We start from the raw sequence: 72,089 nt of genomic DNA on the forward strand, positions 1-72,089 counted from the left end.
AGACAGAAAAACAAAACAAAAAACTAAATATCAAACTCATTATTGCAACCACCATCACAAATGTGGATCATATGTGATTGCATTATAATTTTAGTAGTAATAATAATAGTTTTGTTTTTTTGACACATGCACCTACAGTTTTGGCCTTTTTGGAGCTCTGTTAGATGTCTCATGTTGCTTTGAAATATATCAAAGTGAAACATGGCCACAAAGGCTGCTTACAGCCAGTCAGCATAATTTTGCCTTTGTAGTTTTGCTTTTAATTGTGATGAAGTTACAAGGTTCATGTTAGAGTTATTTTCATTAGTCTCTACATCCCACCCTAAGTCTTGTATATTTTTGTGTTTCTCCGTTTCCGCCCATGAGGACTACATCTTTCTGCCAGTCTCCCTCTCTCTCACACACACACCCATCCACCCACACACACACGCACAGTGGACATGATTAAACATGGCCTGACATATTGTAACTGTTAAGGCTCTTTCCAATGAATGATTTTAATCTCTTTTTGATTGTTTTTGAATCGGTATCTCATCTTTCTGCATCACAGCAACTCACCCAGAGACGGTGGTGAATGCAACATCTCAATCAAATGTTCCTCATTTACAGCGGTGGATTATCAGACCCGAAGATGTTTCATTTTGATAAAAGAAGATTCAGCGATTTAGTTAGTTTCCTTCAGAGCTTCCTTTGCATTTCTCTTCCATCAGCCTCTTACATGACCGCTGCATGCATTGATTTGTGGGGCCACTACAAACTGATTATTTTCATTGGTTTATTTTTGTCTGACCCGAGGCATTCTTAGAAAGGCAGGCTTACCAGTTTAGGAAATAGAGCTGTCACATATTACGATCAATCTCCTGTTCCCCTTCTCCATGCAGATCAATACAAACCTGTTTAAAATGTAGACATCTACCGCAAAATGTCACTCAGCAAAAACATACCTCAGGCATATCTAAGATGTATATTAAAGCAGAAACATGTGCCAACAAGAGAAGCGAAGAGAAGCATTTGTTTCAATAAATAATCATATTGGAACGAAATTGGTGTCATTACACAGTATGAACAGAGGAAATGCATGGTAAATAAAATAGTGTTTACTAGCATTTGTCCCAAAGTGGTGAAAAGCTCAGCATCTTTTCGGCTGATTGCCAATTGTATGTGCGTATGAGTAGGCTTATACACAAAATACACAAATCACAGCAAGTTACTCCTGTCTAAAGTCAATCTTCAGTCAGACAGCTGTAGCTTTAGGGTGTTACCATGGTGACAAGAAGGGATACTGTGACAGAAGAGATTGATGTGTGTGTGTTTTTCCTGTGTGTGTGAGCTTAAAGGAGCAGCTGCCAAATGCAGGCTACAGTAGATACTTTTGTGGGGTTTTTTTTGTTGTTTTTTGTTTTTTTTCCATCCGGTGTCACACCCACACCTCTACACCCAGCAGCACAGCACCCTGGAGAGCTGTGAAATCAACAGCTTCAGGTCTGGTTAGCATCTGAGCATGACATTTTAGACAGGAAACATGAGTTGTTTTTTGTTTGTTTTTTTAACTGACATCTGGCACGTCTGTGTGACGCAACGTGTTGTGATGCAGTGAAACAAATGTGGTCTAAAACTCTTAATCAGAGTAATCAAATGACTTGATTCAAACAACTGCAGCTGATTTTTTTTTAAAGATGAGAAGCAATTACAAGAAAAGAGGAGAATAAAGTATAATCAGCAAAAGACAATTTTAACTTATGTTAGAGAGAAGTCCCTGGATAAACAAAACACTTAAGAGTACTGTACTGGGAGAATAACTGAGTCCTGTTTGGCTCTGAGAGAATACATAACCTCCAACTGAGCAGAAATGAGGTGTTGGGATAGAAGAACATTTGAAGTGCAAACATATTGGTTTCCGGACATGGGATGACTCAGAGAAAAAATGCTGTTGTTGATGAAGCAGCTCATTTTTGTCCAGGGGGCAAATAACAAGGGGTAATAGGAGATATTTAGGACAATGACAGGCAGAGAACTTAATGTTTTATCCTCTGGAGTGATAGAAGACTTTGTACTTTATGTATGCATGCATGACTGGAAGCAAAAGCATACATGTGTATGTATCTGCAGTGACTGACTTTATCGGTATGGTGTCTTCAAGGTGCTTAAATGACAGAGTTTGTCAGCATAGATTTTCTTCAAGAGTGTTAGAAAATGCCAGCTCACTGCTTGTTTGAACTAAATCAATCAATCAGTCAACATGAATCAATCACCGCTGAAGCCTGAGGATCAACGGTGTCCTTCTCACTTGATTAATATCTCCTACATTTCAAATCGTATTTGTCAGTCTAGTTTTGTGTCAAGAATGTCTGACCACCAGCTGGCCACGTCTTGTGCATCGCTGCCATATTTCAAGGATAAACTAACAAAAGAAGTGATTAGCTGAGAATAGAGTGCAGCTTCAACAACATTTTTTCTTTTTCAGTATTTGTCTATCTTACTCTCTTTTCTCTGTCTGCATGTGAGTGTGTGTCTCTGTTATATCTCTGACTCATATAATTCCACAAGCTAGTGTAATTCCACCCATTTTCTCTGTCACACAACCACACAAAGAAACCATTGGTTTCATTTCTTGTGTGTTCAACCCTCTAAACAACTCAGGACTCCATTGTATCTACTACTCAAGGGTTACTGCTCTATTCTGGTAGAGGTAGAAAAAACACATTTGAGAGGGTTTGAGAGTTCACTATGTTATGTCACTATAGTTCCCAGTGAGTCCATATAATATTCACCTTCTCAGCTAATCAATGCACACATTAGTCCTGCCATGAACACTGATGTCTCCTAAAAATTGTTGTTTGTGTGGAAAAGGATCAGCTCAATGTCTGGAAACTGTCTGAAAAAGAGTTGAAAGTCACATTTGCTGAATGTAATTGAGATATTGGTGATTTTCATGTTGTTCCACTTTTCTTTCTCATCTCGATTGTCAGCTACATTTTGTTCACACCTGAATAAACCTCTTTCTACAAGACAACCCTCTTCTCACCTTTCTTATACAAGGAAACCAACTTCCTTTCATTCTTTTTTTCCCCTGTTTTGCCCATCACCGTGGTTACCAAAAAGATTCAGGGAAAGGTTACTCCTATGTGTATGTGTGTGTGTGTGTGTGTGTGTGTGTGTGACAATGGATGTGGGTGATGGGGGGGGGGGGCCTTCAACCGTGATGCAAGGGTTGCTTTATGTACAGCAGCTAAACCATCTCTATTTGGCTAATGAGGTTCTTGCAGTTCAAAGGTCACAAAGCTGGAAGCAGGAAATGAATGATACCATGAAGACACTGGGTCCAGCCATTAGCCTGTGATTTTTAACAAAATGCTAATCAAGAGAGCTCATTCTGAGACTGGTTTGACACATTAGTGACAGATGTACTAGGTGATAAATACATAATTAAAAGTCCAGCAAGTTATTAGCTCTAAGTATAAAATGAAAGTCTATGTCGTCATTAGGATGGATGGATGGAGTTTTACTTTCAGTCAGACTCCTTTCACTGTTTTGTCTATTTGCTCTTTTGCAAAGTATTGTCAGGAAACAAAATGTATCAGGGAAAAAAAAGCTACAATGTTGTTAGCAAAATGGTATCTGCAAAATTTATGATCATGTAAAATCAAATGTTACACATTTACACTAATGCTGCTTTTCATCTGCTGAATGTGTAGGCTAATGTTTGCCACAACAGCTTTAGCCAATACAAGGTGATATGTCAATGTTGTTCAATTAATACTGTTTTAAGAACTTTTAATCATAAAAAATACACTTTCTAGCATTTCTAACAGTTAGCTTAGCTGGTAGCCTGCCGGTTTTCTATACACATCAACTGGGTTACGATAGTAGGCTCGGTGTTTGCTAGGTACGGCAAGCTAATAAACAGCATCCTTTATCATTAAAACAATAAAACCTACATTGACAAAATGAGAGGTAGAAGAAAGAAAGAAAACACATTACCTTGGAGATCATGTCTGGGTGTAATAAAGCCTTGATGATTTCTTGAACATGCCCAGTTACCTTTTTCAGCAAGGTCAAAGCAATGAAACCGTTGAGTGCTGTCAGCAAAGTCCTTCCTCCATTCATTCCTTTAGTTATATGTTTGTGACTCAGAGGTCACTGATATCTCACAGTCTTGTCTATTCACTTTATTGTAACATGAATAACGCATGTGTTTAGGTAACACAGTAGCTGGAGGTCTCAGAGAATGCTGTCTGCTATAGCCTATTTGATGCTTACATGTCATGACAATGTCTACACCTCGCAAAGAAAAACACTTGAAATTACAGCAGAGGCAGTGCGTTTGCATTAAATCAGTGTGACGCTAATGAAAATGATTCACTCTATTTATTTTATTTTTCTTTCTTTTCTGATGTTTAAAGACTGAATGCTTTAGTCCCCTTTAAGCATGAAAGTGTGCAGTTAGGGCTCTTATAGTCATTCTGAATGACTGCTTTCTTGTGTGTAACGAAAAGGTGGGGTCCGTTTTGTCCTTTCTTTTTGAGGAGTCTCCCTGCATCAGGCTGACAGATAACTTGGGCAGAAGAGAAATAACAGGCTATCATTTCCTTTCTCCTACTGTAGCTTTTGGAGTGGAGGCAAGCTTCCATCAGAAATCTCCTACGTCCTGTCTTCAAATGTTTTTGCAGAGGGGTTTTTACACAAGCCTCCGAGCTATGAATAGACTGAGAGTGTTTGTCATGACAACCAATTACCCATTACAAAAGCAGTGAGGCTAAGTAAGGCAATTAAGTGGTGAAACAAAATTGTGTGTTGCAGGATTCCTCGGTGTGTGCGCGTTTCTGTTCACATATGTATGTGAACATACAGCAAAGTGCTCTTTTGTGGACTTTGTGTTCATTTCTATATACTTTCCAGAAATCTGAACAGCAAACTGTAATATAATGCAGTCAAAATTTACCTTATTTTCTGTAATGTATTTTTACTTTGGTGGTAGCAATCATGTAGCAATATTGTTTAATTAGGCAATGAGCTGCAAATGCTTCTGTTTTGTAGTCATTTTACAGCAAGAAGGCATTGTTATGCAACTGAAAAGACTGTCTTAAATGGCTCATTACTAAAATGGTTCTTAGCACACCATTGTAATAGAATAACTCAAAATTCAATACATTTCCAAAAAAATGATTGAATAACAATAAACAGTAAATGTATTCTTCCAAGCTGTATAGCTCTGCTGTCAGTAAGAGCAGTGACTTTTGATCACTGAATTGTTATTTATTGTAGGGTTTTTTTTAAAGCATAGCACCTCATTTTGAATGTTGAATCTTGATATACTGTGTCAGCATACTGCATAAGGCCGTGGTTTGTCTATTAGGTTTCCTCCTGTTTCTTTCAAGTTCCATATCTCTGTCTTGCAGCCACCCAAAGCTTGTTGCCAGAGAGTAACATGACTGACAGTGATAAAAAAAAACTGCTGTAATAGAGCTTCTGATTATGGAAAAAATTGGTCATGTATTGCTCCATTTGCTGAATGTCAAATTATAGCAAACTGTGTGGTATAAACAGAGCACATGCACACACATAGATTGGAAGCATACTGCACATAGTTGGAGGTTTATCTGCGTCACAATATGTACATTAACATGAGACGTCAAACGTTTTTGGTATTAAATGACAAATGTGTGCCACGATACACTATGTCAGAGTAAAACTGCAACCTGCTTTGCACAAACCACCTACCTCTGAGCTATTACAGATCGGCAGGCTGTCCCAGTTGTTGCTTTGCAGAGGTTGTGGGCAGTTTATAGACGAACCAGGTTTGTTAAGCCTAATGGTCCTTGTATTGATTGGCTGGGGGATCCTTGCAAATCGCAGGGGCAGAATGAACAATGAGATTCTCATTGAGGATCTCTAAATGCATTTCAGCTTGTAGTTTTATTGACCCTCCTGGAACGGCCAATGTGGGGTTTATTTACACACTTTGCTCGCAGCCTGTTTTTACAATGGATTGATGGATCCGTAAAGGAGGTGTTGGAAAGAAGTATTGCATATCATCCACTGCTCAGTTGACTAGTTATAATGAACTGAACATTTTTTAATAATATCTAATGTAGAGTGGTTATGGTTAGTAAAGTTGTGAGTGGAAAACAATTAAAGTACATGCAAATGACTTACCTTTACTCAATTAAATAAATGAGGCTACAATGAATAAATTAATCAGCACAGGACAGAACTGTTAATTAGCTGTGCTGACTTCAGAGTCAGTAGGCAGAATGGCAGGCTTATCGCTGAGCTGTTGTCAAGCCAATGCAGTTCCTGAGCCATAAAGAGACTGTGGCCATCACTAATCCCAGGCTGGATCAAACGATGCAGGTTCTCACATCTGCGTTAAGAGTCTGATGAAAGGTGTCAAACTCTGTGTTTCCGTGAGAGTCACTGCTGCAGCTTACGTGTGCACTGTTCACACACAAAGGACGTAATCAGAAAGAGCCTTTTCAGTTGAGGGATGTGGAAAAACACGCCTATTCACACGTGAAATGAACACACGTAAAATAGATTGATTTTTACACAGCATTTCTCTGCATCCATTGTAACCTTTGTTCTCAGTAACTGATGCTTAAATGTCACATGGTCGTGTTAATGACTTTGTGTCTAGATTGCTGGAAATGTTAACTCTTCACCTTTTTCCTCAGAAAATCTCCTCTTTCATTCATTCCTTCCTGGCTCTTACTAAAGGATAATGTAGGAACTTTAAGCATTACTAAAATGCTAAAGCACGATATGTCCCTAATTGCTTGTGGCATAGCCATGTTTACCCTGTGCCCTGTGTGACCTATGAAAAATATCATGTTTGCTTTCTTAATGGACTATGCTCTATGGCTGCAAGTATATAGGGCAGTACTGGAAAGAGGCTTGGAAACCTCTGAGATACCATTACCATTAGCACTAATGTCCTGTTAAAATGGAAAGAGCATCAGGGCCCACACACTGAGACTGCTGTGCATGCTATTTATGCTGTTTGCGCAATACAGCCCCATTGTCATCATATCCTGCCAAGGTCACTTGGTCTGTGCCCTTCCTGTAGTCACAGGCACATTAGAAATTAGCCTCTTAGCAAAACAGGCACATTTCTACAGCTGATGTTCATCATTTTAATCTTCATTCTCAATTTTCCTAATGTCTATTTAGCTATATTTTTTTAGCTTTGCGGACGTGATACTATCCTGTAGGCTCAACATTTAGATGTTTGACAAAATAAGAATCAAGAGTTAGCCAATGCACCAGAGAGTTCTAACGCTGTAACCTAAAAGAAACTGATAGAAAGGATGACCTCCCTTGCTTATGCTACTTTTCCCAGCAAGTCTTTTTTTTTGTGCATGTATGTCCAGACTGAGGACATGGAGCTCAACATGGTTTGTGACAGTGACTGTAGTTACATGGTGATTATTCCCTGTTGTGCCTCAAAGGTCAGGCTGTCTCGTCAGACTCTCTAAAAAGACATGCAATGTTAAACACTGCATCGTCAAACGTCACAGCCCGACTGAAGCTGATAATTGCTCAGACATCAGATTGGAGGTGGCTGACTTCACTGACGACTTAATGAGCGTATGAAAGGAAATGGGAAAGTTGGCAGTGCTGTGAATAGCCAAGGACTAGGTCCAGCTCAGGAGGCTTGATTAGAAAACATTAACTTTGAGGTAATGTTTTCCACAGTGTCCAATCAAATTCATCAGCAGCAAATGTGTTTGAGGTGTTTGATTCTGGCATGTTGGGGGGCACTCGGCATGATACACTTGTAATGGCAATTAAACCACTGCAGTCATGACATCAACATATCTGAATACATGCTGGGCATGAGCGCTTGCCTCAGAGATGAGAATGATGAATCCCCACGTTTAAAACTTACTGTAAAGTAAGCACCTGCTAATATAATTTAGCTGATTACTGTTGTGCTTTTGACAAATCATCCGATTATGTCACAGAGCAGGAGCTGCTGGCAAAACAGTTCTGCTCAGAATACGACTCAAACAATGTGTCTACCTAAAACTCAAGGTCAAAACACATTTTCTAAATTTCCAATATGACAATGCTACAGTGACAACAATCAAATTATTGCAGCTTGTTGCTATCATTGTTAGGACATGATTTATTAGCAGCAAAGCAAGGACCCTTACAGTATAAAGAAAGGCAGATAGAGTGAGGTTCAGATATCCCATGATGATGAAATTTTCTTAAAGGATTATAAACTGGTGAGGTAAGTCGAGACAACAATTCTAAAAAGAATTATGTTACAGAATGTCAAACTTGGAATGTCACTTTAGATGCATTTTTTCATATATTGTTTTTCTCGCAAAAATGCTATTTCCTTCAAAGTCAAAGTGAGTTAGTGACAATTAATCAAATCAGAGGTTTTTTCATCCTCTCTCTCTCTCAATTGAATGTGATTCATCTCTGTTGTTAATTTGCATGTCCTTTTATTCCCTCCTAGGTGATGCATTCATTAGGCAGCACAGAATACTCACCTCAAAATAAGTAACACACAGAGGGAAATAATTATTGTGATTATGCATAATCTATGCTCGCATAGTTGTTTTTCTTTTCCAATTAAACTAAATTTATATTCGGAATATGCTTTGAATAACAAAGCAGGTGGTACCATTGCTCACGCTGCACCTCCATCGCTGTTTGCAAGGAAAGCTGTGTGAGAACTGCACTGCTTCAGGCTGCGATGGTGGATTGTTTTTCCAGAGATCATTAATAATATATGAGAAACCCCCCGCCCCCCCTCATATTGATGCTGAACCTTGGCATGAACCCAGCAAGTTTATGTTTCATTTGTACTGGGATTTATAGAGGGAGCTGGGCAGATAGCAGAGATCACTGTTTTTCATCCCTGGAAAGGAAGACAATTTCATAGTTTATCTTTCCAGTTGGTGAATAAAACTTATCACAGCTTGTAAAACAACACATTATGATGGGTTTTAGGTTTATTCATGGCTTTTCAGAAAATAAAAGATTTAAAGATATAATGATGCCCATAAATCTATTATTCAAATAAAAAACACTAGTAATACACTGATGCCTGATGCCTTACTACCCTAGATCAATAATCCTGATAATAAGTATATTTACTGCTAATTATTATTATTATTGACGTAGCTCGTAGTTTGTTCGTTAATATAAATAACACATAGGGCTTACTGATAAATTTTGATCTTTGGCATCTCTTCTGTTTTGGTTCACTCTCACTGCTCTCATAGTGTCCTTTGTGGCAGCAGCAGGCAGCTCTGATAAACCCACTGTAAGCTACCTGCCCAGCACCAAATGGTGGATAGATAAAGTTAGCAACTAGCTGGTGAACATACTTGAGTGCCACTAAGGAGCAAGATATTTACTGTAGGAGTTAGTGAAGATCAAAAACAGAACTAAAACGAGAGTGAATATACTTAAATTCATCAGCTGGCCAGAACAAAAAGGTTGACTGTACCATGCACTCCGAAATGTCCCATAGGACCATTTTCTAATATGCTGCCTCTGTTGGTAGCTTTCCAAAACCATTACAAATTCCTGTTAAAACATAATTATGTTTCACGGTGTTACAACGCTGTGGTTAAGGTCTGGTTAGATTTAGGCACAAAAACCACTTGGGCGGGGTTAAGGAAAGATCATGGTTTGGGTTAAAATGATGTGAAACGTGGTGTGGGTTAAAGTTATTACTTCCTTAAAGTTAGGCAACTTTTGTCGCCATGGCAACAGTAAACACCATGACAATCGTAGTTACGTTTTTTTAAAAACTGTCCCGACTAGAAACATGACAAACACAGTTGGAGGCGGGAAGCGAACAGCAGTTTCCTGCATCCATCCACCCAACCAAATATGGAAATTTGTCACCTAATTCACATCATTTGAATTGCATCACTTCTCTGGGTCATAATTACTACAACTGCTAGATGGCGTCTGGCATTCAAACGTAACTAAAGGTCATTTTTGGCAACTAAATTTACCACCTATACTGTTGTTTTTCTTGGGAGTGCAGTCTGGGGCAGTCTGGGCCAGAAACATGACAACAAATGAATACTAATTTTGCTCCATATGCTAAAACATTCACCATATTAACCTAAAGGGTAATAATGTGTCAGTGTTGTGTTTTAATACCATGGTGTTCACACTTTGTTTCTGCTACACCCAAGTATGGTGTCCCTAAGGACAAAGCACATACAAGAGTAAAAGCACAAACACAAATCCAGAAATGCAACACATACCAAAACATATACATTTGTTGCATTTCTGGATTTGGATCATTTAATTTCATTTAATTTTTGTGCTTTCACTTGTGTGTGCTTTGTCCTAAAACTTGGCAGGAGACCAGGATGTTTTATGTGAGAGCACTTACTGAAGCTTGATCGAGGAGAACAGAGTTACAGTACAAATGAAACACTGTGCAATGCCACTCACTTCTGCAGTCTACTTCCAGACAAGAGTATTTAAACCCTTCACCGAATCCTTACTCTTACTACTTCCAAATAAGGTAATTCTTCACACATCTATGCCTCTATTGCTTATTGAACTATAAACAAGACACAGTGCTGATTAAAGTTAACTGAAGTCATGTAGTCTGTACACAAGTTATTTGCTATCCGTTCTAAGAGGAGACCAATCTGACTGTCTGCACAAAGCAAAGCATATCTCCATCTGACCTTGGTTACCATAGGTTACCATGTCTTGCCTTGTCAAGACAGCTGCTTACCCCAGCCAACCTCAGCAGACAGAGAGATGAACCACTCTGAAATAGACAGGTCATGACCCACTGCTCCCAGGATAGAAAATGACCAGAAAATGACAGGGGGAACACAAATATTTCACAGTACCCAAGAGGCCAAAAAGATCAATGACATATGACTATAAGCCTATTAGTTTGGATATTTTTTTGTGAACAATGTTTATTAGTTTTCCTTTATAAGTACAAAAGAAAAGTACAAAAAATGTTGCTCCACCTCCCACCCCACTTCTCCAGACCCTTCCCAATAACACAAAGACAAAACATTACACTAGCAATAACATATTACTAACAAAAGACGAATAGGTGACATCAACCCACACACAGAAAAACAAAAAACCGCAGCAACAGAGCAGTACCAAAACAAATACACAAGCAAAAATAAAAAATACATAAAAATTATATATTAGAACTTTCAATGCCATTCTTGTCTCAAAGGTGATACTCGTCTATTTTTAAGAAACTATAAGATAATTGCCCTCTGTTAGGGTATCTCTAATGCTTGCATTTCTAAGGAATGTAATGAGAGGATTCTAGATGTGCTCAAACACATTTTGTCTATTGTTATTTTCACTAATGCCATACATGATGCCATTTTGTTGATCTATTCTTTAATGCTTGGTCTATTTGTTTTCTTCCATATAAGAGCAATGAGTCGTTTGGCTTGCAACCCATACATGCCTGTAAGTGTATATTTAAGTTTGAGAGGTACCGGTTCAAAATGTAAATCTGAGCTAAAGACGACCCTAGAGGACAGGAATCTGACTGCTTCTTGTGGATTGTCTGTTTAATTTTGCGAGTGTGCAGCTTTGAGGAACAGCTGGGAGCCACAACATACTAAGAAGGAGGAGAGAATCAAACTGCTGCACCTACATGGTGAAGGTCCCACATGAAACATTTCGGTGGTATACTGTGTCCATAAATACTGGAGGAGACTTCAGTAGATGCCGCTATGACTTGACCGGGAAAGTGAAGACAAATGGATGTATGGATCCATCCATTGAACCATTTCTTAATAATAATTCCAAAAAAGAGTTGAGAGTGGAACTGCTGCACCTACATGTTGAAGGTAACAGTTGAGTCAGTTGGGAGGTATGCTGGGCACGTCCTCTTGGGAAGGAGACTTCGGTAGACACCAGGATCATACTTAAAAGTGCTGCATATCCACTCTGTCCTTGAAATGCCTCGCCATCCCCTACGAAGAGCAGGAAGAGGAGGCAGGGGAAGAGAGCATTTAGGTATTTTTGCTGAGCATGCAACTGCTGCAACCTGACCTGGGGGGTGAAGACAAATAGACGGATAGATGGATCCAATGGCGGTTGCTGGGAAAAAAGGTATACTGTGTAAATTTCACCCAGCTCCAATCGCATGGTTAAGGCTTTTCATGGCTAGTTGGTCTAGGGGTGTGATTCTTGCTTAGGGTGCAAGAGGTCCCGGGTTCAAATCCCGGACAAGCCCTGAGGTTTGGGAATCCGACTGCTCCTTGTGGGTTGTCTGCTTAATTTTGCAAATTGTAACTTTTAGGAACAGTTGGGAGGCCACGACGTACTAAGAAGGAAGTGAAAGTCAAACTGCTGCACCTACATGTTGAAGTTCCCAGTTGAGACTTTTGGCAGGTATGCAGGGCACATCGACGCTGGAGGAGACTTCAGTAGATGCCGCTGTGACTTGACCGGGAAAGTGAAGACAAATGGACGAATGGATAGATGGATCCAACACTGGTTGGTGGGAAAAAGGTACACTGGGCCAAAGTCTCCCAGCTGCAATCGCATAGCTAGTGTTTGTCATGGCTCGTTGGTCTAGGGGTATGATTCTCGCTTTGGGTGCAAGAGGTCCCGGGTTCAAATCCCGGACGAGCCCAAAAGAGTTATCTATAGGTTATCTGGCTAGTTTATCAGGTTTGGAGTGACAGTGCTGCATACTCTGCATATTCGCTTCACTCTGTTCTCGAAAGTGTCCCCTAAGAAGCGCCTGAGGCCGATGCAGGGGAAGAGACCGTGTAGGCTTTTCTGCTGAGCATGCAATCGCTGCAACCTGACCTGGTAAGTGAAGAGAGACGGATGGATGGATCCAACAGTGGTTGCTGAGAAATAGTACACAATGTAAATTTCACCCAGCTGCACTCACATGGTTCAAGTTTTTTTTGGCTGGTCTAGGGGTGTGATTCTCAAGTTAGGTGCGAGAGTTCAAATCTCAGATGAGCCCAAGTCCGATGCGAGTTGCTGTAGATTTTGAATCATTTGGTGCATTTGTTGTGTGTGCGCTGACAAATATCTGCACAGTGCCATGGGTTCATTGTCTTTGTAAAACCAGTGATTTAACTGCTATGCTGATGAGATTTGATGCATTCAAAATCACCCAAATTTAGGTTTACGAACTTGGCAACCTCTGTAGGATGGGTCATTCACTGTTTAACCAGTTTTAATACTGGTCATTCATTGTCAAAGGGATGTGAACACTGTGAGTGTGTGAAGAGGTTTCTGAATCCTGTGGTCCAAGATCGAGTCTCCGCGGAACCTTTTGTGCAGTGTGTGCTATTGACCAACAAAGATCAATCACTGCACTTGGACAAAGTAAGAAGAAGGGGCTGAATGAAGCCTACGTAAAGGCTGCCACATTTTTTCTGATTTCCAGACAATTATCACAAAGCTGAATTCAACAGTGAAGGCATGGAAAGAGTCAAGGAAAAGCTTTCATGTCGAAGATTCCTTTCAAGTCAGTCACAGGCCTGAACAGCAGTCAATGCAGGGGAAATCCCAGACGGAGTGTGCTTAGGGGCTCGTGAGGTGGGGTATGATTCTCGCTTCGGGTGTGAGAGGTCCCGGGTTCAAATCCCGGACGAGCCCCAAAGGGAGGAATGTGGGTTAACTGGCTAGTTTTCCAAGTTTGGAAATGTTGGGAAGCTAGGACATCCTAAGAAGGAGTTGCTGCACCTACATGTTGAAGGTGTCAGTTGGGAGGTATGCTGGGCACGTCCCCTTGGGAGGAGACTTCAGTAGACGCCAGGAGCATACTGAAAGTGCTGCATATTCACTCTGTCCTTAAAATGCCTCGTCATCCCCTAAGAACAGGAGGAGGAGGACGCAGGGGAAGAGAGCATCTAGGCATTTTTGAGCATGAAACCGCTGCAACCTGACCTGGGAAGCAGAGACAAATGGATGGATCCAACGGTGGCTGCTGGGAAAAAAAGGTACACTGTGTAAATTTCACCCAGCTCCAATCGCTTTTGGAGCTGGGCTTTAAGGCTTTTCATGGCTCGTTGGTCTAGGGGTATGATTCTTGCTTAGGGTGCAAGAGGTCCCGGGTTTAAATCCCGGACAAGCCCTGAGGTTTGGGAATCCGACTGCTCCTTGTGGGTTGTCTGCTTAATTTTGCAAATTGTAACTTTTAGGAACAGTTGGGAGGCCACTAAATACTAAGAAGGAGGTGAAAGTCAAACTGCTGCACCTACATGTTGAAGTTCCCAGTTGAAACTTTTGGAAGGCAGTAGATGCCGCTGCGACTTGACCGGGAAAGTGAAGACAAATGGATGTATGGATGGATGGATCCAACAGTGGTTGGTGGGAAAAAGGTACACTGGGCCAAAGTCTCCCAGCTGCAATCGCATGGCAGTTTGTCATGGCTCGTTGGTCTAGGGGTATGATTCTCGCTTTGGGTGCGAGAGGTCCCGGGTTTAAATCCCGGACGAGCCCAAAAGGACATCCTAAGAAGGAGTTGAGAGTGGAACTGCTGCACCTACATGTTGAAGGTGTTAGTTGGGAAGTATACTGGGCATGTCCTCATGACAAATAGTGGAGACAAATAGATAGATGGATCCAACGGCAGCTGCTGGGGAAGAAAGGTACACTGTAAAATTCACCCAGCTCCAATCGCAGGGTTAAGGCTTTTAGGGTTCATAGGTCTAGGGGTATGATTCTTGGTTAGGGTGCGAGAGGTCCCGGGTTTAAATCCCGGATGAGCCCTGAGGTTTGGGAATCCGACTGCTCCTTGTGGGTTGTCTGCTTAATTTCGCAAATTGTAACTTTTAGTAACAGTTGGGAGGCCACTACATACTAAGAAGGAGGTGAAAGTCAAACTGCTGCACCTACATGTTGAAGTTCCCAATTGAAACTTTTGGAAGGCAGTCAGTAGATGCCGCTGCGACTTGACCGGGAAAGTGAAGACAAATGGATGTATGGATGGATGGATCCAACAGTGGTTGGTGGGAAAAAGGTACACTGGGCCAAAGTCTCCCAGCTGCAATCGCATGGCAGTTTGTCATGGCTCGTTGGTCTAGGGGTATGATTCTCGCTTTGGGTGCGAGAGGTCCCGGGTTCAAATCCCGGACGAGCCCAAAAGGACATCCTGAGAAGGAGTTGAGAGTGGAACTGCTGCACCTACATGTTGAAGGTGTTAGTTGGGAGGTATACTGGGCATGTCCTCATGACCTGGGAAGTGGAGACAAATAGATAGATGGATCCAACGGCAGCTGCTGGGGAAGAAAGGTACACTGTAAAATTCACCCAGCTCCAATCGCAGGGTTAAGGCTTTTAGGGTTCATAGGTCTAGGGGTATGATTCTTGGTTAGGGTGCGAGAGGTCCCGGGTTTAAATCCCGGATGAGCCCTGAGGTTTGGGAATCCGACTGCTCCTTGTGGGTTGTCTGCTTAATTTCGCAAATTGTAACTTTTAGTAACAGTTGGGAGGCCACTACATACTAAGAAGGAGGTGAAAGTCAAACTGCTGCACCTACATGTTGAAGTTCCCAGTTGAAACTTTTGGAAGGCAGTCAGTAGATGCCGCTGCGACTTGACCGGGAAAGTGAAGACAAATGGATGTATGGATGGATGGATCCAACAGTGGTTGGTGGGAAAAAGGTACACTGGGCCAAAGTCTCCCAGCTGCAATCGCATAACTCGTGTTTGTCATGGCTCGTTGGTCTAGAGGTATGATTCTCGCTTTGGGTGCGAGAGGTCCCGGGTTCAAATCCCGGACGAGCCCAAAGAGTCAAAGAAAAGCCTGTATATCGAAGATTCCGTTCAAGTCAGTCACAGACTTGAACAGCAGTCAACGCAGGGGAAATCCCACATAGTGTGTTTTCAGTGGCTCGTGAGGTGTGATTCTCACTTTGGGTGCAAGAGGTCTCGGCTTCTAATCCTGATAAGCGCTGAGGTTCAGAAATTTGACCCAGCTGCAATCACATGGATAATGCTTTCTGAGCTCATTTGTCTAGGGGTATGATTCTCACTTTACTTCTTTCTAAAAATCCATTATTTTCCTGTGTTCCCGGATACAATGATACATGTCTCTTTACATTCATTGCACTCAGTACATGTGTCTTGTATATAGTTGATAGATAAAGCTGTGCAATTGCAAGTATTTAAAGAACCATTTTCTTGGTAGGTCAAAATTTTGTTATCTCCCAAAATGACATGAACTTGCCCTCTTTGTATAGATAGCCAATTTTCATCAGTCCCCTCTCTGCCCACATATCGAACCCCCCATCCCCTCCTCCAGGTTTAAATTCAGTATTGTCCCAGATCGGGCTGAAATATGATAAAGGCTGGGAAATTTTCAAATATTTTTGGATGTCATACCACACTTTTATTATATTCAGTATAAAAGGGTTATTTGATGCTTTCGTCAAAGCTTTCACCTTGGATGAGTACATATGAAGATGCAATGGTAGGTTGCATCTGTATAGGTTATGCTACCCTTGGGGGTCTGTTATTCCAATATATATATATATATATATATGTGTGTGTGTGTCAGGTATCTTAGCTGTTCCTAGGACTGCGCTCTTCTGGACAGAGACCTCAGATGTTGTACCTGGAATCTGCTGGAGCCACTCTCCCAGTTTGTGGGTCACAGCCCCCAGTGCTCCAATTACCACTGGCACCACTGTTGCCTTTACTCCCCACATCCTTTCTAGCTCCTCTTTCAGCCTTGGTATTTTTCGATCTTCTCGTGTTCCTTCTTCTTGATGTTGCTGTCGCTTGGGATTGCTTTGTCTATCACCACTGCCTTCTTCTGTTGTTCGTCGATCAACATGATGTCCGGTTGGTTAGCCATCACCAGCCTGTCAGTCTGGATCTGGAAGTCCCACAGGATCTTGGCTTGGTCATTCTCAACCACCTTAGGAGGTGTCTTCCATTGTGACCTTAGGACATCCAACCCATACTCAGTGCAGATGTTCCTGTACACTATGCCAGCCACTTGGTTATGGCGTTCCATGTACTCTGTTTCTGCCTTCATCTTACACCCTGCTATTATGTGCTGAACTGTCTCAGGAGCATCTTTGCACAGCCTGCACCTGGGGTCCTGTCTGGTGTGGTAGATCCCCACCTCTATTGATCTTGTACTGAGTGCCTGTTCTTGTGCTGCCATGATTAGTGCTTCTGTTCTGTCCTTCAGTCCAGCCTTTTCCAGCCACTGGTAGGATTTCTTGATATCAGCCACTTCTTTTATCTGTCGGTGGTACATGCTGTGTAGGGGCTTGTCCCTCCATGATGGGTCCTCCTCCTCCTCTGCAGTTTTAGAAGGTTTATTTTGCCAATTAAGGAAATGGGTAATGTTGTCCATCATTCTAGCAGCTTAAACACTCCAAAATGGGGTTGTAGTTGATCGAGACAATGTTTTCTATTTCAGTTGTTATCTTTATACCCAGGTATGTGAAATTGTCAGATGTTTTAAACTTGCATGCATACTGATTAGACTTTTCCCTCTCTTTTCCATTAAGTAGCATGATGGATGATTTACTGTTGTTTACCTAATATCCTGATATCTTCCCAAATGTTTCAATAATGTTTAGTAGTGACGGAATGGATGTATTTAAATACGTTTGGATATTTTTACTGTATCAGACTGCTGAAGCATTTCATATGTTAGCATTGGCTGAATCATTGATAATGTTTTTACATTTGGTGTGTTTTGTGGGTTTTTGCCTTAATCACATCAAAATGTTTATGTCAAGTTGGAACAATGAATTCTACTTGTTCACTTCATGAATAGACTAAAAGACTATGAAGTACAGCAGCCTACTTTAAGATTGATATTGCACTCAAGGTTGGCTCAAGTCTAAGCAGAGGCACAGTCAGGAATACCAATATTAGACAGTCCATATTAGGCAGCACCCTGCAGAGAGAAAAATCAAAACATCACAGCAGTGTAGTACTGGACCTCACACATGAAAGCTGTGTGTTGTGGTAACGTGAATTACCTGATTCCCACAGAACAGGATGTAAACAGCATTTACATGGCAGCATGACTTTTGAGGAGGAACAGACAGAAGTGAGAGGAAATGTTAAATGATATACTGATTTCCAGAAGGGGGGAGGGGGGGGGGGGGGGGGGGGGGGGGGGGGGGGGTTAGTAGGAGGAGAGTGATGAGTTCATTTTAATCTTCCTCTGTGCTGAGTTGTGTGGTCCATGACAAATCGTAGTCGGTGATTCCACCTGAGTTGGCCTTGCTGTCTGCCATGCCTCACAGCACATCAAGCCCAACATAACCTTGCATTGTCCCTATGCTTCCTGCTATCTGCTTCTCCAGCTGGGCTGATGGAAGTAATAGATCTGTACAACACAGTGTTACAGTCCAATCTGCTTGTAGGATAGCCGCAATTCAATCCTGCTTCCTTTGTGACTTACTCTGCCAACTTCTTTTACATATATGCTCAGAATATGAAAACCAGAGACCTTTCATCAGAGCCTGTGCGCACAGAGTAATAAATTTGTGTCCATTTTTTCACAGAAGTGGTATTGATTAAAACCTGATTTCCACAACTGCTTCATATGACTGAACCAAGAATCATGTAATGTCTACAACACCACAGTTAAAGCCAAATTGAATGATCTAAAGCAAGAGACACTGTGGTAATGATATGTCATCACTTGTCAACCCTTTGCCATTATGAAGACCAGTGTTGTCTGTGGGTTTTGATATCCGTCTACCTTTGAAGGCCAGCGTCTTATCTCACAGAACCAGAGGCAGGCAGTAGCTTCCTATGATATAGAGAGGGTGGAGCAGAGAGCCACAGAGGAAGAGACAGAGTGAGAGAGTGAATGAAACCATCAGAAGTTTAGCTCCTGACACTATCCGCACTGCAATCAATGCAGATATAGTACCCACAATCCCTCACTCACTCAGAGACATCCTGTCCCACATCACCAGCTGGCACTGATGGAGCAATAGAGTATAGAGCTGCTTCTGAAATGACAGCTTAACTACAGAGAGGGATAAGAAAAGCCTTTTGTCTTTTTATCTCACCCTCTCTCTGTGCTGCTCTTAATTTCTGTGACACTAATAGGGGGAAACAGTAACATCTTAACAGGCTCTCGGTTCCATTTGCAGGTTTTTTCTTGAGGTTTCCCAAGTAAGTTTGCGCTAACTTCTTCTCTCTGTGAATGATTGTGTTGTTAATTCAGCATCTAAATGAGAGCACAAGGATAGAATCTTGTTTTAATCATGAACTATTCAGAAACTCTGCATATCAAATGCACAAAAAAGAGTGCTTTGTTTTAAACTTGTCAGGCATTTGTGGATTGATTTGATTTAGCATTGAAAACACACTACAGAGGAGTGAAAGATCAGTGCTCTTGTGTCTGAGAGCAAGTGAACGATTCCAGTCTGGTTGAAAGGTTGGTGGTAGAGGCTGCCGAGGCTTTGTCATGGTTTTGAGATCTGTGTGTTTTGGTGTGTGCATAGTTGAATATCTGCTGAGTATCAGCTTGTAGCTGCCGGTCTAATATCTGCTGCTCTCACTGAAACTCATAGCAGAAACACTGACAGACAGCCTGCATCCACTCCAGCCTCAGGCAAGTATAAAAAATTAAATATCCATGTTTTTCAGCTCCTCCTCCAACCCTACTGCAGATACACATTGGTACATTTTAACAATTCAATTTCAGTCAGCCAACCCATGTGGAGTAGATTATTATTTAAATGTAGAATATGTATAGCATTAATGTTTGGCATCTAGGTTCTGACCTCATCGCTCCCCGTAAAGAACATTGATCTTGCACAGCGGGGAACGGGGAATAATGTTACTAACTTTCCCCCTAGGGGAAGACAAACTCAGAGCCTTCAAGTGGATGCTGGGGTAGAGGTGGGGCTTTTGAAAAGCTATATGAATGGCAGCGGCTATAGCAGCCTTAGCAGCAAACAAGCATGTGAGTGGTGTTGCAGCAGGCATGCAGCAAAACTGAGAGCAGAGTACTGATGACTTAAGTACATTTGATCATTAAATAAAATAAAAATGGATGGATAAGAAGCTACAGCTTAGGGAATTTCTAAAAAGTATGATTCAAATGAATGTTTTTTTTTGAGCATGACCTAAATTATGTTTCCTCAGAAACGTTACTAGCTGTAATTCTCTACAAAGGTCATGAGATATCATTGACAGTTTTTGACACAGGTGAGAATTATTTTTTCTGTTTCCAAGATCAAGAATTAACCTTCCAGCTTCAGTCTTTATCCATGTTTGAATAATGGATTCAGTGAATCAACTTTTTTCTGAAATAAACAGTGCAAAGCATGAAGGCAAGGCAAGTTTATTTATATAGCACATTTCAGCAACAAGGCAATTCAAAGTGCTTTACATAAAACATTAAAAGCATTGATACAAAGTGCAAAAGAAACACACCATAAAAGGACATTTAAATACAATCAAAAACAGTCATTGAAGAGCTAAGAGAATGGAAAACAAAAATAAGCTAAATTGGATTAGGCAAGTATAAGATACAAGCATAAAAGTGCAGTGTAAGAAATGAATAATTATTTTATTTAACCAAAGACAGCCACAAACAGAAAAATCTTCAGCCTTGATTTAAAAGAACTGAGAGTTGCAGCAGACCTGCAGTTTTCTGGCAGTTTGTTCCAGATATGTGGTGCATAAAAACTGAACGCTGCCTCTCCACGTTTAGTTTTGACTCTGGGAACAGAAAGCAGACCTGTCCCAGATGACCTGAGAGGTCTGGATGGTCCATAACATAGCAGCAGATCAAAAATGTATTTTGGCCCTAAACTATTCAGTGCTTCATAAACCAACAGCAGTATTTTGAAGTCAATTCTGATAGACAAGAAGCCAGTGTAAAGATCTGAGAACAGGAGTGATATGATCCGCTTTTTTAGTCTTTGTGAGAACTCGAGCAGCAGCGTTGCTCAGAGAACTGTTAAAAATTAATTTATTAAATTAAAACTCAGCAACAGCAATACAAATATGTGGGATTTAAGAAGGGTTATTCTGCATGACAAACACTGTCAACACTAATTACAGATAAAGAACAGATGAAAATCCATTCATCTTTGTTTACAGCTTAGGAGCCCAAACACTTCTGAAAAAGTCACTTCAACATTATATTTAGAAGCTATTCTCATGATTTTTTTAAATATTTGTAATGTTAAGTCCTCAGGGCTCTAAACAGAACATTAGGGTTAGAGACCCCAGCTTACTGTCTTATACTTGTGTAAGTATAATAATAAGAGTATAAGCAACTTGATTGTATGCTGCACACTTGAATGACATGATTTTCACCATGTCAAATTGAATGCGTTCCCTTCTGTAAAAATTACCTGCCCAGAGTAGAGGCACGATCATCTTTGAGTGGGAGATGAAGCAGCTTTAAAGGCACACAGACACCCACTCCTCTTACAACATAAACTATTAGTGATTTGTCAGAAAATGTCCTCACTGTCAATACAAGCAGAAGATGCTGTAATTTCCCCTCACAGATCTTTCAGACGCATTGATGATGAAGAGGATCTAATACCTGTGAATAAGCAGTCAAAACAGGAGTGAGGATCAGTCCTGAGGGCCCAGCGGTGAAGACCATTGAACTGATAGAGAAGGGAAGGATTCTGGTTTGCCCAAGCTAAATAAATAATCTCTGGGCTGCAGCATGGCAGGAGTGTGGGAGGAGGTCTGCAGGGAGCATGGAAACAGTGATTAGTAAAGCGGATCCACTTATAGAAAATCCACCTTCATTATTTCTCCCCGACTTCTGATCCACGTGTTCTGTTGCTCCCATACCACCTTTCAAATAACATTATGTAATAATGAACATTGCACGTGACTGCAATTATGGTGACAGATTAGTATCTTTTAAGCAGGACGCATACTGATTTAACAGAGATGATCACCTCTTATTCCCTCCATGCACATTTTATCTCACTTTTTACAGAATAAGTGAAATAATTATCCACAAAGACTGCAGAGCACAAAAACTAATCATTTCTCATCAGTGAATTCACAGTTTGAACTGGTTTTAGTATTATGGTCTACGATTTATCATTCATGAATAGTGAACACTTCTAATAATCAGATATGGGTATTAGTGAGATGACTGTCTTTCTAAATCTTGTCTTTGTTGTTCATGGTTTTAGCCCATAATGTTGAGATAGTCAGATACCTAAAACATATAAGCACTTTATAGTTAATAAGAGTTTATGAGCAATGACAGCAGATCTTACAGCTATGTTATTCAAGATCAGGAAAACTGAGAAAAACCATGCTGCACTCCTGCACTCCTCATGTGCAAAACCACATACAGAATTCTGTTAATTGGAGAGCCTGCTGATTCTGAAATGGGCTACTGAATGGAAAGAGCTCAAGCAGGGCGCATCTTTATTTAAGTCACGGCAATGACCTGACGCATCAGGTGACCACTATCAAGTCCTTATGGCTGCACTGAAAGGACCACAGTTCTAATAATTGCCAGCTGTGCAGCAGCAAGCACACCGAGTCCTTTTCTCTGAACATTGTCTGTATGAGGGAAATCAGTGGTATCACACTCACAGGAACCAATTTCTTCCTCTTGCTCTCTACTTTCTCACATATGCACCTCACTGTTACATCAGTCGACAGCAGTGGCAAATCCCATTCATGTGCCGTATAGAAGCAGGGAAGCAGGTCTTTTTAATTAGCAGTCATTTTGCAGGGTTCCTTCCTAACAACCAGCTGTGCACATCTAAATGACCAATTATAGTTTAAAGGGACTGTTCTTAGATTCCACTACACAAAGAGGATCAGGCTGGTCATACTAGAGGTATGTCAAACCTTTAAAACGAGAGCAATGGGCTGGGTGGTATATTGTAGAATAGTGCTATATAAATATAGACGACCTACAGGAATCCTATAGAAATATTAAAGAGATATTCCTACAAAAAGGTCACAATGATCTATTTATAGTCCTTGCTTTAGTGTTTTTCAATGTGATGAGGCTAGCATCAGATACTAATCAATAAAAATCCTATCAACTCTGAGGGTTATGGGGGGAACTCTCCAAGGTGCTGAAAAGTGTCCCCTGCTCATCCGTGGGGAGGAAACAACGGGGCACACCCGCCGGAGCCCATTGGTACAACGTCACGCGCAGAAACTACCCGAGCTAGGAAGGTAAATGAATTACAGATGAGAGGAGGAGGAGGAGGAGGCGAGATAGAAAGCTGAGGATGCAGGTTTGGTCCACAACACACAACCTCCCCATTCGAACCACAGCAGCAGCGGCTACAGCTCGGTGAAATACAACTTCCAGTGGTCTCATCAGCTGACGACGAGGAGATGCATCCGCAAAAGCTTTGATTCGACCCCCCTTTCCTTCTCCTCGTCCTCATCCTCCTCCTCCTCCTCTTCCTCCTCCTCCCATCTCTAGCGAGGAGCATCCCGCACTCTGATTTCACTCCGACGGGCAGGCAGACAGGCGGATTGACACAAGCCAGACACGATGCGCGGATCTCCCCGACATGGGACAGCCATGGGATTTATAGTGCTGCTGAACGCGCTGCTGCTTGCGACGCAGGCTGCAGAAAGTGTCTTAACGGACCATCTTCTGGTTCAGTTGCATGAGGACGCACAGGATGAGGCGCACCAACTTGCAACACAACATGGGTTCCAGAGTGCCCGAAAGGTAGGGATGCTCGGAAAAAAATTATGATGCATTTCTGGCACTATAAGCTAAGCTATTTTTGTCTGCAAGGAACCAATGCTTTTAAAATGATTTATTTTAACAAATAAAATTGAGATTAACTACTAAAGAAAATACGCCTGTTTGGAAACGTTTCACACTACCAGATTAAACAAGTCAAACATACTGTATTTAGCATCACAAGGAGTCCAGCAGAGAGGCTACTGAGAGGCTTCCCAAGGTTTTCTTTTGATTTGACCTCGTTGGACTTTTGCTTAATGTGATGACGTCATTCCCACTAAAATGAAGGCCCTGGTTAGTAGGTTGCCCGTTGGCCTATGGCCCTTGAGGAGTCAGATCTGTCCTGGTCAAAATGTATTATAGATCTGAAAACACATCCAATTTCAGTGTGCTGTAAAGGAAAATACACTCCTGTGAAAAAGCACAATCCATGACATCAGCAGGGGTTTCACTCTCAACATGAAGTTGTGATGTGATTTCATACTCGAGTATTTGATAGATTTCATCTTTGAATGTTTAGTTGATGAATTCCATCAAAGAGTGAAAGTAATATTTCTTATTGAAATTTATAAAAACATTGATGATTATGTAAAAACACACATCTTTATCTCTCACACACACAACATCTACACATAGTGTATTCACTTTACAGACTGAGACAAACATGGCCTTCCTATGGTGTTTTACTCACCTGGGACAAATACATCTTATTAAATAGCTTGACAAATGCACCACACATCACAACATGTCAAAAGACGTAACGAGCCATTTATGGCAGAGCAATGGAAATAATTTCCTGACAGTGTGTGTGCCTTGTCACATGTCAAAATAAATGTGTGGGTGAAATTGGCTGCAGCCTTAGCCAGTGAGGCGTAGCAGTGAGCAGAGAGGTGTCTGCGCTGCTCTGAATGAGGATTTTTTTTCTTTTTTTTTTTTTTTTTACCTCTGATTGCTAGTTCCTTTTCTTGTAGGCACTAGATCACCCCTCCACCCCCTCCCCCCATCTACTGCCTCCTTGCCTCTCAGGTTATGTAATCGCCAGCTATATTTGTCTTAATGGGATATGCACCATTAAACATTGTCTGTGTTGTTTGAATTATCTTCTATTGTTGCTTAATTAACTAGACTGGGACACAGTGCAAAGAGGGACACACATACAAATGTGAGCATAAAGACAGATAAAAGAGAGAACGTAAGAGAAAGAGATCTGCAATCAGCCAATATTTGAAAAATCCTTAATTCCTAAAAGAGCATTCAATAGAAGAGCAGTATTTCTGTTTGCCTCGCATCAAATGCATAAGCGTCTGTCTATTTTCTGGCAACAACGGTAGAATTACATGAGTGAAAGATAGGAATAATCCTCATCCTTCCATAAGAAATTCATTTTTACATTAGATCTGACAGGCATATCTGAAAGCATTTATTTTGAGGATTGACCTGTACCCTGGCTGTTACTAAAGCATAAGGGGGTCTTTAATCAGTGCAGTGCCGGGGGAAAAAGCTCTGGATGATGCATCTCATTTTCCTGCCCTCATGATTTATTATAGTTGATTCCAACACTGTGCTCGCCTTAAAATAGACTTGGGAATGAAAGCCAGGGAATCAGTGCCCTTGCTCCCACCTGCAGGATGACCTGCTGTAGTTCTCCTACATTTTTAATCTATTGTATTTTGATTCACCGTTTACACCCTTTCAGGTCATTGTCTCTGTGTTATGTCCCTATCTCTGCTTCTGCTCCTGATCCATCTCCCAATTCTTCTTTTTTTTTTACCCAGCTTCCCTTTGGAGAGGGGCTCTTTCACTTCTATCCTCAGGACACTTCAAAGAGGCGGAGCAAACGCAGTGCCCGCAGCAGACAGCAGCTCCAAAAAGACCGCAGGGTAAGCATACACGCAAGAGACGCTTGCACACAGAGAAAAGCACACTGTGTTTCCTGTATGCATGTGCATCCCCCTTCACTTTGCATGACAGTGGCTATTCTGAGGCTAGTATACATGTAAATTAGAGTGTAAAACCAGTGCTTTAACATTACTGTAAGAAGGTTGGATGCACCTAGCTTGTAAAAATTTTAATATTTATTGCAGAATAAGAAGTGATTTGCATAAATCACAAAAGGTATAGAGTAAAAATAGCTCTCCTGGGACAGACCACATGAGATCAAAAGCCACCAGATAAATACAGAACTTACAGTAATGAGAAGACAACATCATGAGAAAAAACATATTATTCAATAGCAGCAAGGGAGAGGAAAAATAAAGAGCATGGTATAAGAATGATATAATAAAAAAGTACATAAAAAAGGAGGAGACTTTTTTGAAGAGGATGAAACAAAAAACTAAAAGAAACAAAAACAGGAATCACAAAATGACAAAATATTACAGAAACTGGTACATTCATGTTTTCATTTGATCCAAACGGAGCTACAATGGCAAGATTAGAAATTGATTGTGTTGTGGTCTCCACACCTAGTGGGAGTGTCCATTCTCCAAGGCTAGTGTCCAGGCTAGGTTTTGAGTTTAGAGTTTGAACTGTGTGAGCATTTCTTTCTGTATTATGAACATGTTCTGATGTACAAAGATCACAATCAGCAATTAATTTAGCATTCATTACAGCAACTGTCATGTCGAACAGTAACTGACATCAGTGGCACCAGCAGTTATCAACAGGAAATCATTCCACTAATCCTTACAGAGATGAAAAAAGACTGTTTTCATCCACCAACTGAACAAATTAAAATCAAATATTTGGGGCTTCATTGAGGAAAAAAAATCTAAAAGCTGAATAATCCTATGTAGATTTTAATGAGTTGTGGTTGATATGCACCAGGAAGCTGTTTGTTGGCAGTGTCTGCTGAGATAGATATATGTTTAAATTATGGCATGGTCTAAAGTCCCTATTCAAGTAAACTGTAGACATCATGCTATCATAAACTGCAACACAGCCTGAGATCCTTGGTGCTTTCTGAATTTCCTTCTGTCTAGTCTGAAGGAAAAAAACAGCCTTTCTGCCATCAGGGTAACTCAAAACCCCGTGGAATGCCACTAATTCAATATCCAGCTCAAAATCACTTACTAAAACGTTCTTTTATGAGTTGCCTTTTGGTTATAGTTTATAGGTTTTTTTTCTAATTATACTTTTGAAGGTCTTTCCATATTATGTTCCACTTGTGTATTTTAAGATTCTTGTTTTCTTGTTGTGAAGCATTATCATTGGATACGTAATTAAAGTAGTAGTTATAACAGTAGGTGTAGCAGTGGTGCTGTATTTGCATTGTAAATTATAGGAAATATCATACAGTTATGTTCTAATATGCTAATAATATGCTCCAAAAAGGGATATCAGTTCAAACTAAATTATATTTTAAGTCCAACTTTAAGTTATAAGAGGTATTAATATGAATTTCTTTATGAATACCTGAATATGTCCTTCTTCATAATATAAAACACAATGATGTGCTGTGTCTTGAAGCTCCTGTCTAAATAGCACAGTTTGGCTACATGCTGCGCTCTGTGTGTTTAGCTCTGTCCACTGTTGGGAGGCGGTGAAAGTGGAGGTCCTGCTGCAGACAATCAACTAACCTCTCTAATTGCAGTTGTGAGAGGTGCTAATGAAAATAAATGTGAGCCACTCCACCGAGCTAATACAGCTAATGGAAGTGAGACAGCGTGGACACGGTCAGGTCTACGTTCCAGATGCTGGGTTTTTAATCAGATGCTTGACATGCTCATATGCGACACTGCAGTTATTGATTTCTGCGCATCTCTGGAATGGATGAGGTCAGCTAGCCGGATTTAATGTTGCCTGTTTATCATTCTGAAGTGTCTTCCTCCCATCCTTCGAGGTAGTATGGTTACGGTGTGTCACATTTATACCTGCGCTTCTGTCAGAATGAAAGAAAAATATAGTAGTTTGTATGTGTAAAAACATAAACAGCATTTTAGACATTAAAAAATGCCTCTACTAGTGGTCTGTTAAATATTTTTTTTAATTCAATGAAGTCATTACACCTCTCATTTAATACACTTAAAACATGTAATTTAATGGCAGCACTGAATGTACTTGACAGTGTATTAGATAGATTTCTTAGTGACCCAGCAGCCCATTTCTTTGTAGGACTCTATTAGTGGAGCATGTTGACCCACTTCTGACTCACCCACTATCTAGTCCTTGCGTCTCCTCTCTGCATCTTTCTCTATGCTTACTAGTTCTTGTCCTCTCTTGTCCTTTTACATCTTGAGTCCCACGTTGATTTCAAATGAGACATGTATTCATCCACACATCAGTGCCCTCACCCCATGAATTCATCCATCCATCTGTCCATCCACCCATCCATCCATGGTTCCTTCCTTGCATATTTCTTACATGAGAAAAAAAGGTGCTTGAAGCATACCGGGGGGTGGGAGTGAAATAAACAAAGGTGGCAAATAGAAAAACTGAATAAATCCTTGTGAATGAGCAGCATCCCTTGACCCTAAAAGACACAGCCTGGGAAAGCCAGAGGGGAAATGAGGACGAGGAACAAGGAGAAAGGCAGCCCAGCTCTTTGATTTGAAGTGAACTGAAGCGTTGTGAGCTGTGAGCAGGCAGTGGGCAAAGGCGGAGAGTGATGGCGGTGCATGGGCACTGTTTGATGTTGTGAGTGGGCAGTATGACATGCTGTCTCAAGGGAAATACCAGCTCTTCTGCCAAGTGATGGAATAAATTGATGATTGATGGAGAGAAGGGGGAGAAATGTGGGGATAATTGAGAAAGCACTCATTTCCCTCTAAATGGGAATGAAAATATATGGATGACGAACATAAGATGGGGCCAATTCAAAAAGAGAAAATAAAACATTGTTAAAATTATTTTCATCATGATTTAAAATCCTCCACGACAAAAGATAAGTATTCAAATACTGCACAGTGAAAATACTGTACCTTTGAGGGATTTACTGATGCGTTGATTTACACCATATGTGCTTCCTGACTGCTTCGAGTATGCTATAAAAGAAATATCTGGATGAATAGGCTTTGGCCATTTTAAAAGGCCATCTTAAGTGCTGCTCTGGTCTCTTATCTGTGGTGGTAAACACACTGGACAATGCCTGTTTCTCTCGGTCATACTAGAGTGAATTTGCTAAGGGTAAGCACAACAGGAACATTTAGCCACAGGAACCCATTTTCAAAATGGAGCTTTGAAAGTCTGCAAATTTTAAATAAACTCTTTTATTATTATTATCATTATTAGAGTCAGCAATTTGGGTATAAAAATAGAATTAAAGAAAGATTTGTAAATGAGGCATGTAAGGTATGGATTGACAGTTTTATGTAATCATTTTCTAGTCTTTCCACACAAACACACAAACTCACAAAAAGCGCCAGCAAGAGACAGAAAAGAACCTTCAAATGAAATCAGTGTCCTTGAGACAAGCAGCTCGTTGGTAATAAATTTCGGATTGAGTGCTTCATTTTAGGCTTAGTTTAGCTAACGCCAATGTATAACAGATTAAATAAATCATCCCTCCTCTACTTTTCCTATACCTCTCCAGTTTTTCCAACTGTGTGAAGGTGCTTCTTTTAAAACACTTCACCTCGCAGGAAATAGGGTACAATTTCAAATCAGAATGGCTTAGTTGATGCTGTCGATTGCGGCTGTCCCCCACAACAACTGACAGAAATGAGGGCAGTGAAATGCTGTGAGTGTATTGTTTGTACTGTGACATGATTTCTAAATGGACGTTCTGACATATGAAGTATGATAGCATAACAGAAATGTAAATACAACATTGTTGTATTGTAAAAAGACGTCTAATCATTTTGATGAGAGCCACCAGCTAATCAAACACCTACATTTCATCTAAGACATTAATTCCCATCATTCATGTGCTCTGTCCTATGTTATCTTCTAGTTGTTGATAATGGTATTATGGCAGCTTTCAGCAAGCATTTTTAATCCAAAACACAGCTGTTCATCCGCCTAACTGACTTTGATGATTCAAAGAAACACAAGCGTATTTGCGAGTGTAATTACAGTGGCTTTTTGTTGAAAATGTACTGAGAGTGGAGAAAAAAAAAAAAGAAAGCTCAATCTCTCATGTGGCAGGTGAGTTTGGAAGCCTTGGCTCCAGCTGCAACCCCCCTGATTAGGAAGAAGAGAATAGCCCCATTGATTTACATGATGTTCTGCCTTCATGGTACAGTACAGCAAAGCACAGCTGGGTTTGCTGATTTCCTGTGCACAGAGAAGCACATGCCTCGCCCATCATAAGAAATCCTATTTCTATTTGTACTTACATGTTCCAGCACAGGCAGTATTGCGTATGATCCTTTGATATGTTTTGTGATGTCATTGCTGACTATAAGTTGACAGTGACCTGGTATTTATGTTGCTTTCTTCCGCAGGTGAAGAATGTCTATGAGCAGGAGGGTTTTAGTCGTCAGAAGCGGGGCTACAGAAATATCAATGATATTGAAGTCAACATGAGTGACCCTCTATTCACCAAACAGTGGTATCTGGTGAGTAATCAGCCAAGCAGCCGTCTGCATTCTGCCTGACCTTTAGGACCAACGCACATTCTTCCATCTTAATTACTCAGAGGCCAGGTATATTCCCCACTATTTTCTGAATCAACGTTGTTATTCATTCTTTAATTAGTCTGGCCAATACTGTCCGTGCCATCTCGTCATTGCATTCATTCCGCCTAGTTTCCACCCCTCTTGTTTACCCTAACTGGCAAGCGTGACTTTTACACCACGACACGCTTGCCGTCATTCATCTGGAATGTCAGATGAATGCAGTAAAGATTTAGCAATGTGCCATATTACTGACATTTACTTCCCCTTCTTCTCACTTTCACTCTCCCACCCCCAAGCAGTCCTTATCCATAGCTTCCCTTTCCCACACAGTCACATCCTCCATGTTGACTAGTTTTCTAATGTTGGCCCGCCTGGGTGCCATGAGTCATGGATGTTCTCCATATTGTCTGAGTGATTAGATAAACACAGGCCAGGCAGACGGGACCCCTGGGCTGGATCTTAATGTGGCTGAAGCTTGGCAACTGGGCTACACGGGCAAAGGAGTCACCATTGCAATCATGGACGATGGTGAGTACCTTAGTTTTGTACCCTTGAGCGCTGTATGAAAACACTCAATTATACCAGCATATATTCATCATGCTGATTCAATTAATTACTTAACTCACCTCAGTTTAATTAACAATATGTGTGAATTGTCATTCTGCGATTAAGGTGACTCACTACACTTAACTGTGATGCATTATAAGACCAAACTCTGTACAGTCTACATGTCACTGTGCAATTAAAACTGTCCAAAATGTCAGAAGTTTTCATGACTTTCTCATTTTTTCTCATTTTTGTGACTGTGCGTTTCTAAGATTATTCAATGGGAATATGGAAAAAAATTGAGGATTTTTTAGGTGTAGCAGAATTTTGGAAACATAAAAATCATCAAATTATAGAATTAAAAAAAACTTATTTTTACTGCATGCTTGGTCAAGATTTATTAGGAAGAATTATCAGTACTGCATCACAAGTAAAATGTCAAAAGCTGTGTTGACAGTTGTGAAAGCAAGGGTTTTGCCTCCTGTCTTTTGCTAATATTTAAAAAACAGATACACTTGCTGCAGGTTGTGTTAATGCGCAAAACAGCAACCAGTGACAGCAGGAAAGTTGTTGGCAGTATAGTGTCAGAATAAGGCATGTAAATAAAAAGGGTGTAGATAAAAATGCACACATCTAACTAGAAATATGTATATGTATAAAGTAATTTAGTAAAATAATCCTAATAATGCATAGGTACAATTTTTTGATTAATCAATTAATCTTTTAGTCTACAGAATGTCAAAAAATAGTGACACCTATTGCAATTTTTCTAAAGCTAAAGATGATGTGGTTCCAGTTCAAAACTGAAAGATTTCAATTTTGTCAGATAACCAAATAAAAACAGCAAATCACTGATAATTGATCATTATGTTTTGTAATCATTATGTGACTAAACACTAAATGAAATAACAAAACTGTGGTGTAAAAGACAATTGAATGCTATATACTCTGCAAAGCACTTCCTCTCATGATTCATTATATCTCACATTAATGTTAAAATCACATTTCAGGCATTGACTATCTCCATCCAGACCTGGCATCAAATTATGTGAGTACCTCAGTTTTTATTGAATTTCATACTTTCCTTCTTTTCTTTGAAGTGCTGTTAGTAGCTGAAGTAGGGGTTCAGGTGGTGGATTTCACGGGCTTCGTGTGGTGTGTGCTGTTGGCAGTGACAGGTGCTTTCCAAGTTGCCTTCATGGCTGCCGAGTCTCCTTGTATTCCTGGAGGACGCAGAGACAGGCAGACGGCCAGCCAAGCTGTTTAATGTTAATGCACACTGCACTGTGGCAGGCACAATGGCAGGCCGATCTGTCACAAGCAGAGATAATGCCAGGGTAGTTGGCGCTGCATAATGTGATGCTCTATCTCCAGAATACTGATAAAACCTTAAAGGACAAGAGGGATTGCTAAATAGAACAAGGAAATGCAGAATGCTTAGTTTGATTTGACCATAAAGTATTCAGTGTCATCAGTGAGACTGCATCGTGCTGTTGTCCTTAATGTACAGATGCAAACCTGCTTTCAGAGAAACTAAGGTGTTTTCAAAGAGTGAGTCATGGTGCTTTATTGGCCTAAAAACATCCCCTTTGAGAATTACATCTATGCTTTTTTCCAGTACAATTTTATTCTAAAGACTAGAAACTGTGTACTAATCCCACCAATTTATTGATTTTACGAAAGAGATAATAAAGATTATCTCTGTGCAGTGTGCTTTCTGTTTTCTCCGCCTCAGCTCTCGCACTATGTGATCTTTTTAAATGTGTTCTGCATAAATCCATTTCTTTCTCTGTCTGTGTGTCTGTACACTTACCACCATGTTTGCCTTCCCTTTGCATGTTTCTTGCCTGTGAACAGAGATGAGCCTTGGCACAAAAATAACACTCAGCCTCAGCTGGGGCGATGCAGGAGCATGCTCCACTGGATTGATGGATCATGCTGTGCATGGATCTTAAGTGTGTGTTTGTTGTGTGAGTGAGAGCGCATGTGAGGGAGACACTGTGTATGTAATCCTGTTTTGTTACTGTCGTCATGGCCGACCCACAAAGACCTCCACTATCAACTGCATAAAAACACAAAGATAGAATAAAATGTCATTTTGAGTTCACATCATCTTTCAGTTAGTGTTTGTGGATCTTTGCGTGTGCATGTGTATCTACTTTGAACAACCAAATATTAGTTTATGTGAGATTGAGTGTGGTAGACAGACGAGGTGAAAGAGGAAAGATTTAGATTGTTTTTGTGCTCATCACACAGTGTGACAGAAATGATTTAGGATGTTGTTCACAATCTTTTTTTTTTTAAATAGGAAGAATGGACATACAGTATTCATATTTACTGTAATCTTGTCAAAGTTGGCTTGGTACTTGTACTTTGAAGCATCTTGCCAAGGACTTTCAAGCAAGATCACATTATACAGAAATCCTGCTGCAACTCCTCTAGATTATAGATTAGGTTATCAGCACCAAATGGACTTTTGAAATCAGCCATGCCAGCATGATTAATGGCGCTAAGAGAGATACATGAGGATGTTTTGTCTGCATGTAGTCCCCCTCATTATCGACATACAGAAAAAACTCAGGAATTAAACCCATCCAATTACAGACTCCACTCTAGCCCTTTCATGCATGAATTATTAAATCATAGAGTAATAATTTTTTATTGTTTATTTTTACTCTTAAACAAATGAAAAATCATGCCAATAACTTTTTTTAAATATATTATATTTAGACATGTGTCCACTGTAGTGGACACCATGCATCAACGGAGTGAACAGTGATTCATGGAAATCAATATAAGCAAAAAAAACATATGTTTATATATATATTATTTTATTACTATTACTGGTATGAATACACATAGGAACATTAAATAACAACAACAATAGAGAGGATATTTGAAAAACAGGCCCAATAGGCAAAATATACCCTTTGGTGCATAACGTCCACTGGAGTGGACAGATGTATTTTCAGTCACAGAAAAACATGTACAAGAAAAATATTATTAAAAACTTAATAAAAGTATTTCTAACATCTTATTTAGTTGGAAAATATATTTTTTACCTGTTTTTTTTCTCCGACAATAAAAGTATTTAACAGATATTCCTGAGCTACTTGGTGCATTTATTGCACCCTCTGCCATTTTGGATTTATGATTCAATATCTCAAAATCACAGAGAGAGCCAAAAATGGAGCTGTGGACAACACTTTGGGGGTTCATCACCTGGTAGCTGAGACATACTACTGCATGAAAGGGCTAGATTTTAGTTAAGAAAAGCCATGGTGGAAGAAGTACTCAGATCCTTTACTTAAGTGAAAGTACCATTACAACAAGGTAAAAATAGTGCTGAAGGAGCACGCCATTAGCCAGATGGTTACTGTGCATGCAGCGTAACAGCAATGTCTCTGGTTTGATTCCAGCCAGGGATCCTTGATGCGTGTCATACCCATCTCTCTCCCCTTGTTTCCTGTCTGTCACCTCACTATCAACTATACAATGAAGGCAAAGAATAATCTTTAAGAAAGTATCAAAGTAAAAGTACTCATTCTGCAGAAAAACGGCCCCTGTGACTAATGTATTATATAGACATTATGAGATTGTTAATACTGACTTATCAATTCATAACAAGCATTTTACTGTTGGAGCTGGTTGAGGTGGAGCTAGTTTTAACTCCTTTATATACAGTTAGGTAGTTTTAGGTAGTTCCAATGATTCCCAACCTCTAGGGGATGGGTCCCCTCCAGTGGGTCACAAAATAAATCTGAGGTCTGAAGATTAACAGGGAAGGAAAGCTACACAAATCTGTCAACATTTTTTTGACTTTTCTCCAATCTTTGCTTTTTATGAATTTTTTGATAATTTTACTTCTCAAACATGTATTTAAAGGTTCTATATGTAGAATTGTGAAGCAATTTACATGTATTAATCAGTGAACAGGTAGTAATGTGACGCAAAAAATTAGACCTTCCCCAATTTTCTTAGTTGTGTGTAATAGCCTGTGGACTGATTTCTCTGTTAAAGACCAGGGGTGGATTTTCTGCTTAAATCCAAAGGATGTGACATTTTTGTGTGCTCCTGAGTGCCTTGCCTCTCTTCCGCTAACGTCAACAAACAACCGGCATAACGACACAACAAAAATGGTGCTATCCGAGTCGAAACACCCTGCAGATACTGGCTCTCCAGCTAATGAGACGGCTAGCTGTCTCCATCGACCACAACACATTTTACAACAAAACACCACCGCAATGACAAGTCACCCACTTCTGAGCACACACAGCTAAAACATTATTTCCCCAACAAAGGAGCAGAAAACAAGCACCAGAGCGATAGCAGAACATAGCGTACCCCTCTTGTTTTTCTGTTGGTTGTCCAAAGGTGATTATAAGCGAACATTTCACAACAAAACTGCAGCGCATTGCTGCTCGGCCACAGCTCACTGAGCCTACCGGTGTTTAGTGAAAACAACTTATAAAAAATGTTGGCAGTTTGTGGGTCAAGTCATTGATTAACACATATTTTTGCAAGTTGGGCAGTGTGGATTGGCTCTCACCAACCTTTTTTTTAGCAATGCATTTCATGTTATAAGCTTATAGTATGTTTTTAAATCAAAATCTGAATTATAACGCCAGCTCTCAGTTAACTTTTAATCTGTTTTAGTGGAGTAAAAAGTACAATATTTCTGAAGTGGAATTAAGTAGTTAAAGTACTTCAAATTTGTACTAAAGTACAGTGCTTGAGTAAATGTATTTAGCAAAGGAAAACCTTTTTATTTTCTTCCATCATCTTATCAACTGATCTTGACACCCTCAACCTACTTTAGCCTAATTGTTACAATATGTAAGTCTAGAAAAACACCACATACAGGCCTCCCTTACTGCAACTTGAATCATTGCTCTCGCAAGTAGGCCTACCATTTGCTGGGAGGACGGTGAACAGGCGAGGGTTGCCGGGGAAAGGTGAGGTGGTTGTGAAGCTGGGCACAATCCATTATTCTGACCCTGGTTGCTCACAGGACACCAGAGGAAGAGCAGTGCCTGATTGATAGCAGAAGATATGAGCTTGAGAGGCAGAGCAAGTGATTCATGGATGTACTCCTTTGTCATTTATCAACGAGGCTCAGCACTTTTCACTCCATTTAATAAAAAAGAAAAAAATAAACACACCTGCTCCTGACGTGAGTACAAAACCTGTTTGGGAGCGAGATGTTCTCTATTCCAAAGTGTTCTGCTTTGAATAATAATAATATTTTCAAGCCAATTCTTATACTTTTCACATTTCAAACCAGCTTGACTACTTGTATTGCGCTACCTGTTGAAAATGTTGTATTGCCTTTTACACCTACACATTACACAGAGAGACACAAAGAAAAAGAGAGGAACGAAGGAAAGTGATAGATGTAGAGCAATAGGTTATATGACATTTGCCTGTTTATTATCACCTCTCTTTAAAGATGCAATATACAACATTCAGCCCCACTAGATGTCACACTATAGCACCAGCATCTCAGACAAAAACAAATGTGTACATCATTTACTCAACAAAGTTGGGGAAAAAAAGAAAGCGGCCCCTGAACCAACAGCTCACAAAACTCAGATCAAACTGTCAAACTAGGCAGTGCTGATCAAATATGGATCAAGATTCTGTTACTGAATTGCCCATTTTTCACCTCAATTGTTTTCCGAACATATTTTACTGTACTGTTTAGCTGTACTGTTTAGCTGTAATATGAGAAATTTTGTGACCCGACTGCCATGTTGAAGATGGACGTACTCACATGTACTAACATGCACACATGAAGAACAGAGAGGCTCGGATTACGACACACACAGGAGTGTGACTTCATTCTCTCCCCAAGATGTCATTACTTCATTATATCTTTACATAGCAAATAGTTGTTTGCTGACATTTAGTCGAATGTCGTAAACAATCACAAAAGTATGAACCTGTCTCCACGGCCACTTAATCATGCGACCCCAGTCACTCAAAGCGTTTTTACTTTCCTCTAGTGAGTTGCTCCACGTCTTGATAATTACAGTGTTCCTCCATTGGGTCAGCTTATTTAGTCACACACCTTTTGCTGTTTCGTTTCTCTCTTTGTCGCTGACTGAGTCATCTCCTCTAAATGCCAGCCAGCAAAGCTGTCAGGCCTGAGCACGGAAACAGCCCCCAAGATTGATCTGATGTGTTCGGTTCTATGGCTAATGAACACGACTGTTGCTTCTCCATACTCATGACCACACAATGCACCTGTTACTGGGTACACAGAGAAAAATGGATAGCACTCCAAGCTGACATGAGTGACAGGTAAAGGAGAGATTACAGCAGACAGCAGTGGCCTGAATGAGTTTTGGAAGTGTGTTACCGAAAGAGCAATAAGTGTGAGCCTTTTTTCCAAGGATGTCTGTTAAATCTAACTGTGTCTGTGTCTGTCTGTCTGTGTATGTGTGTGTGTCCTCCAGACATGGCTATTCTCATAATTATGTTGACTGCATTAATGTCTCTCTGGCAGATGTGTGTCTCCTATGTTGTCTTTTTTCTCCTGCTTTTCCACTGCTGTTCTTTCTGATCCTATTACTTTTGGCCATGTGGAATTAAATGCTGGCAGTGATTGGGTCATTATTTTCTCAGCTTGAAATCCCTGCTGTGACCACACATTATTCCAGTATCACAGCAGAGTAAAGATTTGTTGTTAAGTATCGCATCAAGGTGTTTTGAATTCTTTGTTCAACCAGTGAGCAGTTAAGCATAGACTAAATATTAGAAACACCACAGTAAAATTCAATAGTATTACAAACTACAGCCCCCAAAATGGCCATTAATTTGAATCTAGACCCCAACAGATCTGCTGACAAAGATTGTGTGATACAGTTGAAAGATTGTGAAAAGCTACCCTGTGCTGACAACCTTTCTAAAACAAAAACTAAAATCTAAAACTGTTTCATCAAAAACGGAACACTGTTACCTTAATTTAGTGAATTTTGAGTTCATTAAAGGAATAATTCGACCTTTGGGGAAACATCTGCTTCCCCTCTGAGAGTTAGATGAAGATTAATACTCTCATGTCTGTACGATTAAGTTTTTTTAAGTTACAGCCAGAAGACTGTTAGCTTAGCTTAGCATAAAGACTTTAAACAGGGGGAACAGCTGGCCTTGCTCTGTCCAAAGGCAACAAAATCTATCTACAAGCACCTCTGAAGTTCACTAATTAACACTTTATATCTTGTTTGTTTAATCCTTACAAAAACAAGTCAAGTTGTGCTTTTACAGAGGGTAATATGCCAGAGCATTTCTTTGTACAGAATCAGGCTAGTTGTTTCCAGTCCAAATGGTAAGCCACCAAACTTGCTGCTGACTGTAGTTTCATATTTATAGACATGAGGATGGTATTGATCTTCTCATCTAACTCTGAACACAAAAGCAAATAACAGAGTTTCCAAAATTCCAAACTATTCCTTTAAACTGCATTAGTTATAACTAGGTGCACCTACTGGTAAGGGAGTGTATGTTTATATTCAGATATGCAGTATTCATACTTGCAAGCTATGTTTTGGAAAAACTCAATATCACTCAGATCTGGTGTAGCCCAAGTGACCAAACTGGCTGTGATAAGGTCAGCACTTCATGCTCCTCACTGCCTTTTCTCCTTTTGTTTTTCTGTCTCGATGTTGTTGTTTTTGTAAATGCATCCATTTGGTCCTTTCAGAATGCTGATGCCAGCTATGACTTCAGCAGCAATGACCCTTACCCGTTTCCACGCTACACAGACGACTGGTTCAACAGGTAAAGCTCACCCAGCTGCCCCCCCTGTTTATATATACACATACTCAGTGTGTTTTTGTGTGCACATGCGTGCGCTTTCCCTCGAGCAGTTCTCCTCTATTGATTTTCTCTCCACATAGTTCCATTAAGACATAATGGTGCAGTATAAACAGAGCTATTGTTCAACAGAACGCAATAGAAAACATAATGCCTATTTTTACCTGTTCACTTGGAGGAGATAAGGTAGATAAAAGAGATTTAGCACAAGTCTAGTCTCCTCACAGGGTCGCAGTATTCACAGTGGCGACCTTCTGTCTGATAACGCCTTATCTGCCTCCCATCTCCCAGTCACACTGGGTGATCCACTGCCACTGCAACACATGTTGAGGGCAGTAACAGAGAGAAATATATTCTTTCTCTGCCTCTCCTCCTCCGCCGTGCTTCCATCTGCTCTGATGTATTTGTGTGTGTGTGTGTGTGTGTTTATGTGTGTGTGTGTTTATGTGTGTGTGTGTGTGTGTGTATGTGTGTGTGTGTGTCTGTGTGCATCTGTGTGTGGGAGTGAGAAGGGAGTATTTGGGGTTGCCATTGTAGCAGTTGCTGACTGTCGGGCACAACTCGCTAGCTAATCAGCTGGTTGTTATAAATAGCTGCCTGTCTGTAGCAAAGCATGCTGGGAGAGCAGGGTTGACTCTTTGCAGTGTCCCTGTGGGGAGCAGAGGGATGGAGAGATAGACACATATCACGTGGTGCACACAAAACACTGATATGTGCAAACATATTCAGTCAGACTGAGAGGAATGATGGATGTCTGTGTGTTCAAACACACATGTACATGATTTCAATATCAAGTAAAATCTCCAAATGTCCAGTAAGCCATACATCCCCAAAATTAAATCATGTAGCCTTTCCATGAGCAAATGTCCTTCAGGTCATAGAATTACAGAGGCAAATTTTAATTGATTCATGGCTACAGAAAATGCTAAATCTTTTCTGTTAAAGATTTCTTCACTCTAGTCAGACATCAACAAAAACAGGAGTTGCATCAAATCTGGGGAATCTTATCTCAGACTTAACCCACAATATACTCGTTATAAATTTATGTAAAGTCATGTAAATCCTCTTAAGCATATTCTGCTTTTTACTGTCACCAGTCACGGCACACGATGTGCTGGAGAGGTGTCTGCTGCAGCCAACAACAACATTTGCGGTGTGGGAGTCGCCTACAACTCCAAGGTGGCAGGTGTGTGTCATTTTGAAGCTGCAGTTTGGAAAGTGAGAGGAATAACAATGAGCAGACAGCAAATGACGATTCTGATAATGGTATGATGAAAGGATCAGTGGTATGATAAGGGTGATTTACTGTGAGGGAATTGCTGTATGTATCACGTATAACATATAGGTAATCGTGGAAGAACATTGCTGCAGTGTTTGGTATTGAAGCACGTTTAAATGGTATACCTTTACTCATGGAATTATTGAAAATAACAGTAGAGGTCAGTTAGAGTCCACATAGCAACATGACAACAGCATTTATCCAGACAGCTCCATGTGTCCATTGCATATTGATTTTTCTTGAAATTTGCTCAGGGAGTAACAAAGTAGAAATAAGAAAATGAGTATTGACTGCTTGATTTGTGTGCTGTGAGGAAGCTGACATCACCGTCTTGCCATTGTTAGGGATTTAGATGCTATAAAGGTGTTGTATTGTACTTTCTTGATACTGTAGATATCGCAAACCTAACCAGCTGATAAGGATTTTATGGATCTGTTGTTTATAGCTACCTAGTGTTCCAGCAGCATTAACAATACATAGAGTAATAAAAGATACAATAAGTCAATAGAAGCCAGAGTTTTAATGTCAGATTCACATGGAGATGCTGCTCCTTCAGGTATCAGGATGCTGGACCAGCCCTTTATGACTGACATCATTGAGGCCTCATCCATCAGCCACATGCCCCAGGTTATTGATATCTACAGCGCCAGCTGGGGACCAACTGATGACGGCAAGACGGTGGACGGACCCCGAGAGCTCACCCTTCAGGCTATGGCTGATGGCGTCAACAAGGTAAGGCAGCATCACACCTGCTGTGCTGAGGGTTTCATAATAATGTCAATAATAAGTGTGCCCTAAAGAAACTGGTGTAAATTTAAATTATATTTGACACACAGAAAGCTCAAATAAATTTACTGGACTGCCAGCACTCTCTACACAATGACTTTAATTTGCTCTCATCATTGACTTTTAAGCATGAATGTGAATGTTTCCTGTTGACAGCTGCAATTCGGACACGACTGTCCCCCAGTTTCTGCTGTCTCTATGTTTTGGTTAAAATGATTACAGTGACGTTGGCATTTACCTGTGTACTTGTGTATTTCTTTGTGTTTATTATTGTTTTTTCATTCCCCTCTTTTGACTGCTGTGTGTTAAGCAAATTTCTATTTGGGCATGAGTCATTAAAGTTCTCCTCTCCTCCCCTCTACTTGACTAATACAAAGATGAAAAGGTGTACAAACCAAGGTTGCTATGTGCCCTGTGTTGTTTAGAGCTGCAACAATTAGTCGATTAATCAATCTACAGAAAATCATAATTATTTTGATGATCAATTAATTGTTTCAAGTCATTTTTTTAAGAAAAAAAAAATCCAAATTCTCTGATTCCAACTTCGCAAAAGTGAATACTTTCTTGTTTCTTTAGTCTTCTGTGATAGTAAACTGAATGTTTTTGGGTTGTGGACTGTTGGTTGGGACAAAAGCAGGCAGTTTGAGGGTTTAACTTTAGGCTTTGGGAATCAGTAATAGACATTTTTCATCATTTTCTGACATTTCATAGACCAAACAACTAATCAATTAATAGAGAAATATAATCGACAGATTTATTGATAATGCATCCCTAAAGTGTGTGCTACTTTGTACTGCACAAGATTGTTGTCTTATTACTGAACCATAGCCCCAAAAAAGTTAGAGTGTAGTTTTTTGCTCAAGGACACTACAACAAGGTGAAAACTCTCCGAGGCCCACTGTTTGAAGGGCAGTTTTCTTAGACACACACACACACACGCAGAGTTGCCATGCTAACAGTGCCACTGCCAATTACTTGCTTGATTAATCATCATATGCACCATGTGCAGGCAGGTGTGGGTTGCTCTAAAATGACCCTGTTGCAGGCAGGGTAGCTGAGTAGGAGCAAAACTGACGGTAATCTCTGATCATGTAAACACAACTAATCAAGCAGCTATTCTGCAATCTTCCTCTTTGATTCTAATGATCACTTATATAAGCTACTGTGTAGGCTGAGCATGATGTGCACTGTGCAAAAAAATTAAAAACTAAGGAGCACATTATGTTATATTAACAACTGAGTCAAGGAGAGTGTCTTTAAGTTTGCTTCTTAAGCATAACTGTGCAAATTGCCACAGATAATGGAAATAAATGACACAGGTTGCTGCGCAAAATTAAAGCACTTTGTTTGGATTGTGCAGGAGACAGAAGACAGAGGGCTTCAAGCTCATAGCTGAGCTTAACGGTACTCAAACCTCTCTTTGCAATTCAAATAGAGAGACATAAATAAGCATCGTGAAGGGAAGGACATGCCACTCCTCCTCCACTTGATCCCTTTGTTCTGTTGGGAAACGGCCGGCCTTTTGTAGAAAACAGGTGCAGCATTTGGTGAAGAGGATGCTCTCTGTGTGGAGGCAGGATCAGTTGTTTCATGTTTCAAGGCTCTCTATCAGTAACAAAGATGACATTTTTACTGTGTGTTTGTACAAATAGGAGGTATTATGCTCCATTGCAAAACGTAGGTGCAGAAAGGACATAAATATTTGATGTTTTTGTCCCTTGACTACTATAAAGTAAATAAACAAGTTAGAGTTGCTCTGATATGTTCTGAATAGTGCAGCAAGCAAGAATTTTGATGAAACTGAGCGATAAGATTGTATGCTTGTGTCTCTGTAGTGGTTTTCTTTTAAAATGAGTTTAGCATTTCACTGAATACCTTTAAGGGTTATCTTAATCATAAGTTATCTTTCTAAATTTTTAATTCTTCTTTATAGAATTGCTGTTTCCATTGTTCCTCAGAGCCTGACTGTATTCAAGATTAAAAACCACCAGGCTTTTGCCATCAGAGATATGGAACAACCTGCATAGTATTGTTGTAATCAGCATTGTTGCACAATCTTTAAATGTGCACTTTATAATACAGCTTTACAATAACCTTTGACTTTTATTGTTTTTGCATTGCTGTTGTCCCGTGAGGCTTGCATTTCTAATCTGTTCTTATACATTGGAATATACTAGTGGGAATGTATTTTATGGGAAAAGACAAACAGGAGCAATATGTTGATATTCATGGGGACAACCGTTACTGAAAAAATGCTGTCATAAGTTGGCAGCACACGATACACAGAATTGTGCTTATCTCAGAGCTACCTGGAAAAAAAATTTTCTTTAATACTTGTAGGCAGGAGACAGAACCAGTTTAGAACTAAACTGTGTGCTGTCTGTTACTTAAATGTGATGCTTTGTGCTGTTCTTCTTTTCGTCTCCACCAGTTTTCCCCAAATCTTTCTTTCTTCCTCAGAAAAAAAGCACCCACACTCCAAAATACAACAAACCCTGCATCTACTCCATACAATCACTTTGAATGTGGGCACAGTTGTAATGGATTTCAGGTCATCAGGCAGTTTGTCAGTTTTCAGTGGCTTTATCTGTCTTTGTTATATAATTGTGATAAAAATTACACTGACACCTGCTGTATACTTACAGACAGGTGAAATTCCCTAATTCCCAATTCTCATTTCACCCATGGCAGTCCCACTTGAACTGATGACACTTGATGTATTTTGATGTAACTTGGATAATGATGTTGTTTCAGGGGCGAGGAGGGAAAGGCAGCATCTACGTTTGGGCATCAGGAGATGGTGGTAGCTATGACGACTGCAACTGTGATGGTTATGCCTCAAGTATGTGGACAATTTCCATCAACTCAGCCATCAATGATGGACGCACCGCCTTGTATGATGAGAGCTGCTCCTCCACCCTTGCATCCACATTCAGCAACGGACGCAAGAGGAACCCAGAGGCTGGCGTTGTGAGTGTGTTTGTTTTTAAGTAAATGGATGTTTCACATGATTGAAACATCACAAATGTATGGAAGAGGATTAGGGCCACATGTGAAAAATGTATTTAAGTTCTGAGTTTAAACTCAGAACTCAAATACATTCTGAGTTTAAATGTATTTGAATGAATGTTTGTTGTAAAGTTTGACATTTTTCTGTTGTGGTCCCTGAAGTTGACTATTTCAGTGGATATGTGTACTTCAAGCATTTACAGATGACTCAATACTTGTTGATAATGTTTTATGTTTTTCAAGGATGTGTCCTTATTCATAGATTGAACTGTAAATAGCTTCTTTTCAGTTTGCCTAGCAGACAGTGTATCCTGGGCCTTTAAGGAGATAAGAAGAAACCAGGGATAAAACTTGAGAAGCTGTTATGCTGTAATTGCAGGCTGGTTGTGAAAAATGGAGGTTCAGGAGGAGGAATAGCTCTTCTCTCCTGCTCTAGATTCTCAAAGAGGCCACCATACTGTGTTGATCACAGCATTTGGGGCATAGTGGATGTGTTATTAAGAGGAAAAAATAGAAGGGAGAAATATGTTTTTACAGACTTGTGGTCTGCCTTGATTAGTTCCAAAATGTATTACACTACTGTAATACTAGTGGCATGGCTTGAGACAAGCTTGATGGCAATGTCGGTCGGTTCACCCCTTTGGTCCAGAGTGACACATCTCAACAACTATTGAATAAATTGGCATAAAATGTGAAACATTCTTGTCTCCTCAGGATAAATAAACTTTGGTGTCCCCTGACTTCACAAAGCAACATCATCACTTTGATTTTTGACCAAAGTCTTGCAAAACATAACATTCCCGTCAGCGTCAGCCGTACTGTGTATAGTGCTAATTAGCAAGTGTTAGCATGCTAACATTCTAAGCTAATATGATGAACATGGTAAACTTCATACCCACTAAACATCAGCATGTTAGCTTTGTCATTGTGAGCATGTTGCTATGCTAGCATTAGCATTTAGCTCAAAGTGCTGAGTTGCTAGAAGGGCTGTAGACTGCAGGAGGGATATTTACTGAGGATTTGCACCCCCTTTTTGTGCTAAACAGTCAACTTGCATTTGTCCTTATTTACTAAAGGACTGCACCACAGTTTAGTGCCAGTTAGAATAGAAGACAAGTGGAACTGCTGAAAAAATGTGTGTTTGGTCTCATGAAATATATATTTTAAAGTGTTCCTGTTCAGAGGTGAAAAATATTGAAGGAGGAAATGGAAATTTAAACAAATACCCTTTAAGCACCTGATTTCACTGCAAACTGACCACTGCAGCAGAGGAACCAGCATCTTAGAAAAGTGTAAAATCTGCCACCTTGTTTTATCAGATACACATAGAGACTATAGCAGGGAGAAACAGAGAGAGAGCGAGAAAGGGAAACTTATTTATAGATGCATCATAAAGTTACTTTACCGAAGCTCACCACTCAGCACAACACAATAATATAGAGCCTTTCTTTTTCTCCCAGGGCTCCTGCTTGTTTTTACTAACTTTTAATGGCTCACAGCAGCTCCAGCCCAGTTCAATATGATTGTAGAAGTCAGTAATTAAGTAGGCTATTATCTATTTATTATTTTATCAATTTATAGAAATGATCTAGTCAAAGGAGTTTCACCAAAAGTCATTCAATCACTGATGTTTTTCTTGAGCTGACATCAGGTTATTTAATAATCATTGTACAATACAAAGCCGTCTTCTTGTGGATTCAAAACACACTTTGCAAAATGCGTCAAACCACCCAGGGCAAATCAGATGAACTGGTAAATACCCCACTAAATTGAAAAATTTTGCACCCCTGCCTAGTAAATACCCTGTTAGTCTTGTTTTTTTATTATCATGACAAAGGAAACCATGAGGAGAGAGAAAGAGTTAATTTCCACCAACTGCTTTACTGTATGTGCTTTTTCTGCATGGGTGGGAAGAAAAGTAACAAAGCAAACACGTGAGACACCAAAGTGAATCTAGTGACTGACTTAAGCATACACAAATAGGCTATAGCTGTATAACTGGCTCACGAGTATTTGAACATTTACCTGAAGAATTGTGTCACAAGTGGGTGGTCCCTGAATAAATGAGTGGATGAATCACTAGAATCAAATAAACCCAGAGTGCACATATCATCTTTGAAAAGAGAGACAGCGAGGCTTGACAGATGATGCAGACTTCCTTTTCACAGAGGACAATTGCTTAACCTTGACAGTTAATGTTAGGGAAAATTGAATGCTCTTATATCTAAGCACACCTGCTGAGAATATTGACTGACATTCTATATCATGCTCGTGTGTAAAAAATAATTTCCCAGTGTACAAAGGCAACAGTGTTTGTGTTTGTGATTATGCAAATCACCTCTGTTGACAGAGTCACCGATCTTCCCTAGGGTTTCTCTTCTAATTGCAGTCAATCTGTTATCATTTCTAATTAAGCACCAAATTAAAGAAATAAATGTTTAGTCAATAAATATACGCATAACTTATGTGCTGTGTGTTAATACCACAGCTCACTATGCATCCTTTTTGCTATCTTTGCTCCAAAATTCATATTAAAGCAAAAGATTATATCGTCATTGGACAATGCTTCCCCAGATAATTAGATATACTGTATGTACTGTATATCTCCTCTTTCTGTTCTCACTCCACTCCATATAAGCTAATTGCTTGTTAAAGATGCATAATGGTTCTTTCTTTCCTGTGATTTGGTTATTTCAGGCCACAACAGACCTGTATGGGAACTGCACACTGCGTCACTCTGGAACATCAGCAGCAGCTCCAGAGGCAGCGGGCGTCTTTGCTCTGGCTCTTGAAGCTAAGTATGTACTCTACTGTCCACACACCTGTAATAATTGTGTTTATTGATTTAAATGGACTGTCTGTATGAAACATTATTATGTTACCTAATTCAACTCCTCTGTGCTGAGGAGAGTGCTGCTCAGAAGGTATAATTTTATAATACAACTATTATTATAATCTTGGTAATCTTTTTTATTACTGCATTTGATTTGTCAACTTCAACTAATATGAAAGAGTGTGCTATTCATTTATAAGCTACTATTTCTTTCTAACCTTGAGCTTTGATGTTGCATTGATGTCTTTGGCTTCCTATGTCAGTCTCTGTCCTCAGAGTCTTTATTTTAATTTTCTGTCTCCATGTATGCAGCCCTTAAAAGCACAAGTCATTTCTCCACTTTTCACAAAATTGTTTATTTATCACAACCATAAGCCAAATGAAAAGTAAAACAGCACTTACTCTGTTGCCCGCAGAGTACAGACTCTATGTGCTTGTGCCAAGGACACAAATCATATTGGATCAGTGCTCTTTATATCTCAGTACAAGGTTAAAAAACACAGTTTATATACTGTTAAGATGGGCTCAGCACTTATGTTTTATTTATCTCTGCACTTCCCATATGCATGAAGCAGGGAGACTCTCTCTGAGCTGAATGATGAAACACACTGCAGTACTTGATCATCTCAACCTGCTGAAAATATAGCAAACTATGTGTTGAAACCAAAGCTTATATTATTGATGTTTATAACATACAGTACCAATCAAAAGTTCACTTGAGTTCACATTCCCATTCATTTGAAGTGTGTCCAAACTTTTGACAGGTATTGTATGCTGCTTAAGTAAAGCCACCCACACATTAGTAGAAGAATATGACAAATCTCAAACCTGATGAATTACTGCTTCTCATGTCCCAGAGGAGAGCCTTTCCTTTTCTCTCAGATGCTTCATTTCTCTAAAGGACGAGATTCTGCTGCCATTAACTAACACCAGCTAGTGGAGTTGAGTAAAGAGACACTGTTTGCTTTGCACACACAATAATGATGTTGCTATTGGGAGGAGCGGATGCTCACCCTGTCCGGCGACAAATAACCCACAGGGCTGTTAGAACAAGTGCACAGCCTTTTTACTGCCCAAACACACTTGAACCATGCAACGGCAGGAGTCAGTGAGTCAGCCAGAACAAAGCTGTCACTACACACAGTCAAGATAATGGAGGCAGACGCAGACAAAGGCAACCATCTGCTTCAAAGCACAGACACTACGAGGTTAAGATATTTGAAAGCATGTAATCAAAGCAAAACCATTAATCTTTTTTTTTTTTTTTACTTCTTGTTGCTAAACTTTAAATAACTTTTTTAACTAACTTACAGTTCTGTCTCTCCCACACCACTCTACTCTCCCTTTATCCCCCTGCCTCTGTCCTCTGGTGACTGTTTGTGCGCCCCAGCCCTAACCTGACATGGAGAGACATGCAGCACCTGTCAGTCCTGACCTCCAAGAGGAACCAGCTCCATGACGAGGTCCACCAGTGGAGGAGGAATGGCGTGGGCCTCGAGTTCAACCATCTGTTTGGCTATGGTGTGCTGGACGCTGGGGGCATGGTGAAAATGGCCAAAGAATGGAAGACAGTGCCTGAGCGTTTCCACTGTGTAGCTGGTTCCATCCAAGAGAACCAGTAAGTCACATTTTCACTAGCAACAACATAAGTAATGTTTATTATTTTACTCATACTGCATATAAAATACACACACTACATATTCTACAACCTCAAACTGCCCTTACCAAGATGTTGAAGGAAAAAAAATACACTGCTGATCTACAAGAGACACACTCATCCAATTACTGGGTAATCCCAATAAGGCCTAATTCAATAAAACATCTGCGAAGGGAGTATCCACTTCATAACCCTGTAATATTTAGATTAGCTGCTCAGTCTGTCTGATGGTCCTGTATATTTGTAATGACATTCTGTAGCTTGATATCCTGACAGTTGCTGTTTGTGGGTTAATACATTACTCTTTTGATATCTCAGTTGGATTTCTGTTTGATAAATTATGGTAAACATTCCACTACTAAACTTTAAACTTCAAGTAGGGTAAATGACTAAACAACAAGGTTATATCAAATTCTTATAAATAGCCACATGAACTAAAAGAGATGTTTGTTATAGGCTAAATTTGGACCAAAATAGGCAGAAACTACAAGAGTGCACTCAATAGAGTGCAGATCTCTGCCAGGTGTGTACAGTCAAGATGGCAGCAAAGATAACAATAACAGGGATTTATTCATCTCGTATCATGCTTAACTTTAGTGGATCATAACATATCGGGTATGGAATTAATCTGCAGATGCTCCGGTTCAAGATGAGACCAAACTTTTCTATGGATGTCAGTTTTTGAGCCATGACAAAGGCCAAAATGTGGCCTGCAACAGACTAGGTAAGCCTTGTTTTTAGCCTTCTGCTATGTCGTAATCCATATCATAGAATGGACTGCTGAAAAGATGAAAATCTACACTTTACAATAGGCTCATAAGGAATCTTATCAATATTTATTTGAATTCACAACACAACTTGCTTTCCATGTACTGAAATTTGGCACCAATTGATCTAATGTGGCAACAAGGCATGATTGATTGTCCCTAGTGGAAACAAGATTCCAAACTAAAACATGTTGTTTATCACTTGCGTCCCCTATCGGCCGGTTAAGAGGAGTGAGGACTCAGCAGTCAATGGAGGTATGAAACAGAGCAGTCAATGGCATTATAAAATAGGTTTTTCAAAACTTGTGAATCACTGCGACCACGAGAGGTCCTTGAGCGTACATTCATAAATGTGCACAAAAAATATTAGGCTGATGGGTCCAGTAGTATGCGAGATTAGCTGCAGACAGATACACACACGGACACATGCGCACACTCGACCAAACGCATGATGATAAAAAGAGTGAAATTACTCATGGAACATGAGGCGCTTGCTGGAAAAAGATAATGTCCTGCATATTGGATGTGGATTCCTTTAAAATTATTGTTTCATATGAGTTTCTAAACATTAGATATTTCTCATGTGCTTTAATCTATCAGAGTTCCAGATAGAGTGGCGTTTTGATAAAAATCCAGCCATCTGGCCTGTCCTTCGGACAGATCCTCCTTATCTTTCCCAGATGCAGCTGTGGTTACGGCATCTTTCTTCTCATCTTATCCTGTCTGTGTCCACCCACATTTACAGTATCTCCCCTTGCATCACCTTATCTTTCTCCTCCATCTCCTCCATCTACACAGCCTTGCCCTTCCTTCCTTCGCTTTCCAGCCTCCCTGCCTGACACTCTGTCCTTTACACTCTCACCTCTCCCTCCTCTCTTTCCCGCCCTCCTCTGCATGCCTCACTAGGGCTCTGCTTTCCATTCATCTATCAGATCCTGAGGCTTAGAGCTCCCATGTGTGACGCCTGGTAGTTTCCTGTCGCTAGCCCTCTCATTCACACTAATTAGAGCACCACAAATGGCCCAGCATGTCGTGCCCTGGAAGCACTGTCAATTAGACTGACTGACAGCCAGGAAAGAACTCCAGGTGGAGGTGTGCATGTGTGTAGATGTGTGTAACCTAACGCTCAGCATTCACATGCATTGTAAAAGTGTCAATGTGTGGGCTAAGATAAAAAGCAGATTGAATAAGGTGAGTCGTGTGTATTTTTTGCCACCGTCAACATATTCAGTTCATTATTTTAGTCTCTAATCAGTGCTCCACAATTGATGCAATCACAACAACATGGTGTGAAAGTGTGCCTGTGTGCCTCCCTTGAGTGCAGCGCCAGATAAAAAGAGGAGCGCCCCCCAAGAGTCATATGGCTTTTACTGCATCCCTCAGGACGTGTCATGCAAATGGTAGAGAGGACTTGGCCTCTTATGCAGAATGGTTTTGACATTAAACATTCCCAGATCGTTTAGGGTTCCATTACAATAAGTGGCATCAGCTCTTTGCTTAGAAATGGCCAAACCTAAACGATTCTCTGTGCTCACCGATTCAGTTACTTTGTAAAATCCTTAGTCCTTCTCCCTCATTGAGAAATACAGAATCTATATTGTTGTATCGTGTCTCCTACTTCACTAAAAGTCCATTCTCAGTGTATGTGCACTGGAGGGTTTCCACACTTGTCTAAGTTGCAACTTAGACAAGTCCAGTAGGGATGCATGCATACTGCATACTGGACTTGTATGTATGCATGCATACTGGACCATAATTGGCTCAGGCTAGTTGTGATGTCACAAATCATTCTCGTAGGTACATGCCATAAACTGAGATTTAAGGTGAGCACAGAGAAACTTTCCATTTTGTACAGTGAAGGTCAAACAAGTGAGTGAAGTAACAATAAGCGAAACCCATTTTTGAGTGGATGGTGACTAATAAAATTTATGAGGGAGAAATACTAACAGTAACATCTCTGGTTTTCAAGCTAATTTTGAGCTGTGTGTTAAAAGCTGTGTCGCTGGCTGTGTCGTATTTTTCATCAGTTCACTGTTTCCACAGCAGCACGGCAGGATCTCTGCTGCTTCTATTGTGGTAGAGATATAATTACAACAAGCCCACCTCTGATGATAGTGTATCACGAGAGAAAAGCAATAAACACCAACATAGCCATGCTTGCAAACACACTGCTCAGCATTGATCTGATAGCAGCTCTGGCTGGCTGCGGCTTACTTAGCTGGAGGAGAACTTCTCATTATCAGAGGAGCTGGCACACAGTGCCCCACTGTGCGGTGGGGTTGTTTTTAATCTCCACTGGTCCTGCCCTTCAGAGGCACCCCTCTCTTTGCTCTATGCCCGACTGCTGTAATTACTCTTCACACATTATCTGATGGGAACGCTGCACCTGCCTCACACGAAATTATTTTGGTGATCAAAAGTGAAATCTACATGTGTTCACTCCGAGATTTTGTCATACCCACAGTCATGTATTGTTATAAACTAAAAATAATACATTAATATTAATAATAATGATAATCTTTCATAAATGGAAACATGTATTTTCATTTTAACACATAAGAACTCACATATGCTGAGTCATGTTGTTATGGATATATGATGTATTTGGTTTAGTCAAATTTTTCAACATGTATTATAGGGTGTAACTGTGACACACCCCACTATGAACTGTTCTGTTTTAATGGGAATAGTAATTTGCTTCATCAGCCCATAGCAGCTCACCGCTCACTCACCTCTCTGTGCTCAGCATTGCGCTCTATTAATCATTTTTCAAACCGAGTGCAGTTCCACACACGTCTCTCTCACTCAGTTTCTGTGTCCTGTCCCTGTTGCCTAATACCTCCGTCCCTCCATTTCCCACTGCCTGTGGCCACAGCCTCTAATAATGTTATGAAACCTCCTCATAGCCTCTGGCCACCACCCCTGCCCTGCTGTGTTCTCACTCTTTCTTTGCATCACCCAAAGAGATGGAAACAGCAGTATGTCTTCCCAACCACAAAGCAACAACAAAACCAAGACCAGCCCGTATTTACACTCTGTTCTGAACAAACCCATTGTGACAGAAAAAAGGAAAAGAATTTCTTTATGTGCACTGAAGAGGAGCTCTGAGGATTCAGAGGTGGTCCAGCATGAAGTTACACAGTTTATTGATCATAGGCCTCATATTCAAACAATGTAGGCTATATTACAAACACTACCTTACAGTAAAATGTAGTTTATTTACTGTTTCTAATTTGTATTTGTTTAAGTTTTGTGAATATAATATCATAGTCTTGTCATCATTACATAGAGGGTTGAATTATCTCACACTTAAAACCACATGGACAGCCAGCCCAAACTTGGTAATCTTGCACCAACTCCAAATGAATGCTGATTTTGCGCCGTACCAACTGGTGTGTTCACAGCTTGTTTCTGCTGCGCCCCAAGTGGCCAAAAAATCAGTCAGTAGTCAGTGTAGGTTTACAAGAAATGTAATTCCTTTCTTTTCTTCCTCATGTGGCCCTATTGGATATACCTAGTAATTGAATGAGTATGTTTCATTTATAAATGAATGAGAAATTATGAATTTGTAATAAAGTCAAAATAGTGTGCAAATACTATTGGACAGCAAGCAATAAAAAATCATTTCAAACTGATAGTGGATAGGACATTATGTGACAATGTGGTACCAATGCAAAAGGTGGCCGTATATTTCAGACCAAAGAGCAGAGCATTTTATTCCCCCCACTGGAGATACATTACATGGTATAGAAAGCAGACATGACAATCATCACTGCTGCTATGAGGAAGCAGGTTCAAAAAGAAGCTTGATTCTCTGTCAGGGTTGGATGGTTCCATGGGAAAAATTGGTCAAGTACTGTGTTTACTGGGGCATTCAAAGAAGAGCAGGTCAGGGTGTAAGTGGACTGAAAGATAAAAATACTTGTTTTGCTTGGTGTCTCAGTTGTAGCTACAGGGATGCCCAAAGCTATTTAATAGTGGCAATATTTTCTCTATATTCTGTCTTACTTACCTTTACTCTTTTTTACCTTACTTTACTTTCTAATGCAGATATTTGACTTTTTTTCTTCTTCTCTATGCCACACACTCTCAACATGTTCATCTGTTTCTCCTTCTACAGTAAAATCCAGTCTGGCAACAAGCTGGTGCTGGCCATCACCACTGACGCCTGCCAGGGGAAGGACAACTTTGTCCGCTACCTGGAGCACGTTCAGGCAGTGGTCACTGTCAATGCCAGCCGCCGCGGTGACCTCAACATCAATATGACCTCACCCATGGGCACAAAGTCCATCCTTCTGAGCCGAAGGCCCCGTGACGACGACTCCAAGGTGGGCTTCGACAAGTGGCCCTTCATGACCACCCACACCTGGGGCGAGGACCCCCGTGGGACCTGGGTCCTGGAGGTGGGCTTTCAAGGCGAGGAGCCACAGCGCGGAGTCCTGAAGGAGTGGACTCTCATGCTGCATGGAACACAAAGTGCCCCTTATATAGACCAGATAGTGCGTGATTATCAGTCCAAACTTGCCATGTCGAAAAAGGAGGAGCTGGAGGAGGAGCTGGATGAAGCTGTAGAGAGAAGTTTGAAGAGCTTGCTGAGTAAAAACAACTAAAATACCATCTGCATGTTGCCAACTCTTTCACTTTCTCTTATCTGGCTCTATCCTTCTCTAAATCTCACTGTATCTCCTCAGTTCTTCTCACTCTCTCGTTATTCTCCCTTTTGTCTACCTCTCTGCCCCTCCTCACTCTGCTTTTTGTTATCAAGTGTTTCAATTAGCCCCCCAACCCTCAATGAATGTTTCTTGTTATCCAATCAGAATAAAAGTGTAACCTTCAGTAATCTGTTCTACATAGAGAAAGCAAACTATATCACCTGAATTTTTACACTCTACAGAATTGTACATAAACCAAATATAATCCACTCTTTCATGCTCTTGCTTTAACTGCCCTGCACCTCTCTTCTGCCAACTGTTGTACAGTTTGTGACTGTAAATGATTTTCTGTGTCATTCTACTTAAAGTTTAATATCTTGCAAACAGAGCAGTGATACTTCTTTCTGTTTATATTTTTGTGACATGCACTGTTTATATAAACAAGGAAAGGAATGTGTGGTTCATTTTGCAGCCTGTGGTCCTCAATTCATATTTCATAATCTTTGACGTAATAAATCTATTCAGCTGTTTATTAAAGCACTTGAGTGATTTGCAACACACTCCTGAACATACTGTGTAAAAGTAGCATGCCAAAACTTTGATAGGGAAACACAAAGAATCTGATGAAGACAAAAGAAGACAGAGAATGTAGAGTAAAATTTTCAAAAAGCTCATCCTGGTGACCCAGCAGTCTATCCAGATTGAATATTTCCCCATGTTTCTTTCACTCTGTACTGTGCTGTCCAATAAAGGGAAAATGCCTCCTAAAAAGTGGAGCCTGAGCTACTCATGCCAAGGCACTCTTTATGTTATAGACATGTTACAGTCTATTGTTTATGGTTGCTACATGTAGCAACCATAAATCACTGCCGTGTCAATATTCAGTGATGTATAGATGAGCAAATCATGCAGAGAAAACTGCATTTTGAGAGTGTCTGGAGAGCGCTGTGGAAAAGAGGGTGACGTGTATTATGGGAAATGTAGTATACATTTTTAACAATATCACACACATGGGTTAGGGTTACAGTTAGGGTTAACAATAGATCAAATGACTATGTGAATGTGAATGTTTCTCATAGTAACAAACCCTCAGATAATTATAACCCGACTCTGCACTTCCCTTCAGCTTTATGGAGCATTCTAGCATCTTTCAACTCAATTTTTTGGCCCACAGTTTTACTGTTTACTCTCACCACTCTCATCAACAAAATGTTTCCAGATGCAGCAGGCAGCAAAAAAAGCTCTAGAAACCTCATTGTGACCAACCATGAGAAAGAAAAAGTGTGAATATTGGACTTAAATTCATCAGGGGACCAGAAACACAATTCCAGATGAATGCTCCTGGATGTGTAAATGAGAACCTGTTTGCTAACAAGTTTGTTTCGCTGCTCCCAGTCAAAAAAAATCAGTTAATGCAGGTTGTAGGACAGGTAAGGAAAATGATATTGATTCATAGTAAAAACAGGAAGAGCTAAGCAAAAGGTTCAGCATGATTCATTGGAAATGTAGTAATCATTTTAGAAACTCTAGCAAAAACTGTGACATGGGAGACTACAAGGACTACTAATCATCTCAAACATTACAAACGTTATCACACACAAATTGAATGTGACACATTGTTTTTAGGCTAAAACTTTTTTTTTATCAAATGCTTCCAGGTAATTTGATAGGGTTTGGGAGTGTTTTTTTGATATAATGGGCCATTATTCCTTCAATCATTTCATGTGTCCCACTCATACTCTCATGTTCGTGTCATTTCATTCACCAAATGAAATAATTCTCACAAATCTCTGACATCTGTTGCTCATTCCACCTTTCTTTCTCAAGATTATCTTTGTTTTTTCTCCACTCCTCTTCCTCTAATGCTGTATCCCTTCTGGAGATATACTGGATGAGTTATAGTTAAATGCAGCGGACAGAGTGAACTACTAAAGGTCACATCAAAAATAGATGAGTTTCCTGTAGATGCAGCACTCTAATAAGACTTCTGAAGAACACCAAAAACATGGGTGAATTTTTTAAAAAGCCAATGAGTAAATGCTATACTTGAGTGCATATTACATTTTTGTGTGAGATGTACTTCCTATCCTATCACACAAACACACACACACACTAGAAACACATACATTGATGCATGACTGGTTTTATGACCTACACTATGTGTGTGAGATGCTTGGAACACAGTGTCAGACTCAAAGCAAACAGAACAAGGGATTCATTGGTGTTTGAATATTTTTTATCATTCAAGATATCAAAGCAAATTAATACACAGCAAAATTGTGCTGAGGGCAGGCATCGGCATCCAATTGAACAAATGAGCTCAAAGGGGGAAAATCGGAGTTCTAAGACAGAGTTCAGAAGGGTGGCACAGCTTCTCGGTTTTTTATTTATTTTCTTGGTTATTTTTATAGGTGGCATGGAGCTTTGTTTATCTTATGTCCCAAGTTTTCAGACAGTAAAGGACTATAGCATGAGCATGGGTGTTAAGTCGAACAACAACAGCAGTACTTGTGGAACCAGCAAAACGTATTCTGGACGCAAGACCAGAGACTGCAAGCAAATGGAAGAGCATTGAATATCATTGCAGGAATGTGTAGTTGGTCTTGAAGCATGGTTGGTCTCCCTTAGAGACAAAAACATCGGTCTTCTTAGTCTGAGGAACAGTGGTATTTAAGTAGTCTGATGCCAACATCAGTATTGTCTTCTTGAGGACCTGGACCATGTGGGACCGCAGTGGAGTTGACTGACTCTTCATGTCAGATGAAATGGTTTCAGTGTTTCTTCTTGCTGGACTTCTCAATCATGGTCTCCACCACCATGGAAGTCTCCTCATAACCTTTGACCTTGCGGCCGTTGGAGAACTTCTCCACAGACTCCACAACCTCCACCTTCTCGTAGCTCATGGCGCCTGGGGTGAAGGTGCTGGAGCTGGTGCTGGTGCTGGAGGTGGAGCTGGTGCTGGCACCACGAGGTGCAGCCTTTGGAGTGGGCCCACTCGGGCCATTGTCATCCTTGTTTTTCTTGGGTCCGGTGGGCTGATCAGCAGCTGGGGTGGGATCTTTGGGGCCAGAGGGTGAAGGGACTGGGCTTGGCTCTTTAGATTGAGGTTGAGGCTCTCCGTTCTTAGGCTTGCCTTTGCCTCCATTGTCCTTTCCTTTTGTTCCCTTGTTATCCTCCTTTCCTCCTCCATTAGAGGGCACGGTGGGACTAAGAGGCCTGGGGTCTATAATGGGCTGAGGAGGTGGGGGAGTGGGCTTGCTGGGCCCGTTACTCTCGAAGGGAGACGTCATCCCATCTCTGATAGTGACGTAGATGTGGCCAGCTGACGGTGTAGAGGTGTAGAAGCAGGGATGTGGGTAGCTGCCGTCGCCAGTGACGAGGACATAACGACCCTTTGTGTAGAAGTCAGCGATTGGCTCAGGCTTCTTGTACTTCCTCATTCGGTCTCTGACGATGTTACAAAGAGTGTCAAAGGCTTTGCTGATCTGAGCTCCGTCTGGGACATCCTGTGGAGACACTCCAGCGAGCAAAGGTCTCTGCTCTGTTCTCTTCACCATGTCCTCCTGCACTCCCTCAGAGGGGATCCCCTTTGCTTCTTCATCTGGAGCCTCTCCAGCAGCTCCTCCATTTCTGTCCTCTTGGCCACTGTCCATCACATCTTTCGGGGTCAGCTCTTTCTTCTTCAGGACCTTCTTGGCCAAGATCTTCTGGCGGGGCTTGACGCTGGTGATATCTTGGATAGCCTGGGTGATATCTGGACACACATGAGGTAAAAGGTCAGTGAGATGGAACTAATGAACCAAAAAAAGATCACAAAAGTGTATGCACCCACACACTTTTTCTTCTTTTGGGACACTAAAGGCATTTCTTTGAATGGTAGCAAGCTTTCAGAGAGAGTTTAGTTTCAACAATGGCAGCTGATTGTATGTGTGCTCAACAGAGATTATCAATGTAAACCAGCTGTGATGTGCTGACAGTGCCCTTACCTTTACCCCTGCTTGATGCAGAGGGTGTGTGAGTGTAGCGGTAATTAGTGGTGAACAGGGTAATGGGAGTGCCAATTATCGCTGAATTCAACCTGCAGGGAAGAGAGCAGTAAAAATTCACATATGTAATAATATATATAATTCACAGCATGGCTATGCAACATCTGTTGCCACTCAGTGCCATCTGCTGGCAAATTCATTAACCCAACATCAACAGCATGTATCTCAATGTAATTTGAGTCAATACCTTTAAATGTTGCTGTTTTTAAACAAAAATAAAGTAAAGTATTATATTCTTGGCAGTATGAAGGCCATGAAACAGACTGTAGACCATCATGTAGGGAGATATAATTTACAGAAGCTATAACTGAACAGTTAAATACATAAATAAAATGTAAAAAACAACAACAACAACAACAACAACAAAAAACTAATATAATCAGAAAATTAAAAACCTTTTTTGGTGACTACTGAAAAAGCCTGGGGTGTTGCGTTGTTTGAATCTGGACTTATGCCCTCAGTATTGCTGAAGTCCTGGCTACAACTATACCTTTGTCATGAGATAATTTTACAGGACAGTCAATCTTTATATCTGTGTATTCATGTGAATTTTATGATTGAACTTTCCTGGTCATAATTTGGTCATATAAAAGCAGTATTTTTAGCATTATTTTTCATTCTATATGTATTTACTAGTTGTCTTAATGACCTTGATGCTTTCTCAGCAAGTATTTCAGCACCACTGAGCTCAGTTCCTGGCGCTGCATGTGTGTCTCTATGTGTTTTCAGCAACCAGGTGGAGGCAGTCTACCTGTTATCTTCGTTCTCGATGATCCTCTTGTACCTCTCCAGCTCATTCTCCAAGGATGTCTGATACATGGCCAGGTGGCGACATTCACTGGTGAACTTCTCGAGGGACCTCTCAGCCTCCTCAATCTCCTTCCGCAGAGATTCGATTTGCTCGTTGTACATCTGGATCTCATCATCATAACACTCTTGTGTGCTTTTGATGGTTTGCTCCAACATTGCAGTCTGAGAGACAAAGGCAGGGTTTAATTAAGAAATTCTGATTAAATGATTTTTAAAAATTACAAAGCCCCTTGAGGAGATTTGCCAGTGCAATGCATAGGTCATTAATAATAACACTAGCTTAGCGTATGTTGGTAATGCAAGTGAGAAGTCAAGAGAAATTATAAATAAGGATAAAAGCAGGAGTTCAATTTATGCCTGGAATAGGGTCCAACTAATATGTTTTGTAGGAACTGTACAAATTAAAATAGTGTTTTAAGACATATAAAGCAAAAATATTAATTTGTTGATATAATAAGAAAATGTGATTACCCACTAAATATGGTTAAAACATATCACATTGTAAGCCTCTATAGGATCCAGATAGATGAGAGATATATGATACATAACATAAGCAGAGTGAAGAGCATCATTTGTGCAGATAGTAGAGGTATGTCTTTAGTCAAAACCTGTGGGAACAAAGTGGTCACATCAAGAAATACTCACTCTTTGGAAATCAATGCAGTTATTTAATTTGATTGAGCTGCATTTTATTATTATTATTATTATTTATATTATAGAGAGTCAATCCCATGTTTCTCATTTCCTGTGAGGAGACACTGTCTTCACTAAACATGTAACTGCCCTGCTGTCACAAGAAGGTTGTGGATGACATCTAGTGGTACTTCTGCACGATACAGCATATAATAGAAGCTGCAGGGTCAAGACTAAGTTAGTGCCTTGGGTATCATTCATTAATCAACACAAAGTGAAATGAAAATACCCCCTGAAAAATCCATCAATTTTGTATATATACCTAAAAACATATTTCTCAATTGAAAATAAAATATTAAATTTCTTTCATTCATTTATTGTATTTTTCCATTTCTATTTAAGTTCTTTTTATATTTCTATCAATTAATCCAAAATAGTTATCTTCTGAGCATGTTTTGGATAATAACACCACAGCCAATGAATTTTCCTCAAAATTTTAGAACTGAAATGATTAGTTGATCAGTCAAATCAGTCCATCGACAGAATTGACCGGCACTATTTTGGCAATTGCTTATTCATTAAGGTCATTTTTTAAAACAAAAATGCCAAACATTCACTGATCCAAGCTTGTCAAATGTGATTTTTTTTTGTTTGTTTTTAGTTTTCTCTGATAGTAAATTGAATATCTCTGGGCTTTAGACTGTTAGTCGGACATCATCTTGGTGTTGCAATTGTCTGTACTCACAATTTCCTGACTTTTGATCAATTGATCTGGAAAGATTAAGGTTGATCAAATATAAATCGAACTGTTAATTGCAGCCCTACAAAATGTACAAATTATATTTTACTGTTTTGAGTTTTGAGTGTATTTCACAACAAAGAACAGGAGTTTGAACTGCTACTCCTGGTGTTTGTCTCTCTTCTAATAGAAATAAAATTGATCTCTTTGAAAGATCATTTTAAATGTGTCTTTCTGTGAATATTTGCTCAGAAATGTCCTTTTCTGGAAAAAAGGGAAACACTGCATGTAATCAAAATGAAACCTCCTGTTGTCATGGTGACAGTGTGACCCACCTCATTCTGTAGGCGTTGTTTCTGGGACTGCAGCTGACAGAGGGCGCTCTTATATTCCTCCAGCTGACTCTGCAGTCCTGGCACTTTCCTCTGGGCCAGCAGCTTCTCCTGCTCCTTCACACGTTGAGAAGAAATCGATTAGAACATGTGGGAAAGTGCAGTTTGTCTTTACAGCATGACTTTTACAGTCACACACACACACACGCACGCACACACTCACACACACACACACACACACAGCTTGCAGTCAAGTCTCTTTCTGAGGTCTCTCTGTATTAAAAGTCTCACTGATTGATTTTTGAATTGAAGGACACAATAACAATTGTGTCGCTCACAGCAGTAATGTTTTCTATTACTGCATGTTCTGCCTACTCTTTGAAGTGAACCTACTGAGTGTTTGGAGAGCCATTAACAATATAATAAAGCATGGCACACTGGAGACAAGTTATGTGATTAACAAGTTGCTTCAAAATTTTATACTCATCAAACCATTCAGAGATCCATCATGCCCTGTATGGAAGCATTTGATATGTTTCTCCATTCATTAATTCAGGTTATTCCTTTAATTTGCCACCTGTCTATACCCTCTATACACACAATAGCTGTGCCTGAGAGACTAGCAAGATTACAAAGCTTCATAACATTAACATCTTCCTCACTTGCCCATTTCACTGGGTTTCAGCTCAACATGACAGGCAAGAACTGTGGCTCTTTGCCGCTGTCCACTGAGATTTAACTCAACCAATTAAATAAGTTCTGCATCCAGAGCATCTCTGCCTCTTGAGAAATGTTTGTACCCTATAAATAAAATTCCAATCTGCTACACAAATGACAGTCACTGTGGCACTGTTCCTAAGAAAATTAGCATGAATAGCTGTTCTTTCCAGCATTTGGTTCATTATGTGTCACGACATCCTCAAATGGCTGGCCTGTCTATGTGTCCTGAGGACCACTCGACTGTCTGTCTCTGCTTCTCACACATGCACACGTACACAAAAAAACAGACAAATGCAGGCACAGGCGACCAATTGGACTGAGAAGCCAGTAACCTCATCAACCCCAGACACGTAGCCGGGGCTGACACACATGCAAACACCATCTTCTCCCGCAGGGACTGCAGCACACACACACAGTGACAACATTAGTGACCTCACCTCGGAGATGCCCACTGACACATTGGGAACAAGGGGAAGTGTCTGGTTGATTTGCTGCAAAATGTTTACATAGGTCTGGATCTCTGCAAGGTTCTGTTAAGATAATAGAAAAGAAAATATACTGTAAAACATACATTTCAGGAAAAAGAACATCCTTAAGCTATTCCATTTTGCAAACTAAAACCATTTTATCTAGTACTCTTGCTTGTTTATTTTGCACTTTGTATTGAAGATTCACTGAGAGAATGTCAGCATCAAATAGAAGGCTTTCATTTAGCTGATATGTGTTTAGAAATGGTGCTAACATTTCTTTGCAGCAAAGAGAGTTCCTTTTGTGATTGAATCCAAGAGTGATCTCAGACTTAGTAATAAAGAGTGGATATATTTCCTGTCTCTGGGGGGATACTTCAAAGCTCAGAACCACAAGCCCAATATTCATGTGAGACGACTCCTCATTCTTTCCCACATAATAACAGCAGTGCCCTTTGATATGCTATCTCAATATTGCACAGTCACAGATTAATTCATCATCAAACGCAGCATTGGGTGAAAATTAAAAAAAAGAAAATGCTCAGACTAGAAAGAAACTCTATGGAAAGTAAGCCTGATGCATTATGTAACAGTGTAGTTTTCTTTTGTTGTGGCATTTTTGTGACCATTGTGTGGCACCTTCAAGTCGTTTTTAATGCACAGATGGCAATATTTCAGTTTTTGTCTTTCCTATGTGCTTTCCTGTCATAATTCTCTGCCTGTGAACAACTGTTCCATTTTTTTCTGCAGCCCTTTCCTCACTCACAACACAGATGGTAAATTGTTGCTAAAGCCCCAGGTACATCACAGCACATCCTTTGGCACCTTTGTCAAGGTTTTCTGCCTTCTCATCCGAGGAGCAGTGGCCTGAGGTCAGCAGTGTTCAAAAGCAACCGAAAGAAAAACACACACTGCTGTATAATATACCTGAAACTGATATTCTTTGATGTGGAATAGGTCTCTCAACTGGCTGTGATTTATCCAATAAATAAATGCTATACATACTGCCCTGAGATCAAAGATAGTGTAAAAAGAACAATATGGGCACAGTTTCAGGATATGATAGCCTTTTTAAAAACAGTATGTCAGAGATATAACTGCTTTGATCAATGAAAATTAATTCTGAGACCTCAATGAGGTCTTATTTTCTTACAGTAATACCCCAAATCTTTATTGTACAGTATAATTTAGAAGGTTGGTTATTGTAGGAGCTGCTTGAAACCACAGAGTTACACAGTAAGTTGGTTTAGTTTTTAGTTTAGTGACACTGACCTTCTTGTGTCTATCTCTGGTGGAATTAATGTCATCCTGCAGGAACTGTGACTGGATCTGGAATTCCAGGTTTCTTAGCAGAGCACTGTCAGCCTCCTGCAAGAGAGGAGAGGAGAGGAGAGGAGAGGAGAGGAGAGGAGAGGAGAGGAGAGGAGAGGAGAGGAGAGAAGAGAAGAGAAGAGAAGAGAAGAGAAGAGAAGAGAAGAGAAGAGAAGAGAAGAGAAGAGAAGAGAAGAGAAGAGAAGAGAAGAGAAGAGAAGAGAAGAGAAGAGAAGAGAAGAGAACAACAAAGGTCCCAAGGGAAATCACCAGAAAAAGTAAAGTGGGAAGAAAGACTCATGAGCAGCATCCACTTGGCAGTGAAAAGTATAATTGTGTAGAAATTCATACAATGTGATATTGTCCAACTTGTATTGTATTGAATTTAAAAAAAAAATCAACAAAAGCCAAAGACCCTGAAGAGACACACTGTAGTCATACAATGATGAAGAAAACTCCAGTAATCTAAAATCAGTTAAGCTCTCTGTGTGGTATGTTCAACTTAAATCTATTGTGTAAGATATTTAATATTCACCATTCATTTAAATGAAATCACTTTTCAATCAATATGTTTAAAATACAATAAAACAATAGCCTATAGTAAAAAAAAAAAATACACTAAAAATGTCATTTGATTCAGTACCAAAATTTGTAAATAGTTTTATGCTGTTTCTTGTTTCATACAAACAAGTTTCTCCATCTTTATATGTTGGAGAATGCAGAATTATAACTATTTGATTTCATCTGTACAGTACCTTATTTAACTGCTCCAGCGTGCAGCGCAGCTGCTCTTGGTAATCACATTCGTTTCTGTATCTGCAACAGAAAATATGACAGTTATATGTTTCATATTAAGCAGAAGGCATGGCATAATCATGTTAAATTATATACACAGAGCAGAGAGAATTACTTTAAATAACCTGTATGTTATTTGAGTCTGATATAGGTAAAAAAGTAATAGATTCATTTTTTTTCTTTTCTTTTTTCATGTATAGAAAAAAACATGGTGCTACACTCCAAGAAGAATACTAGTACTGGCCTGAATATAAACACATTTTTTTCAGTAAATTATGTTTGGTAAAAGTAGAGGTTGTATTATATTCAAGGACTTGACAATTACGCATTAGTCACAACATCAGATATTTTTTTTAATGTAAAGAAAGACATTGTTTTGTAGCCTCATTGTTCCTAGTCCTTTTAGTCCATTTATAGTGTGTCTTTTAGAGTTAATCAGCCCTAAAAGTGTTCAGGAAGATGTCTCTAGAACATCTTTTACTACCATGGGGGAAATAATCCCTGATGAGTCAAAATTAGTCAAAAATCATCTGCCAAAACATCTGTCAAGTAGCCAAGAATTGGCGGTATTACAAATGATAAGGAATTTAAGGGTCTAATATTTGAGTCATTATGTTCTTCTCCATGCAATTACTCAATCTGCAATCAAGTAGGCTATATTACATGACTACTTGATCTGTGAAAAATGTGAAGATCAACATCCCCATTAATTGCTTGTTTGTATTGTGTGCTTATAGTCAGATTAACAACTCACCTCTTTCTTCACACAACTGTGTTTGTAATATGACAGAGCTGAAAATCGAAACTACACATGATGAAAATCAAGCCCTCCTTACCAGCTGACACAGCCAGAGCTGATCAATATTCTTCTCAACTCATCAATAATGTAGTGAGGCTTCCCTGCCTGCACACAACTGATATTTGCAGATACTTAAATTAGTAATTATTAGTAAGCTTAAATAATTAAATCTGTTCTTCTTTCTCACTTACCTCTACTGGTATTTAGCCATGAAAATAGTTTTATTGCCTAAGTTTTTCAGATATCTATCCGTGAGAATCCTGGCGCCATATCAGTATGATGGAAGTAAAGGGAACTTTCTACAACTTTGTTACTCTGTATAATCCACAGAGGTCATTGTGATCAGTTTTCACTGGAACTATGTTTGACTGTGTCTAGAAAGAGATGTTGTAGTTCAGTACATTTTTTCAATGCTGCTTTACATTCCTCAATTACAAATTAAAATAGTAAATCCATTTACCTCCATTATGTTGGGGTGGAAACAATAATAGCACTAATGGTAGGTGAGACAATGAGGTTGTTTTTGTTTTGTTTTTGTTTTATGGTTTATTTTGAGATTTTGGTGAACTGACCCTTTAATTTACGATTATTTTAAGTGAATGTCTGTCTAACATATTCTCCGAACATATTACAGTTTTTAGAATACAATTTTTCAGCAGTTTGGTTGATTATCTTCTGAATATAACTATAACGTAGTAAATTAATAACATTAATAAATATATTATTAGTACATATTTTTTACTTTGAAAATTGCATATATGAAGTATCAATTGCCTGATTTTGGATTTTTCAGAACCAACATCTTAATTTCCATAGATTTAAAGTTATTTATCACTTTCTCTTAATTCTGAGCACATTCACACTAATTTCCATTCACTCCATCTCTGAAGAAGAAATTTGACCTTTGACACACAGGTAAGACCAACCACTCTCCACTCTCTTACTTGCTGGTGAATTCATCCAGCATGCAGCAAGCATCCTTCAGCTCTCGCTCCAGCTTGGCATGGTCGGAGCACAGCTCACGGATGCGTTGCCTGTTGACATCAATCTGCTCTGTGAAGGCCTCCTCTAGGCCGCTGGCCTCTTCCATCCGTTGCAGAGTCTCCAGCTGCTTGCGGAACACGGCATTGCGTTGCTCCAGGACTCGTGCCCGGTTGATGTACCGGGCAAAGCGACTGTTGAGCTCCTGAAGGCTCTCCCAGCCCTGGATGGCTGAAATGCCTGCAGAGCTTTCATAGTCCTCGGGTTCCTCATCGAAGACATCTGAGCGCTCATACTTTTCCTTGCGCACCTCGCGCAGGTAGCTGGTCTTGAACATGGTGGTACGTTTCTGTCCCCCGGGCAGATGGTATCCCTGGAGTGCTAGGTCCCCTTCAGCACCTTTATTGTGTGAAAACTGGGGTGCTCACCCTTGGCTGTCTCATGCTAGACTAAACGCTGCAGAGCACTGGCTGACGGCGAAATAGCCCCCAAAACCTCCCCCTGGCTGTGGACGCACATGCTGCAAGCCTGGGGCCTTCCAGAGTTTATTGTTGCCTTTGTGGCAGAGATTAGAAAAGCCATGCTGATGATGACAAAGCAGAACCACAAAAACAAACAATTGGCCAGTCCGCGAAAGCACTGGGTTGTCACACACCATTATTTTGCTTCTTAGTCAGCTGGTTTCTAGATCCCTATTTGATATGGGAGGTTGGATGTTGGCCCATCACAGGACAGAGGGGAAATTTCGTGCAGTTCAATTTGTGTGGACTGTGGAGAACTATTACTGCCAAAAGTGGCTAGTGTTGACACACTGTGCTGAAAAAAACTGTTGTTTTTTTTTTGCTTACAAGTGGGCAAAAATTATGTTTCATAATCTCAAAAGCATTACATAGAAAAACCCACATTATGGAAATGTATTTACATTTGGTGAAAGGCGGTCAGACCCAGTTGGAAAACTATGATACTTGGCCATATAAAACAATGAATGTTTAATAATTGTCTTATCATAGTATTTCTTTCTAAAGCCAAAATGGAATGAAAAATAATGCTAAAATGGCAACAAACTGGGTATAATTGAACTGAGAAACTAAAACTAAGGGAGTAGTCCTGATATAAATTTCTAATAAAGTTTAAATCTTTATTTCAACACATTCTGTTTGTTTTGATGGAAACAATCACAGAGCCCATAGTCAAATGCAAAGTATGTTGTTTATGTTTTCTAGGGAAGATGTCTCTGAAGCTGAAATATCTCAGCACGTAATTTTTTTAATAACAAAAAAGCCTTTATTTGTTTTCATCAAGGTGCTCTTAGCTGAAGCCTCCATATTTCTTTATTTTCCTTTTGAATTTTCATTCTTTCTCTTACATTTAGTGTAACATTTCACAAAAGTGAGAGGATGAGTGAGTGATAAAAGAATGAGAAATAGACAGAGAGGACTTTTGCTTTAGCTTGCTCTCCGCAGACTGTGGTTCAAGGTCAGTCCAAATGTCTCTCTATGTCAAATGGCTTTACATCAGCATTTCAGCATATTTTCAGCAAACCCCATGGCTCAAGGGCAGACTGTGATAGTTCAGCTGAAATATGGAAATTAATGGACATAATGGAGTTGAAATAATGTTATACACACTAGCTAGTTTCTCATTCATTCTTTCACATTCACAGTTATTTGATCAAATAAATATAACAATAGATAATGTGATGACATTCATCTGGTCATACCAACAATTACCACATATGGGCAAAAAATAACAGAAAATTAGCAAATGTAATTGTTTGTCAAGTATAAAAAATGTTAAAAGTGCAATCAGAAGACACCATCAAACATAGAAAGTAGGGACTTTGTAACAATTTTAGTCACAAATGTTAAGTTAAAAAGACAAAATTATCTTCTTACACATTTTCCCCTAAGTTATGGCTACTGTGAATATTACAGCACACTTCCAAATGTGTGGCATTTTCATATACATGTTATAAATAAATGAACATTCTTGATGAAACAGAAAAATCACATTTTAAATGACATTTACAAAGCTTTGCTATCATTTAGCATTCAGCACTAGCTACTATATTTCCTACTGCACAAGGACCAGGAATGTCCCATCCAACTAATGCACAGTCTCTCCAAAGATACCAAAATCCATCCCTGTTTGAGTCTCCAGGTGCATGCAAGGATTTGTCTGTATCAATCGCTAATACACTAGTCGCATACTTTATAAATCCGTCTGTCCTCATGTATGTGTGATGGAACAACTCCCAAAGCCTTCAGAGTGCCAATGTGACATTTGTACAACATGTACTGATTTCAGTAAGAACACTGAGACATCATCCATCTATAGGAAGTACAAGTTGCAGAATGTTGTACCTTATATTGACGGTATCGCATCAGTACTATAGGACTGGTACATCAATGTGTTGTTTACTTTCAAAAGAATGTCACTGTGATATCGGTTTGGAATCCTTTTCCACATCATGAGATGTGGCACTACAGCCAGGAGGACATGTGCAGTGACATTTAAGGGTACCTCTAACCTGCAGGCAGTCCAAGAAAGTTGATTTAGACGCGCTTCACATACAATGTGGGTTGTTTTTTTTTTGATAATTGAGAAGGTACTGAGAGAAGAACTCCAATTATCAGATTTATACACTCCTGTGTCCTACAGAAGCAACAAAACACAACTGGACAACATGCTGCCTGCCACACAACTGCACACACATATATAGAGCCAGAATGAATGAGTGAATGAGAAACAAAGAGAGAGAAACATGAGGCAAACACTATTTAGAATAGATAGTTGTAGTGTGTTTGGACAAATACTGACTAACATAGTCAGCGTGCCCCAGCAGAACCAACATTTTGCCAAAACAGCCTCTGTTCAAATTTAAACCCCAGACATATTTTTGTATGGATCCTGTTTCACTGCTCGTTATTCCTCCATAACGCTGTCACCAATAAAACACCTTACTATCTGTTCACCCTCATGCAGAGACTGTAGATTATAGGTCTTGTGCATATTCTCCATGGTTGAGGAGAGAACGCCAGAAACACACTGCCCTCTTTTTCCATCTATATTCCTCTGTTATGAGAGGCTGTAAATCCGAGGCCTGGGTGAGATTAGAGAGCTGTCCAGAATTGGAAATGAAAGCTTTGTGTTTATCCTACTGGTCAGGCCTCCTGGGCTATAGTGACAGACACTAGCAAGGCTAAGCAAATAGTAATATTTAGAGGGTAATAAAAACTAATAGGAACATGCAAAGACAGTTCTCTCATCTCTTGCGAGCTAGAAGGTGGATATGTTCAAGCTCAGGAAAAGAAGCAAGTTTTTTCTCCTCTCGTGTCCATTATAGATGACAGAGGCACATGTCTGCTGGTTCACTTGTGTCTTTTGTGATCTGTTATTATATTTAAACTGTGCTGACTATATCTGCCAGCCCACTCTACTCTGTGTGAGAGGACACAAAAAGCCATCTCGCTGCTATTGACAGATGATTGTCAGAGGCGATATAAAAAAAACAGCAGTGCTAGCTTTCCATCACAATAAGGAATTGATCCTAAAAAGTCATCAGAGCTGCTGTCTGTGTCTGTTTATCTGCTGTTCAGGATGGCTGACCACAAAGATACTGTGCTGACAGCTCTCCAAAGCTCTGTCTATACATTGACTCCACCACCACCACTAAAAAGAAAAAAAAAAAAATCACAGTCCAATATTAAGTCGTATATATCCCCCAGTATAGCTGTGTTTTTCAAAGAAATACTACAGTTTCTCATAATCTCACTCAACCTACTCAAAGGTAATGAGCAAAGATATTCCTGGCCTGAATATCTCTGACACTGATTACTTTCCCCAAAGCCGCTGTGCAATCAATGCCAGAAACGGCCATAGCTTGTCTGAATGTCAAACAGTCAAACTGTTTTGTTTTTTTTTTGGTTTTTTTTTTTGGAGACTGGCAGAGAGGAGAGCAATAAACACTTACATGACATCTGGATTTGCAAACTGATTGTAATTCATGACTGGAACATTATGTTGGAATGATGGTCATGATGAGCTTTAAAACATGTACATTTTAATATCTGAATTATATGTTAACCCCAGACACATGACACTGTAAAATACTATCATTTGCAATATTCACCTCCTTATAGTAATGGAACTTTTCAAAGTCAGAATATTATTTTGATAAGAATATGTTGACATTTTGTTAAAGAAATATATTTTGTTAAAAGGAAAATAATAGTTTGTTAACCTGTTTATTTAAACATTAAACAAAGAGATCTTTGCACAAGAATAAACATAGACAAACACAGAATTCACAGATTCATAAGCACACAGTTTGCATACACAATAGATTAGTTGCACATTAAATAAAATAATCACAAGTGGCATTCAAAATAACTGATATTGTTTTCCTCAAAACGAATCAGTGCAATAAGGTCCAGCTGTGGCCTGTAGCACCTACACCGCACCCCCTTTGGATCTTCTCCTCTTGTTTTACAATTGTTAAGCTAAGCTAGCCACTTCCATGAGTTAGCCAGTCACTGTCTTTTTCAGGCATACCTTTTAATATATTTGGATATTTATTGTAACTGTATTGTAACTTTAGCAAAGGTAGTATTAATATTTTTTCTCTGATATAGGAGCATCTCCCCTGTAAAAAAAAAAACCCTCTTCTGTAAAAAATGTATTTTTTCTAACTTTGATGTAATATATTAATGCTAGTACCAGTGGCAACACAATTTGATTTTGTTACTGTAAGTGCTACACTATTATGTGACCATAGACTGTAAAAAATAATGGATGTAGCCACCATGACGTCACCCATTGTTTTGAAGCCTCAAGTTTCCATTTTGACCATCTTGGATTTTTGGATTTTTGGAGCCAGAAGTGACCATATTTGGTCGAGAGGATGGAGCTGACCCTAACACTAGCGGCTAGTTCCTAGCTTGGTTAGTATGGTGCATTTTATGGTTAGCTGTAATGATACTACTGCTAATTTTTTGCTGGCAAAAGACAGGCTTAAACCATTAAAACAAAATGTACTTAGCAGGAAAAAACTGGGCATCCAACTCCTTGAAGGGTTTTTTAGTACAACCAAATGCTTAATAGGACTTTTTTAGGCAACCAAAATGTTACAATTAACTTTCATGAACTGAAAATGGAAATAGCTACGGCTATAGCTACACCTATACTTTGAATCAAGAGTTACATACAGTTGTCATGAACGAGGAAATTAGCTATAGAGACCAAAATTGCTTTTTGTACCAGGCCCTGAACATGTTTATTTCTGCTGTAAAGTTAGGCATTTTAACATGGGGGTCTATGGGGGTTTTGGAGCCAACCTCAAGTGGCTATTCAAGGAACTGCAGCATTTGGCACTTCTGCGTTGGCCTCATTTTTCTGTCCTGGAGGTTGCCGCTTGTATGTGACAAGTTAAATTAACTGTTTGCTTGAAGCATGTTTCATTAAATATTTCATAGCTTGTGAATTTGTGGTTGTGCTGTATGTTTGGATTTTTCTGCTATCCAACATTACTGCAGAAAAGACTAGGTGGTTCTATATGTATATATTTATACTTATATACAATTAATTTACACATGTGATTGTATTGTATTTACAGAAGCAGGCTACTGTTCTACTGTTGATATCCACTCTGCCAGTGATTGAAAGAAATGTAGAGGTGGACAAATGTTTGAACATTCACAGCAATTATAAACATTTATATTTTATTAATGTTCTTGTTACCTGAGCAGACCTGGCTGTGATTTCTCTATTCTTTTTCTCAGCATAAATGTGAAAAGTTAACCCCATGTGACACATCTAATTGTTTTGCCAATGTAATACAAGGCCAGTAGACTTGTCATCATCCCAGGTAGCCAGCTGAATCAGGCTGATTCCGGTTAAATGTCAGCGCACTTCACATTTTATTCTAGCAGCTAAAGTAAGCCAGCTCTGGACCAGTAATGGTTGCCAGATTTGGCTAGGTTTTGGGTGTGTGGACTTAATATTAATTACTAACCATGACACATAATAAATCATGAATTGTTTAATATTTCATTATGAAGCCTGTGCCACTGGAATAATAATATAAAATTATAGATTTTTACAGTAACAATTGTATTTCCTTTCTTTGTTTTTAAAAGATAAATTAATATTAATCGTTTGATATCAATTTTAAAATTAAATAACAAAATAAAGTTTAAACAATTAACAAAACAGATTTAACCGTTATATTTAACAATATAATACTGTGATTTGAACCTGCACGCACAGCATTGTGGGATTGACATGTCAGTGGAATGTTGGTTCGGATGGTGAGTAACAAAATCAGGTTTGATATCTAACTAATTGACAGGGTTTTCGATCTAATAATGTATATTATTTTACCTTGTAACTTAACTGACATTAGCTGTTTGTCACGTGTATTTTAAGCAGGAGTAAAGAGTTAGCACATGGGAGATACGGTAGCTAAGCTAACTGTCCTGCCCTGTAAGTTTGAGCATGCTCACTTTTAAACAGGGTCATAACTAATGTTAACTTACCTTCGACGTTAACCTAATTTTATTAAGTCTTGTAGAAAGGAAACATTAGCTAGCTGGTTAGCCACGTTTTGAACGTCATCTGTTAGCTAGCTTTTGTCAGTGCTAACAGCTCTCCTGTCCTGCTGTTTCCTCACCGCGTTACTGCTGTGCTGGAAATTGTGGAAACTGAAGACCGCTGGTGAATGAAGTTGTAAAGTAAGCTGAAAATTTAATGTCGACATATTACCATTTTTATCAGCCAAAGGAATGACTGTGATGATTTAGGATAGAGGCAGGAATTCAGCTCAGTAATGTTAATGCTGTGTGTGTGTGTGTGTGTGTGTTTCCAACGCTATGGTGCAACCGCCACGCTGCCTCAATAATA

General features: G+C 39.8%; 2 protein-coding genes and 5 non-coding genes across 7 annotated transcripts; 6 read left to right on the plus strand and 1 right to left on the minus strand.

Annotated features, from left to right (window-relative positions):
- The first annotated feature begins 12,547 nt into the window (after nt 1-12,547).
- Nucleotides 12,548-12,619, plus strand: trnap-ugg. The gene has a single exon. It is a non-coding gene; the product is annotated as a tRNA-Pro (tRNA).
- Nucleotides 12,620-14,012: 1,393 nt separating this feature from the next.
- Nucleotides 14,013-14,084, plus strand: trnap-agg. The gene has a single exon. It is a non-coding gene; the product is annotated as a tRNA-Pro (tRNA).
- Nucleotides 14,085-14,379: 295 nt separating this feature from the next.
- trnap-ugg lies at nt 14,380-14,451 on the plus strand. Its single transcript has one exon. It is a non-coding gene; the product is annotated as a tRNA-Pro (tRNA).
- A 569-nt stretch (nt 14,452-15,020) lies between these two features.
- trnap-ugg lies at nt 15,021-15,092 on the plus strand. Its single transcript has one exon. It is a non-coding gene; the product is annotated as a tRNA-Pro (tRNA).
- Nucleotides 15,093-15,666: 574 nt separating this feature from the next.
- Nucleotides 15,667-15,738, plus strand: trnap-ugg. The gene has a single exon. It is a non-coding gene; the product is annotated as a tRNA-Pro (tRNA).
- A 7,111-nt stretch (nt 15,739-22,849) lies between these two features.
- pcsk2 (proprotein convertase subtilisin/kexin type 2) lies at nt 22,850-54,093 on the plus strand. Its single transcript, XM_044373759.1, has 12 exons — nt 22,850-23,637; nt 25,431-25,535; nt 30,039-30,152; nt 30,632-30,740; nt 31,769-31,806; nt 38,461-38,537; nt 39,671-39,759; nt 40,409-40,584; nt 43,393-43,608; nt 46,345-46,445; nt 47,871-48,098; nt 53,025-54,093. Exons 1-12 carry the CDS (start codon nt 23,455-23,457, stop codon nt 53,512-53,514), a joined length of 1,926 nt encoding a protein of 641 aa, XP_044229694.1. The 5' UTR covers nt 22,850-23,454; the 3' UTR covers nt 53,515-54,093.
- A 1,681-nt stretch (nt 54,094-55,774) lies between these two features.
- On the minus strand, nt 55,775-65,663 carry LOC122997546 (filensin). The gene is made up of 8 exons (XM_044373758.1): nt 65,153-65,663; nt 63,370-63,430; nt 62,576-62,671; nt 61,274-61,366; nt 60,120-60,233; nt 58,354-58,574; nt 57,543-57,634; nt 55,775-57,310 (listed from the first exon to the last, which is right to left on the minus strand). Exons 1-8 carry the CDS (start codon nt 65,524-65,526, stop codon nt 56,328-56,330), a joined length of 2,034 nt encoding a protein of 677 aa, XP_044229693.1. The 5' UTR covers nt 65,527-65,663; the 3' UTR covers nt 55,775-56,327.
- Between the last annotated feature and the right edge of the window lie 6,426 nt (nt 65,664-72,089).

Source organism: Thunnus albacares, chromosome 14 (genome assembly GCF_914725855.1).
Source record: "Thunnus albacares chromosome 14, fThuAlb1.1, whole genome shotgun sequence".
Lineage (NCBI taxonomy): Eukaryota > Metazoa > Chordata > Actinopteri > Scombriformes > Scombridae > Thunnus > Thunnus albacares.

Coding starts and splice junctions, on each gene's coding strand:
- pcsk2 (XM_044373759.1), top strand. CDS start 23,455: ATGCGCGGATCTCCCCGACATGGGACAGCCATGGGATTTATAGTGCTG. Junction 23,638..25,430: donor GGTTCCAGAGTGCCCGAAAG/GTAGGGATGCTC, acceptor TTTTTTACCCAG/CTTCCCTTTGGAGAGGGGCT. Junction 38,538..39,670: donor ACAGACGACTGGTTCAACAG/GTAAAGCTCACC, acceptor TACTGTCACCAG/TCACGGCACACGATGTGCTG.
- LOC122997546 (XM_044373758.1), bottom strand. CDS start 65,526: ATGTTCAAGACCAGCTACCTGCGCGAGGTGCGCAAGGAAAAGTATGAG. Junction 63,431..65,152: donor CTGGATGAATTCACCAGCAA/GTAAGAGAGTGG, acceptor TTTCTGTTGCAG/ATACAGAAACGAATGTGATT. Junction 57,635..58,353: donor ATCGAGAACGAAGATAACAG/GTAGACTGCCTC, acceptor TCTTCCCTGCAG/GTTGAATTCAGCGATAATTG.